Raw genomic sequence first — 60,643 nt, forward strand, 5'->3', positions numbered from 1 at the left:
CTGCTAGCCCTCTGTGACCTCCAAAGGTTAACTTCACAAACATATCCTCATAGATGATTTACCTTTTTCCATTAACACTTATATACCTCCACGGGTAAAACCTGTGTGGCTGAGTTCTGCACGGAAACAGATGAGCTATTTTGTCAAAATGTATATTTGTTCGTGTTGCATTACCGACCTGTATTATACTTTAAACTATAATAAACCCTATTTAAATATACTAAAGTACTATTAAGTGATATAACACAGTTCAGTATACATATGGATATGTTAGTAGGATACTGTAACATCTGTTGATCTGTTTTGACACATTAATATATTGTAATGTTTAGCTGATCTTCTAAAGGGTGGTGGGATGTTTGAAGCTTCTCAGCACACTGATAGAAATGTTCTTGTAAATATTTCCTGCTAGTATTTTTGGGACAAGAGACGATTTCTCTCTTAGTTTTATAAACGTAAAGAAATTGAACAGCGGTGCTCAAAATCCCGTCTTGTGTTGGGTTAAGTAGATGAACGTTGAATGAAGTTGCTCTGCTGTTTCACTCCTTTTGTTCTGTTTTGCTTTTCAATAAAATCCCCAATATTCCAAAGTTCTGTCTTTTTGTGATTCCATATATATGCTCACACATCTGTGACTGTAGCTACAATAACATGAATATTGTATCTGTGGGCGTCAATATTTGATTTCTATCACAGAGACATAATTATTTTAATCAAAGGAAATGTAAAATAGATCAAGAATAGAAGATATGACAATATGTTTTGATTTGTTTTATAAACACAGATATGAAACTCTCCAGATAACACTAATGATCTGGAACAGGCAGAAGCAGTGAGTCCCAATGAACCTACCCACAATGCAACTTGATTAACTCCTTTTTATGTCTCTCTGCTGAACCCTGCTGTTTTTTATTTCTGGTAGGCTATGAGGCCTTTTCAGGACTCAGTAACGGGGTTAGAGCTCCTCCACTGGCCACAAACAGCACAACCCTCTGGAGCATTTCTCGTAAATCCCCTGATGAGTCTGTTAGGTTTCGTTTCTGTGTTGTTTGACAGAGATCCAGCATGATCTGCATATTGTGGCATACACAGTAACATGGTTGTTATTTTGGTCCCTGCCAGGCCATCGCAGCTTCTTGTCTTCTTCGTTTTGCCACATTCCTCTGGTGTTGAAGAAACAACATCAAACATGATCATCAGTAAAACTTCAATGATGTGAGACTGAAAAGTCATACATAAAGTGTGAACAATTGGCTTTAAATCTACAAGAAACTGCACCTAAAGGAAAATAACCCTTGTATCTGGTGAATATATCAAAAGGAAATGAGTTGTATTTATCATTTTCTTTAAAAAGTTGCATGTTAAAAGCACATAAAAACACCCAAGTATTGCTCTCTGGATATGAGGGCCATGACCTTGATGTGTTGTATTAAATAGAGTGATGGTCGGTAAAACACAGTTTGTATGTGTAGACTGTATGTGTGAGTGTTCTGGTCCATTCATTGTTTCTGTTTTACTTGTCCTCATCTGACCTCTGTTCTCACAGACGGGATTCTACTCCTGAAAGGTTGTAGCCTCACATTAAACTGTTTGTCATATCTCACAGGTGCTTCATTCTATCATTCCAATTTTTCACGACTTTATCAATCAATTTCTTCTTAATGCCTTCATATCATTGTTTTCTGTTTTAATTAGTGCTTTTTAAAAAAATATCACTATTCCACCTGCAGTTTTAAGAGATTGAACTAAATTATTTATTGAGTTCTAAAATAATATATATATTGAAGAAAAAAAAACATTATTTTATATATATATATAAAAAAATTATGTTTTTTTTTCTTCAGATGACATTAATTACATAATTTTTAATAAAATGTATGAAGCATTTTATGGGTCCAAACACCTGTCCCACAACTGTCATATTATGAAGTCATATTTATGACTTTATATACATTATGTGCTGCTGTTTGTCTCCTGTTCTGTAGTTTTTCTGTCAATATATAGTGTCACTTTCCACTGAAAACCTGTGTTGTTCAATCTCACCTAGTAACTCATGATGAGTCATGACGCACAGCCAATGTGGAGTTTTCTAATGGTCAGAATGAAGCTGCTGCGCATGTTGGAAGGAACCAGAAGAAGACGGAGAAGGAGAGGAGTAACATCGTGGTGAATTTCTCTTCTCGGTGTTTCTTTATGTGAACAAAATGAGGAAAGTTATTTTGCTGCTGTGCCTCTGCCACGCTGCATCCGCAGGTAAGATTTACTAACAACGTTTAGTAGTTATAATAACTTTACTGTAAGTCACTTTGAAGAGCTTCATTAACAACACTTTAAGGCAGAAATGAAAACACCATCAGGCTTTTTTTATTAACGAGTTTATTTATAATAATTGAGATACATTCATTCATAATTTTTCATCAGGTAATAATAATATATTGTAGTCATATATTTAGCCTAGATCTTATTTTACACGTTGTTTAACCCCATGTTCTAGATACTTACATTTTATTGTCTTTTTACATGTTTATTTATTTTATGATTGTATATTATCTGTAGTGGGTGGTGTATCTGTATTGTCTGTTATATTGTGTTTTATGGTCTGTTATAGTGTTTTTTTTTAAATAGTGTATTTTGAAGTACATTTTTGTAGGAGCCATGTATTTCTTTGTGGTATTGTATTTGTGTAATATGCCTCCAGGCTCTAGGGGGTGTAAGAGAGTCACTTTTTAAGTTGTTAGAGCTCACAGTAATAATGAAACAAGGTGCTTTGGAGCTTTGCATATTGTATGTCTAAACAACATTTACCAATTAGCAGCCAGTAGCAGCTAAAAGTGTTGGACTTTAGTCACCATAGTTTTCTTAAAAATTTGCTTCTTGTCCTCTGGGAATTGGTACTAATGTAAAAAAAAAAAAAAAAAAAAGATTTGAAAAATTCCATTTAAAAAACCTGATATAATTGTATCAACTTATATATATATATATATATATATATATATTTATATATTATTTCTTTTATTTAAGAAAAATAATATTATTCACAGATATTTAACACAGAGCATTTTCACTTTTCTTCACCCCCCACTGCCTAGACAAAATAACGTATAATAATATATCTATACAGGCAATGATGGTTCAAAATTAAGATTTAAAATACATAAATAAATATATAAAATAATGTAAATAACCAAAAGCAAAAATAAATAAATAAATAAAACAAAAATAAAATATAAATAAATAAATAAAGAATAAAAAAGCCAGCAAACACATAATTAATAAAATAAAACATACATACAGATTAATTAATTTAACATTTTGCATAGGAAAAGATATAAATAAATGATATTTAGAGAATAATTAGACAACACAGAAAAACACACATAATCAATAACAACGTACTGAACATTCATATCATCATCTATTTATAGTTTCTTCAGTGATATAATATTTCATATAGTATATTATTCTATCTAATAATGCTTTAACGTAGTACCTCCATACTGAGTTGTGTTGGTTGGGTCAGATGACATCACACTGATAGTTCCATTGACTGTACTATATCATGCTGTTTAGTAGAGCTACACTGATAAATCACACCTCCATATTATTTGCTGATATCAGCTTATTGCAGATATATGGTATCGGTGTATATATCGGCTGATAAGTAACAAGAAACTGAAGTGCAGAAATGCCAAACTGAGTTTGAGCTCATTCATAAACAGTGTCTCCATCACATAGTTTGTCCTCCAGAGAGCACCAGTTCATTTGTAAACTGTGAAATGTCCCACTGAGTTCTACTGGTCACAAAACAACAACAACTAAGGAATCTGTATCTGTTTGTCTGTTTATGTTCTGTGTCTCTATTCAAAATACTGTCGGCCCATATATTGAATATTGATATCAGTGTCGGCCTCAAAAATCCAGCATCGGTCGGGCGATGCTGTTTAAGGATTTGATGTATTAACAGAATCACATTTATTCTTGGACAGATTTGTTAAACATCTTTCAGTGCAGAATATTTAAAGTTCAGCTTAACACAGAAATATGAGCTAGATGCATTCAGACAGGAGAGGACAGTAGAGGACAGCAGAGGACAGCAGAGGACAGCAGAGGACAGTAGAGGACAGTAGAGGACAGCAGAGGACAGTAGAGGACAGCAGAGGACAGTAGAGGACAGTAGAGGACAGTAGAGGACAGCAGAGGACAGCAGAGGACAGGAGAGGACAGCAGAGGACAGCAGAGGACAGCAGAGGACAGTAGAGGACAGCAGAGGACAGCAGAGGACAGGAGAGGACAGCAGAGGACAGCAGAGGACAGCAGAGGACAGGAGAGGACAGCAGAGGACAGCAGAGGACAGCAGAGGACAGCAGAGGACAGCAGAGGACAGTAGAGGACAGTAGAGGACAGTAGAGGACAGCAGAGGACAGTAGAGGACAGGAGAGGACAGCAGAGGACAGCAGAGGACATTAGAGGACAGTAGAGGACATTAGAGGACATTAGAGGACAGTAGTGGACAGCAGAGTACAGTAGAGGACATTAGAGGACAGTAGTGGACAGTAGTGGACAGCAAAGTACAGTAGAGGACAGTAGAGGACAGTAGAGGACAGTAGAGGACAGCAGAGGACAGTAGAGGACAGTAGAGGACAGTAGAGGACAGCAGAGGACAGCAGAGTAGAGGACAGCAGAGGACAGTAGAGGACAGTAGAGGACAGTAGAGGACAGCAGAGGACAGTAGAGGACAGTAGAGGACAGTAGAGGACAGCAGAGGACAGCAGAGTAGAGGACAGCAGAGGACAGTAGAGGACATTAGAGGACATTAGAGGACAGTAGAATACATTAGAATCAAGTTGTAGAATCAGGACAAAGTGTGAATCAACATCAGTTGATGGTGGAGGGAATGTTTTAACAGGATATTAGAGTTCATAATAAATCTGATCTTAATCCAGTATATAACTGATACTAATAGAAACTGTACAGAACGACTACATGAGAAATCAAAACGTCACTTCAGAGAACTTTCTTAAATATAAAGCTGTGTCTGTTAACGTTTTTCATTCAGAGGATTTAGTTTAACACTAAATATTGGTTATCAAACATACTAGGAGTCAAACTAAAATATAATTCTTCTGTTTACATGAATTAAGAAATCCAGATTTTCAAATATAAAAAGTTTGAATGTGTTGAATATAGAAGATGAAATATGAATCACATGCAGCGTTTCTGTTTTGGTCAGAGGTTTGTGATTTCAGACTTCAAACTAATGTGATAATGAGGAGTGTGAACTACTAATGATGCATCCTGAAGAATAAATGACTCCACTAACTGGAAACTAAACTGGACTTTGTCTTCACATTGAGATATCCAGCACTAGATACAAATAAATCAATAAATGATGTCTGTTTTTACAAACTGCTTTCTATCAATGAATGTCAGCTACACAACTGTATGACCTAAATATGAGACTCCTTTATATTTTATTTCAGAATTAAAACAGTTTTCAAGACTAAATCATCAGAAATATTAAAGAGTGTCTGGAACTAAATATATTTATATATTTATTGACTACACAGAGATTATTAGGATGTCTTGTAGTTCTTTTTGATTCTGTGTTCAGAGAAATAACGTTGTTCAGTGATTTATAAAAGTATGATATAAAAACTGAAATCATGACGTTAACTTTCTCTTCCAGTGACTCACTCTATGAAGTATTTCTACACTGGATCTACTGGAGTCCCAAACTTCCCAGAGTTTGTGGGTGTTGGGTTGGTTGATGAAGTTGAGATGGTTCACTATGACAGTAACACCAAGAGAGCAGAACCCAAACAGGACTGGATGAGCAACGCCACAGAAGATTATCCTCAGTACTGGGAGAGGAACACTGGGAACTTTAAGGGTGCCCAGCAGGACTTCAAAGTCAGCATTGACAATGTAAAGAAGCGCTTGAACCAAACTGGAGGTTTGTTCATGTTTCACTTTCTACTGATAAAATGTTGTTTCTATTTTCATCCTGTATTTTAGTGAACAGATGTTACCACACACACAGTGTTTCTGTCCATCCCATAATAACCAGCAGAGATGATGAACCCTTTGTCTCCACTAGATTAGATCAGAATCAGTCTACTGAACTGCCCACAGTGAGTTGGTCCATAAGAACTCTGCTGCAGGAACCTGTTTATCACAACAGTTTTACAACCCACAGCTGATAGAGGAACATTACTGCCTGCTGGTTTCTTAAAGTACGGAGCAGGACTGTAAACGGGCCGCAGGCTGCTTCTGCTGGGTCCTCATATGAGAGGAGTAGCAGGAGGTTTTAATAATACTTTTATCATTTAATAATATTTTTAATTTTATTATAATTCTTGACATTTTACATTAGTAAACAATTTATTAATTTATTCATAGTCATGATATAATCAATAATCACAACAATAATTACTTTTATCCTTAAATATATGTTAAAACTACAGATTAGATTAGATTACCTTTACATGACCACAGTGTGTCTATGATACAGTATTTAATTTTTAATTTATCAAGAAGATCATCAAACATGTTCTAGTTCAGGTTTCTCAATATGAGAATTTGCTGCTTTTCTCTGTTTTTTATCGTTTTATATTAAATCCTGTTCAGTGTTGTTCAGACAAAAGAAGCAATTTGAAGATTTCACCTGAAGATCTCAGAACTTGACGGGCATTTTCACTTTTTTTTTTACAGTGTAAACAATTTATTGATTAATTGAAAACTAGTCAATACATAATCAACAATGACAAGAATAATTACTTTGAACCCTAAATATGGAGTATAATTCAGATTAGATTCGATTAACTTTACTTGACCACAGTGAATAAACATATATAGTGCTGAAACCATTAATCGATTAGTTGATCAACAGAAAATTAATTGACACAAATTTTGATGATCAAATAATCGTTCAAGACTTGAATGGTGTGATGTTCAGTCCAGGATCAGGTTTAATGTGAGTCTGCTAGTCAGGACTCTGTTCCTGCAGCTCACATGAAGCCACAGCACCTTCAGCAGTGGAGAGAAACTGTTGGTCTCAGTGGAGGCACTGTGTCTCTGTGGTAAAAAGAGGATCTGAACTGTGTTAGGATGTCACTCTGTTTCCCAGCAGTCTCTGCCTCTCTGTCTCTCTCCAAGACGTCCACACTGTCCACATGATGATTGGCTGTAAGTGTCTTTCATGGAGCCAATAACAGCAGGAGGTGTAGATCCTCTGTCTTGGTGTCTGTGGATCAGTGTGTCTCTGTGGTAAAGATGTGATATCAACTGATAATAGATGACTGGGCTGTGATCTCACTCTGGTTTAATGCCGTCTCTCTCTCTCTCTCTCAGATGTCCACATTGTCCAGAGGATGTACGGCTGTGAATGGGACGATGTGACTGATGAGGTTAAAGGTTATGATCAGTTTGGTTATGATGGAGAAGACTTCATATCATATGACCTGGAGACAGAGACATGGGTCGCTCCAAAACCACAGGCTGTCATCACCAAACACAAGTGGGATAATAACAAAGCTAGGATAGCACAGAATAAACACTACTTCACCCAGGAGTGTCCTGAGTGGGTGAAGAAGTATGTGAACTATGGGAGGAGCGTTCTGCTGAGAACAGGTAGAATCACATGACCTGAACAATCTTCATATGTCTCCTCTGTTTCTAAGCAACAGTAACATTACAGTACATGTCACCAACATACAGAGACCCACTGCGTCTCTCTTTACACACATTTCTCTTTCTTTCATTTCCTCTCACCTCTCTCACACTTTGGTATCGACACCAAATAACGTCCCATTGCTCACAGACTACTTGACCAGTAATGAGAATAGTTTGATCCCTGAACAGATACAGGTGTCTGCTAACAAGTTATATCAAGTTTTTTTAGAGCTAAACCCGAACGTGAAAGACACAATTTAGATAAATGTACAAGGAGAGCATTTTCACAAGATTCTGCCTCCCCAGGACGGTTGGGACATCTTGTTCTGGACTAAACAAATATCATTTAAATTGAATAAATGCAGTCTAAATATTAACACCTTATATTTAAAAAGTCTCTGTCCCTACTGTCCCCCTGTCCCAACAGACCCCGCTCTCCCCTATGTGTTACGAAGGCATTTAAAACACATCAAACAGGAATGCTAATATTAATATGCAGTAAATAATAATACTGTTGTCTTTACTCTCCAGAGCTTCCCTCAGTGTCTCTCCTCCAGAAGACTCCCTCCTCTCCAGTCAGCTGCCACGCTACAGGTTTCTACCCTGACAGAGCCACACTGTTCTGGAGGAAAGATGGAGAGGACCTTCATGAGGACGTGGACGTCGGAGAGATCCTCCCCAACCACGATGGAACCTTCCAGATGAGTGTTGACCTGAAACTTTCATCACCTGAAGACTGGAAGAGGTACGACTGTGTGTTTCAGCTCTCTGGTGTGAAGCACGACCTCGTCACCAAACTGGACAAAGCAGTGATCAGGACCAACAGAGGTGAGACTGAGATCAGGAGTGATGGAGATGGCAAACACACATTTAGTTCACTGTCACCTTTGTAAATTAGTTTTAGATGTTAGATGCTATAAAGCCTTGTGTAACTGTTTTAATGTGTAGCCACAGTTCAGAGATTCGAGGCGCCTGCTTCATGTGTTCAGGTTGTGACTATATGTTGTTGTTTTGTGCTCAACAGAGAAGCCCACTGACATGACCGGCCCCATCATCGCTGCAGTGGTTGTTCTTGCTCTCGTCCTCATCGCTGTGATTGGAGTCGTCATTTATAAAAAGAAGAACGGTGAGAAACCCAAACAGAAACATCGTCTCATGTCTTTTCCTCTCTGTTTTGATTTTAGACTTTTAAGTTGATGCTTTTATCCAAACTAATTTCACTTCCCAGCACATCTAAATGTGTTTGAACCAGCAGTCAGTGCTGTAAGGCTCAGAGCCACAGTTTGATGATAATATGACTATAGCATGATGATGTAAGGGAGAGGTGATGGAAGATAAATGATGTCAAACAAAAGGTAGACGGGATTTATTTATGAGTTTGAGTGAGTAGAAGAGCGGGTCATCACTGGAAACATTAAAGGAGACAAAGTCTGACATCTTCAACTGTGACAACATCAATAATTAGTCTTGTCTTTTTATTTCAGCCAAACGCCCTCCATCTCGTAAGTACAACTTGTTTTTATTCTATTTCCTCTGAGCTGAATCTCTGTAGATTAAAAAGAGTTAGTGTATTTTGTGCTGAAGGACTTCTTCCTGCAGTGTTTGCTGAGGGCTAACAATGTGTTTCTGACCTTACAGCTGTAAACAACGCTGAGGTCTTGGAGGAACTGAATCCAGGATCCTAAATGATGAACACACCAGCCTGCACACAGTGAGTTGCTTCATATGGGACATGAAGCATTCACACCTGTTGTTAAACAAAGCTGCCTTAAACTCTGTGCAGAAGGAGCTTCTGTGATTGTTTCTTTATCCGCTGTAAAACTTCTGTGACACGTTGTAGCTGGAAAGAACATCTTTGAGTTTCTCCACAACGAAGGTGAAACTGTTTAATATGACGTGAAGTGAGATTATTAAGAGAAAGACGGAGATGCTTTCAGAAAGCTTCACATCAGCAGCTCAGATAAACTGTCTGTAGATTAAAAACTCAAATATTAACCTTTAGAAAAACAGAGACACCAATTTATTAAAATGGTGTCGAACCAAATTAAAATAAACGATTTATACTAACAACATGTTAACCCTTCAATGACTGAATCATGGATATCTGAGGTCTACATGAGGCTGTAAATATGTGCTTTTGTTGAACTGAACTCTCCAAACATATATGGTCAATAGTTTTGTTTTCTATTTTATATATTTTTATTTTCTTTCTGCCTCTTTAGGTTTATGGATACATTCTGCACTGGATCAAGGAGCGGTGCCGCCACATTCTCCTCCGTCAACTGGGAATTCATTGGTTATTCTTCATTCATATCATAAACTGGTGGAATCAGGGTTAGGAATTTATTTGTAGTTGATTGGAATACAAAGAAATTAGAAAAAAAATTGCAAATATTATCAAACATAAATGGTGACATTAAATTATTTGGATCATTTAGTTAAAAAAAAAGTGTAATTTCCTCTGATAAAATATTAGTTTAAATGTTGGTAAATCAAATGAGGATGATTATTTTTGGAGAGAAGTAAAACAATGAAAGCATCACAACTCTTCATACATAATAAAGACTAAACAATAAATCCACCAGAGTTACAGTTTGATGCTTCTGCTGTTGGGGTTTTCTGCTTAGTGGTAACACAAACGTTAATTTACAGATATAGACACCATAGAAATATTTCTATGATAGACACACACACACATCCACGTACACTCAGGTCTGTCAATATGATGATATATACCTTGAGATAACAGATAGTCAATACTGCTAATCAATCAGCAGCATCCAGTGATGATCCCCTATGCACACACACACACACACACACACACACAATAGAAACATCAGTTCAACATTCATTTTCCAGTTGTGTAAATAGTTTGTTTGAATATTTCTTTAAAGGGACTGTTTGTAAGAATCAGAAATGTCTTGTTAACAGCGACACCTGTGGCCGTTAAGTCAACGAAAGTCCGCGCCCTTTTGCTCGAACTCGCGCTTGTGCTCGCTCTACATAGACATGAACGAGCATCGCTCAACACAGTGAGGTGACACACGTCAGCTAACAACTCCGCGGCCGGAGGGAACAGAGGAGACACCGGAGTTTTGGTCGGAGGCGATAACGTTTCTCTCTGCGGAGCCCCGTCACTTCACAAGACACGGAAAACCTCTGTTGGTCTGGAGGAGCTGCAGCAGTTATTTCTGCACAAACGTCCACTGAACATTCACTAGATATTCTCAGAGCTAAACTAACTCTTCTGCAGTGTGGAGTGAGCAGCATGCACGTGAGAGGTGGAGAGAGAGAGGGAGAAGGAGCGCGGTGTGTGAGTGAAGACAAGCAGAGGAGCAGAGGAGCAGAGGAGCAGAGACTCCGGTCCTGGAGACCAAAGCTGCGGTTTCCCCCGCGTCCTCCGACCGCGGCCAACACTGTTTAACAGACGGGCTTCACTAGATACAACTCCGTGTAGTTTGTGTTGTAGTCTGAGTCTGAACGGCGTAGACACACGCGAGCGCGCATGGGACACCGACCCTCAAAGATTTATACGTGTAAGAAGTTACAAACAGTCCCTTTAAAAACTGATACATTTTGAAGATCTTGTTTTTCCAAAGCAAATAATAATCCATGTATTTGAGGTTTTTCTTAATTAATCAGGAGTGTGTTGTTATTTCATAATATCTGTTGATCTGTTTTGACACATTAATATATTGTAATGTTAGCTGAGCTTCTAAAAGGGTTGTGGGATGTTTGAAGCTTCTCAGCACACTGATAGAAATGTTCTTGTAAATATAAACAGCGATGCTCAAAATCACGTCTTGTGTTGAGTTAAGTCAGCGGTCAGCAACCTGCGTCTCTTTAGCCCCTCTCCAGTGGCTTTGACAACGAAAATATATATGGAAATGAATAACAGTTATTTTTTTAACATCATTGTTGTAGACCTAAAGTGTGTTTTACATTCTCTAATTGTAAAAAAAATAAAAAATATGTAGCCTATACACTGAATATAAATTGTCATCACTTCAGTCAACTAAAACGTGCGTCATAGCCTATGTATGTATGTTTTCAGCCCGGCGCCTTATCCTCTAATTTAATAGCTTAATAGCTCAATAGGCTCGCTGTCGATTCCAAATCCTTAAAAAGAAAAGTCTCTGAGTAATTTAATAGTGGCGGACAGATTCAACAATAAAACAGTAATATTGAAAGACATTTTCAGAAGAAGCTCACTGCATCTGCTGAATATATTCCAGCAGGAGCTTCCAGCCAAATGTCCTGCGTCTCTTTTGGACTTGTGTCCTCACTGCATTAGACTTAACAGTCTGTGTTTCCTTTGATAGTAAAGGTTGCTGACCCCTGGGTGAACTAGATGAACGTGAATCAAGTTGCTCTGCTATTTTACTCCTTTTGTACTGTTTTGCTTTTCAATAAATTGGCCAAAATTACAAATGTGTATGTCTTTGTGTGATTCCAGTGGCTGACTACAACCGTCTGAATATTGCCTGAGTATTCACTATATAGTCACAGAGACTAAATGAACGTGTCTCTGACCTGTAGATGTTAAACTAAAGAGCAGGAAGAGACTAATTATTTGGGCAAACCTGGGATTCTTCACAGATAACTGAAGGCAAGGCAGCTTTATCTGTAGAGCACATTTCAGCAACAGAGCAACTCAAAGTGCTTTACACAAACATTCAAGAACATTGTGACAAAGTGCAAAAGAACATTAAGACATAATTAAAACAGTTATAAAAACGTTAAAGATTAGAAAATAAAAACAAGCTAAAAATAAAAGCTAAAATAGAGAATAACACACAAGAGTAAAAGTTATAATGCAGTATAAGATCATTATTGATTTAAAAGAACTCAGAGTTGGAGGTCCTGCAGGTTTCTGGGAGCTTGTTCCAGATATTTGGTGCATAAAAACTGAACGCTGCTTCTGCATGTTGAGTTGTGACTCTGGGGATACTAAGCAGACCTGATCCAGATGACCTGAGAGGTCTGGATGGTTCAGAACACAGCAGAAGATCAGACATGTATTTAGGCCCTGAACCATTTAGTGCTTTGTAAACCAGCAGCAGTATTTTGAGATCAGTTCTCTGAGAGACAGGGAGCCGGTGTAGAGACCTCAGAACTGGACTGATGTGATCCACTGTCTTGGTCTTAGTGAGGACTCTAGCAGCAGCGTTCTGAATCAGCTGCAGCTGTCTGATGGATATTTTAGGAAGACCAGTAAAGACTCCGTTACAGTCGTCAAGTCGACTGCAGATAAATGCATGGACTAGTTTTTCTAAATCCTGCTGAGACATCAGTCCTCTAATTCTTGCTCTATTCTTCAGGTGATAGAAGGCTGTCTTTGTTATTGTCTTAATGTGGCTGTTAAAACTCAGGTCAGAGTCCATGACTACACCAAGAGGTCTGGCTTGGTCCGAGCTTTTTAACATTAACTGAAGGCAGAACTGAAACTTTTTAACTGAAGGGAGAATTTTACTTTTCACATGACAAGAAAACAAATGGGATGATTTAGTTTGACCACCTTTTACATTCTCTCTCTCTCTCTTGTGGTTTTCTGCTTTCTCTAATAAGAAAGGTCTTAACATGTTATTTGTATGTATATATATAAATACAGTATATACTGTATATATACGGTATATATTCTTTTATTGATAGACTTGGCAGATCCACTCCTCTCAGCTATTCTTCCGGCTGCACGCTGCACTGGTTTTCCCCTGTTATAACCTGTTGCACTGAAATCTGCCCGGCAACTGATGACATTTCAACAGTCAGGAAATTCTGTGGCTCCTCAGTATCTTTCTAACTAGATGCAATGTGCTGTAGGTTATACTGTACCTACAGTAATAAATACCCCAAATACATACTTTATGTCATTAATATAGCTGTGATAACAACATTTTGTGCAGCCTTTGGTTTTTAATATATATATATTTTTTAAAGTCATATCATTAACTGCTAGCCCTCTGTGACCTCCACAGGTTAACTTCACAAACAGATCCTCATAGATGATTGACCTTTTTCCATTAACACTTATATACCTCCCCGGATAAAACCTGTGTGGCTGAGTTCTGCACGGAAACAGATGAGCTATTTTGTCAAAATGTATATTTGTTCGTGTTGCATTACCGACCTGTATTATACTTTAAACTATAATAAACCATATTTAAATATACTAAAGTACTATTAAGTGATATAACACAGTTCAGTATACATATGGATATGTTAGTAGGATACTGTAACATCTGTTGATCTGTTTTGACACATTAATATATTCTAATGTTTAGCTGATCTTCTAAAGGGTTGTGGGATGTTTGAAGCTTCTCAGCACACTGATAGAAATGTTCTTGTAAATATTTCCTGCTAGTATTTTTGGGACAAGAGACGATTTCTCTCTTAGTTTTATAAACGTAAAGAAATTGAACAGCGATGCTCAAAATCCCGTCTTGTGTTGGGTTAAGTAGATGAACGTTGAATGAAGTTGCTCTGCTGTTTCACTCCTTTTGTTCTGTTTTGCTTTTCAATAAAATCTCCAATATTCCAAAGTTCTGTTTTTTGTGATTCCATATATATGCTCACACATCTGTGACTGTAGCTACAATAATATGAATATTGTAGCTACATTTTGTTTTTTTACAGCTGTTGGGACTCAAGTCCTGAAGTCCTTAACTCCGCCCATGGACTCAATGTTAACAGTAACCATTGGCAACTGTAACCCATGACCCCGTGACGTCACCAGGGTCCTTCAGGTTTCACATCCTAAGTGTGAAAACTTACTTTCTTTTGTTTTTTGTTCTCCCTCTTTCTCTCCACCTCTGCAGCTGCAGAAGCAGCTCACTTCACCTCAGCTCTCAGCGATGGCCTGCTAACAGCAGACATAGCTTACAGAACTCTTCTAAAGGTAGAGGACGCGTGAACCTGCCTGAAATATTCCTGCTCAGCTCAGTTTGCACTGCTAACGCAGAGTAAACTAGTTTAGTGCCAGAGACTAGGACTACGCCCTGGGATGCTGCTGTGTCTCTGTCTGCTGTCATGTCATGTACAGCACTTGTAAACTCTGTAATGGTGTAGAGATGATCTCCAATCTGGGCAGCTGTTCTTATTGACAACAAGCTGCTTTTATGTGGTGAAAATGACACCAGTCAAACATTGTGTGTGAATAAAATAATAAAGATGAGAATAATTGTTTTATCTGGAGTTGTAAAAAAATGTTTATTTGAATTCATGGCTCCTGTTTATGAGTCAGTTTAACTTTGAGATGTTCTATCATTACAATCAGTGAGTGTGGTGGATTATTGAGGCCATTACTGTATAGAGAGCAACATCAACCATTTTTACTACAACTTGTACAGATTAGAGTTTTATTCATGAATAAAGTGTTTCTGAAAAACAGTTCATATTTATCTGTTTATTTATTGTTTGTTGGAGGTTGATTCAGTTCAGTTTCACAACATAAAAGGATTTTTACCTCAATTCAGTTTTGTTAAAGGTGTTTTTAAGTTTCAGGGAGCAGTGAGGCTGTTCATTAATACTAAAGACATTCTAGATGGATTTGATTTATTTATTTATTTTTGTATCTATTTATTTATCTATTTATTGTTATTTTTGTATTATTATTATTATTATTATTATTATTATTATTAATGTTATTATTATTATTATTATTGTTATTATTATTATTGTTATTAATTTGATGAGTTCATGTGATCAGAGTGATGGATCTTCATGATGTTTTGACACCAACAGAAAGTCAGGTGACATCATCAGGTGGTTTCTCATGAGGAGTTCAAAGGCAGATGCATAAACCGTCCACAGGGGGCGCTGTCACACTGCTGACTTCTCTGTAAAGGTGAACTCAGTGATAAACTCAGGTATTGATCAGCAGTGATAAACTCAGGTATTGATCAGCAGTGATAAACTCAGGTATTGATCAGCAGTGAGCAGGAAGAGTTTTTGTCAACCAGAGTTTATATCACAAACAATATAAATACAGCATTGTCTGGATAAAAGATGTGACACATATTGATTTGTCTGTGTAATAATTATATATATATCAATACTGTAATAATCCTGATTAAAATTGACTCAGCTGAAGAAGTGAGAACAAAAGATCAGAGTTTTCTTATTAAACCTAAATCCTGTAACCTTTTATAAAGTGCTCGGACAGATTCAACAATAAAACAGTAATATTGAAAGACATTTTCAGAAGAAGCTCACTGCATCTGCTGAATATATTCCAGCAGGAGCTTCCAGCCAAATGTCCTGCGTCTCTTTTGGACTTGTGTCCTCACTGCATTAGACTTAACAGTCTGTGTTTCCTTTGATAGTAAAGGTTGCTGACCCCTGGGTGAACTAGATGAACGTGAATGAAGTTGCTCTGCTGTTTTACTCCTTTTGTACTGTTTTGCTTTTCAATAAATTGGCCAATATTCCAAATGCGTATGTCTTTGTGTGATTCCAGTGGCTGATTGTAGCTACACTTATCTGAATAGTATTCATTATATAGTCACAGAGACTAAATGAACGTGTCTCTGACCTGTAGATGTTAAACTAAAGAGCAGGAAGAGGAAGGAGGATTTTACTTTTCACATGACAAGAAAACAAATGGGATGATTTAGTCTGACCACCTTTTACATTCTCTCTCTCTATTGTGTGGTTTTCTGCTTTCTCTAATAAGAAAGGTCTTAACATGTTATTTGTATGTATATATATAAATACAGTATATACTGTATATATACGGTATATATTCTTTTATTGATAGACTTGGCAGATCCACTCCACTCAGCTATTCTTCCGGCTGCACGCTGCACTGGTTTTCCCCTGTTAAAACCTGTTGCACTGAAATCTGCCCGGCAACTGATGACATTACAACAGTCAGGAAATACTGTGGCTCCCCAGTATCTTTCTAACTAGATGCAATGTGCTGTAGGTTATACTGTACCTACAGTAAGAAATACCCCAAATACATACTTTATGTCATTAATATAGCTGTGACAACAACATTTTGTGCAGCCTTTGGTTTTTAATATATATTTTTTTAAGTCATATCATTAACTGCTAGCCCTCTGTTCACAAACAGATGAAGTACTTATACTTATATACCTCCACGGGTAAAACGTGTGTGGCTGAGTTCTGCACGGAAACAGATGAGCTATTTTGTCAAAATATATATTTTTTGTGTTGCATTACCTACCTGTATTATACTGTAAACTATAAATTATATAATAAACCATACTTATATATACTGAAGTGATGTAAAACAGTTCAGTATTAATATGGATATGTTAGTAGGATACTGTAACATCAGTTATCAGAAATACGACAGCTTTAGAAATCTCACCCAACAGGTTTAGTCATGGAAATGAGACGCCCAGCGATGATAAAAACAAAGTCTGTAACGATCAGACGATGCATCGAGAATGTTTCTCCCATAAATATAAAAATAAAGTATATACAAAAAAAACATTGATTTACCTCACGTTGAAAATGTGATGACACGATCATATTGAATAACTATGTGGTTGACAGTAAACAAGGAATATTATTTATATTTAACACACTCAGGTCAACATATTTTTAATACAAATTCTCCTAATTTTTCAGTGACATGCTGCATCATCATCATGAATCCTGTCCACTTTATATCATACAGCAACATGATGCATCAGTTCAGGTTAATCATAACAGGACAGAGCAGTGGGCTGAACAAACGTCTTTATTTGGAGCTGTGTGTTGTGTTGCTGAGATTATTTTAACAAAACCACAAAACAATACACGGAACCATGTAAGAATCAACATACACAGTTACCTGCATTACATCATATTAAAGAACAATAACCAAACAAAGATGTTAACGATCTAATAACAGTTTGATTCTACAAAGTTTAGGTTCGTCTGTCCCGGAAAGAAACGGTTCTTTAGCATTTCATGTTCTGATATTTCATTGATCCAAAATCAGAAATGGACCACACACTCTGCTGGGAGACAAAGTGGGGTCATTCATTTCTAAAACCAACTATTTCAATATATCTTTAAAAAAAACTGTATTGTAAAAACGTTGCATCATCTTGGAAACAAGCGCTTTATTGGGTCGAGTGCTGAAGTTGATCTGGGTTCAGAGGTCAAACTCAGAACATTCCCTTCCTGTAGCGGTGGATCAACTCTGATACGTCATCCTTACACACCTTTATTCAGCCGTCCTCCTGCATGTGGTACACTAGACACACACACACACACACACACACACACACACACATAGATAAGTACACATATTCACACAAATGTACACATAAACACATAAAGACAAAAGTGACGATTTACCCTTTTCAAGTGCTCACAGTACGACGGAGTATTAGGGCCACATTGAGGGAAAAGTGGGCAAAGTGAGCATGGCTCACATACCCCCGCACACTGCTTGACCCCTACTAAAGTAGTGCCAAAGGTTCTGCCCTTTTGGAACTAATGGAATTAATGAGCATTAACTAATTAACTAATGGGCACCCTGGACTTCTAACCCAAAAGATACAACTAGACCAAACTGTCAACCATCAGACCAAAGTTGAAGTTCCAAAGTTAAATAGTTTCCGAGTTCTGCTCCAGACCTAAATTATGACACGCGAACGGGCGGAAGTACGGAAGGAGGGATGGATGGAAGGTAAAGTCAAACTATTTCAAGAAAAAAAAGTCGTAATATTACGAGAATAAAGTCATAACTTTATGAGAAAATAAATATTTCCTCCATCAGGTCCGTGCTGTTCTTTCTTTGCAATAAACGCAGTTTCTTTTCCAGGTCCTGATCCTGATGATAATGTGCTGCTGATGTGCCAAAAGGTGAAGTATTTGGTTATTTGTGAAACCTAAACTAAAGTAGAACTTCACAAGATGCTCCACGATCCTCATTTTCACACACGCTGCTCTATTTCCCCTCTAAAATAACACATAAAATTACTACTTTATAATATTATGACGTTATTCTCATTATTTTACAACTTTTTTTCTCGTAATTGCATGACTTTATTCTCGTAATATTATGACTTTGTCCCTCAGATTTATTTTTTCCCTCAATGTGGCCCTAATACTCCAGCTTTATACATTTCATGACTGTACAACATTCAGTCTATGCTTCATCGTGTCCGGGTGCTACGGCTGATTCCCTGTCGAAGCTTCCCCACAATGCATTCGGCAAAGCGGATGAGCTACAGGCAGTTTAAGTCTTACACATCAGTCATGTCTTTCTTTAATAAATCGTTCAGCTCGTCTTGTTGGTGGTGTGGTCCTTGCTAGTGAAAGAGCAGTTGAGGATGATGAGAATGTCATTAGCTTTTTGAAGGTTTGATGATGGTGACAGATGAAAAGTCAGAGAATCACCGGTACATGAATGTCTGAACCAAATGTCATCGTAGTCCATCCTAAAAGTTGTTGAGATATTTAACTGAAAGCCAAAATGTGAACCTCACAGTGGAGCTCGAGGATTCATCCGATGGGGACCATGAATGTCTGAACAACATTTCATGGCGATCCATCCAATAGTTGTTAAGATTTCAGTCTGGACCAAAGAGGACGGACTGACCCACTGTAACCATACCGATGGTGCGGCCAAACAGAGACAAAAGATATGCTTAAATGCTAAATCAAAAAACAAAGCCGAGGAGTATTCTCAGAGTATACTCACTGTTGACCGACCCTCCAGAGTAGGCGTCCCTGTGCGTAGCGTGAGCGATGCCTCGACGGCCCAGTTCGTACGCCTCCTCCACCGTCATGTCCTCCCGGTAACCGCTGTCCACCACGCCGTAGACGTAACTGTTGCCACAGCCGGTAGAGAACATATGGCCAGACAGACGCATCCCATTGTCATCCACATAGTACAGCCCAGGACCCTGGAGAGCACAGTTTGGGGTCATTAATCAGTATAGTCTGCAGGGAAATGATCATTTTAATTTACATTATTTTACCAGACAACTAGATTAAGAGACCAAAGCGACGGTCTCCGACCGCGGCCAACACTGTTTAACAGACGGGCTTCACTAGATACAACTCCATGTAGTTTGTGTTGGAGTCTGAGTCTGAACAGCGTAGACACACGCGAGCGCGCATGGGACACCGACCCGCAATGATTTATACGTGTAAGAAGTTACAAACAGTCCCTTTAAAAACTGATACATTCTGAAGATCTTGTTTTTCCAAAGCAAATAATAATCCATGTATTTGAGGTTTTTCTTAATTAATCAGGAGTGTGTTGTTGTTTCATAAAATCTGTTGATCTGTTTTGACACATTAATATATTGTAATGTTAGCTGAGCTTCTAAAAGGGTTGTGGGATGTTTGGAGCTTCTCAGCACACTGATAGAAATGTTCTTGTAAATATAAACAGCGATGCTCAAAATCACGTCTTGTGTTGAGTTAAGTCAGCGGTCAGCAACCTGCGTCTCTTTAGCCCCTCTCCAGTGGCTTTGACAACAAAATATATATATGGAAATGAATAACAGTTATTTTTTAACATTATTGTTGTGGACCTAAAGTGTGTTTTACATTCTCTAATAGTAAAAAAAAATTGTCATCACTTCAATCTACTAAAGCGTGCATCATAGCCTATGTATGTATGTCTTCGGCCCGGCGCCTTATCCTCTAATTTTGCTGAACCTTAATAGCTCAATAGGCTCGCTGTCGATTCCAAATCCCAAAGAAGAAAAGTCTCTGAGTAATTTAATAGTGCGCGGACAGATTCAATAATAAAACAGTAATATTGAAAGACATTTTCAGAAGAAGCTCACTGCATCTGCTGAATATATTCCAGCAGGAGCTTCCAGCCAAATGTCCTGCGTCTCTTTTGGACTTGTGTCCTCACTGCATTAGACTTAACAGTCTGTGTTTCCTTTGATAGTAAAGGTTGCTGACCCCTGGGTGAACTAGATGAACATGAATGAAGTTGCTCTGCTGTTTTACTCCTTTTGTACTGTTTGGCTTTTCAATAAATTGGCCAAAATTACAAATGCGTGTGTCTTTGTGTGATTCCAGTGGCTGACTACAACCGTCTGAATGTTGCCTGAGTATTCACTATATAGTCACAGAGACTAAATGAACGTGTCTCTGACCTGTAGATGTTAAACTAAAGAGCAGGAAGAGGAAGGAGGATTTTACTTTTCACATGACAAGAAAACAAATGGGATGATTTAGTTTGACCACCTTTTACATTCTCTCTCTCTCTCTCTCTTGTGTGGTTTTCTGCTTTCTCTAATAAGAAAGGTCTTAACATGTTATTTGTATGTGTATATATATAAATACAGTAAATACTGTATATATACGGTATATATTCTTTTATTGATAGACTTGGCAGATCCACTCCACTCAGCTATTCTTCCGGCTGCACGCTGCACTGGTATTCCCCTGTAAAAACCTGTTGCACTGAAATCTGCCCGGCAACTGATGACATTACAACAGTCAGGAAATTCTGTGGCTCCTCAGTATCTTTCTAACTAGATGCAATGTGCTGTAGGTTATACTGTACCTACAGTAATAAATACCCCAATTACATACTTTATGTCATTAATATAGCTGTGATAACAACATTTTGTGCAGCCTTTGGTTTTTAATATATATATTTTTTAAATCATATTAACTGCTAGCCCTCTGTGACCTCCAAAGGTTAACTTCACAAACAGATCCTCATAGATGATTGACCTTTTTTCATTAACACTTATATACCTCCACGGGTAAAACCTGCGTGTGTGGCTGAGTTTTGCACGGAAACAGATGAGCTATTTTTGTCAAAATTTATATTTTTTCGTGTTGCATTACCTACCTGTATTATACTTTAAACTATAAATTATATAATAAACCATACTTAAATATACTGAAGTGATATAACACAGTTCAGTATTAATATGGATAAGTTAGTAGGATACTGTAACATCAGTTATCAGAAATACGACAGCTTTAGAAATCTCCCCCAACAGGTTTAGTCATGGAAATGAGGTTTGGCACTTCCTGTATGTTTGCGGTCACATTTCACCAGACGCACAGCGATGATAAAAACAAAGTCTGTAACGATCAGACGATGCATCGAGAATGTTTCTCCCATAAATATAAAAATAAAGTATTTAAAAAAACACATAGATTTACCTCACGTTGAAAATGTGATGACACGATCATATAGAATAACTATGTGGTTGACAGTAAACAAGGAATATTATTTATATTTAACACCATCACCCACATCATGTCAACATATTTTTACTACATATATCATACAGCATGCTGCATCATCATCATGAATCCTGTCCACTTTATATCATACAGCAACAGGACGTATCAGTTCAGGTTAATCATTACAGGACAGAGCAGTGGGCTGAACAAACGTCTTTATTTGGAGCTGTGTGTTGTGTTGCTGAGATTATTTTAACAAAACCACAAAACAATACACGGAACCATGTAAGAATCAACATACACAGTACCTGCATTACATCATATTAAAGAACAATAACCAGACAAAGATGTTAACATCTAATAACAGTTTGATTCTGCAAAGTTTAGGTTCGTCTGTCCCGGAAAGAAACGGTTCTTTAGCATTTCATGTTCTGATATTTCATTGATCCAAAATCAGAAATGGATCACACACTCTGCTGGGAGACAAAGTGGGGTCATTCATTTCTAAAATCAACTATTTCAATATATCTTTAAAAAAAACTGTATTGTAAAAACGTTGCATCATCTTGGAAACAAGCGCTTTATTGGGTCGAGTGCTGAGGTTGATCTGGGTTCAGAGGTCAAACTCAGAACATTCCCTTCCTGTAGCGGTGGATCAACTCTGATACGTCATCCTTACACACCTTTATCCAGCCGTCCTCCTGCATGTGGTACACTAGACACACACACACACACACACACACACACAGAAGAGTACACATATTCACACATATTCACACAAATGTACAGATAAACACATAAAGACAAAAGTCCCAATTTACCCTTTTCAAGTGCTCACAGTACGACGGAGTATTAGGGCCACATTGAGGGAAAAGTGGCCAAAGTGAGCATGGCTCACTTACCCCCGCACACTGCTTGACCCCTACTAAAGTAGGGCCAAAGGTTTTGCCCTTTTGGAACTAATGGAATTAATGAGCATTAACTAATTAACTAATGGGCACCCTGGACTTCTAACCCGCAAAAGGCACAACTAGACCAAACTGTCAACCATCAGACCAAAGTTGAAATTCCAAAGTTAAATAATTTCCGAGTTCTGCTCCAGACCTAAATGATGACACGCGAACGGGCGGAAGTACGGAAGGAGGGATGGATGGAAGGTAAAGTCAAACTATTTCAAGAAAAAAAAGTCGTAATATTACGAGAATAAAGTCATAACTTTATGAGAAAAAAAATATTTCCTCCATCAGGTCTGTGTGGTTCTTTCTTTGCAATAAATGCAGTTTCTTTTCCAGGTCCTGATCCTGATGATAATGTGGTGCTGATGAGCCAAAAGATGAAGTATTTGGTTATTTGTGAAACCTAAACTAAAGTAGAACTTCACAAGATGCTCCACGTTCCTCATTTTCACACACGCTGCTCTATTTCCCCTCTAAAACAACACGTAAAACTACGACTTTATAATATTATGACTTTATTCTCATAATACTACGCCTTTATTCTCTTAAACTTCTGACTTTATTCTCAAAATCTCAGATTTATTTTTTCCCCTAAATGTGGCCCTTATACTCCAGCGTTATACATTTCATGACTATACAACATTCAGTCTATGCTCAATTTTGCTCAACTGGGTTCTCAGAGTATACTCACTGTTGACCGACCCTCCGACCCTGGGCCGTCGGAGCGATGCCCCGACGGCCCAGTTCGTACGCCTCCTCCACCGTCATGTCCTCCCGGTAACCGCTGTCCACCACGCCGTAGGCGTAACTGTTACCACAGCCGGTAGAGAACATACGGCCAGACAGACGCGTCCCGTTGTCATCCACATAGTACAGCCCAGGACCCTGGAGAGCACAGTTTGGGTCATTAGTCAGTATAGTCTGCTGGGAAATGATCATTTTAATTTACATTATTTTACCAGACAACTAGATTAAGAGACCAAAGCAACGGTCTCCGACCGCGGCCAACACTGTTTAACAGACGGGCTTCACTATACAACTCCATGTAGTTTGTGTTGGTGTCTGATTCTGAACAGCGTAGACACACGCGAGCGCGCATGGGACACCGACCGGCATTGATTTATACGTGTAAGAAGTTACAAACAGTCCCTTTAAAAACTGATACATTTTGAAGATCTTGTTTTTCCAAAGCAAATAATGATTCATGTATTTGAGTTTTTTCTTAATTAATCAGGAGTGTGTTATTGTTTCATAATAGAGGCATAATAGAGTGCTTTACTGTTAATACAAAAGAAAATCTGTTAAATTACGCTCATAGGCCGTTTTTTAACTGAACTATAATGCATTCTTAAAAAACAGCACTTTACTGCTGATCAACTGTCTAAAGTATCATGAATAACAGTTTCATGCAGTATTTTTTTAATTCTGGGAAGAGCAATTTCACCTGATCTGCACATGTGAGGCTGGATCCGTTCTTTGTTCATCCATCCCCATCTTACTGATTATTTGGTGAGTAGTAATTCTATTTAATTAATAAATCTGTGCAAAGGTTATCAGTGATGTTTCCAGTTAGTTTGCATTACAGAATATGTGCATGTCATGATAGAGGGATTCAACAGCTAGCTAGAATTTCACAGATGATTGCACATTAATCGGACAACACAAGGAGCTCATTTTAATTTCTATGTATTCAAGTTAATATCTAAGTTAATGTGCTGACACATGTATTTTGCCAGTGAATTCATGCATAACGACGGTGTATACATTTTACAGTCTATGGAAGTCCCTTCAACATTTAAAGTAACATTAAGACTTCAGTGCATGTTGGTTATTGGGTGGTAATTCAGCAGAGCAGATACAAAATTGAAGGAAAGGTTATTTACTAGCTAACTAGTGTTTTTGAATGATATCTGAAAACCACATGTTCTATAGATCAGATGGTCAGAATATTCATAATTGATCAAAAAACTGTTTCTCAACCAGTAATGCACACCACTCAACACAATTCATTTCAAACATTGACTAAAAAGTTGACTGAGGAAAATTCTTTCTAAGTTTCAGGTGAAACAGCAGGAAGCTATTGGCGCTGGATGGTCAGCCTTGAGGGCCACTTCATATGTGAAGGGATCCAGCCCACCTTCTTGATGGGGCTTGCTGCATTATTTTCCACCTTCTACATCTGCACACTCAAATTAATCTCAAGGTTAGATACTTTCAGTAAAACCTGTATTTTTATTGTGGCATTAATCTAAGTGATTCACACAACTTGATTTTTACACAGTACCTGAAGAAACACTATCATTTGTCAGGTGCACCGTAGGAATAAACCCTGAGAGAGGCACCAAGGATGGACAGGGCAAAGTCTTCTCAAAGAAAACTGGCAAATTCACGAGCTACAAGACAAGACTACAACCGTATATCCACATGTATCCACTCTGCTGATGGGACTCATGGACTTGAGTGGGACTTCATTTAAAATGGTGAGTTTACATTACATACATGATAAGAGGAAATGAGGGCTACACACGCTGATTTTGTATGTGAGAAGTTACAATGAAAGTTATGTTGGAACTCATATATCTCTCTCTCACACAGTCAGCGGGCTACCAAGGCTGGATTGAGAGAACTGGTGTCTTTGAGTGGGCCATAAGTCATTCACTAACTCACTCCCCCATTATCGCCCAATACTTGGACTTCCACACTTATCCATGTGCCTTGTTAGAGCCTGAATATTCATACTTGGACATGATGTCACATGTCTGGTGGTGTTGGTGCTCATTAGTATATAGACAAATAATAATTTTTTAAAGGGACTATTTGTAACTTTCAGAAATGCTTCTTAACAGCGACACCTGTGGCCGTGAAATCAACGAAAGTCAGCGTCGGGCTCGCGCTTGCTCGCTCTCAATATACCTGAACGAGCATCACTCAAAACAGTGAGGCGACACACGTCAGCTAAAACCACAATATCACTCTATATTTCAGCTGTTTGGCAGTAATGTTAGCTGACCAGACGAAGGTCTCTCCATGAACATGATTTAGATCTGATCTTAGTGTTGGCTTTTCCTGCCTAAGTGCAGGCTGAGGCAGCGGGGCTCTGCAGCATGTCTCCCTCCTCTCTCCTCCCGCAGCCGGAGAGAGCAGAGGAGACACCGGCACCCGGTCGGTAACGAGAAGACAACGTTACTAGCTAAGGAGCTCCGTCACTTCACAAGACACGGGAAACCTCTGTTGGTCTGGAGGAGCTGCAGCATTTTTTTTCTGCACAAACGTCCACTGATCATTCACTAGATATTCTCAGAGCTAAACTAACTCTTCTGCAGTGAGGAGTAAGCGCGCGTTCACGTCTAGAGGTGGAGCGAGCTGAGAACGCACGCGCTCTCTGAGCGAAGGCAAGCAGGCAGAGTTGGAGAGGCAGCGGCTACACGCGAACGCGCATATGTGAGCGCGCATGTGTGACGACCCGCTACATTTATGTGCGTACAAAGTTACAAATAGTCCCTTTAATGTTCATTTTTTTTTTCATTTGTACCACTGATATGCCTTAAGGCTCAGCAATATATTCAGTATATTCACATGTTACATGATATAAGGCAAAATATTATTTGAGAGTTTTGTTTTAACTCTATGATATAGCTCAACTCTCTGTAACTGTTCCACAAAGTAAGGTTAGTAAGATTGACAGATGTCTTCAGAAATGCTATTTCTTCTGAAATTTGGTGTGTTATCTGTGTCAGGTTTTTGTTGGCGCTGTGTTGAACTTCATATGAAAATAAAAAATAAAGTGCAATAAGATAAGCTGTAGATGTTCTTTTCTCACACATTGTACATGATTAGAAAATCAGTGAATTAGCTCTGTTCTTCACTCACATGTTGTTATGGTTTGCATTCTGTGCTTGTAGCCAGCTATAGACAGACATTTTGGGCCTTATAGCCTTAGCCTTTTTCTTAACAAGTGCCTTTAATTGTATTTAGTGTGACTATTCCTATGTCTTTAACCTGCTAAGTCTATTCATCTCGGCAAAAAATAATGTTTATTAAAATGTATGTAAAAAATACAACCTAAATAGTGCATTGAAACAAATCAGTAAGATAATGTAAAAGGATAAAAACAGCTTTATAATGTATCCTTAAACAGTAAATTAACTGTAAAATACTGTATTTTTCGTTAACAGTACAAAGCTGTAAATTTCAGCGACAGTGTAATAATGTAAATTTTACAGTAGAATAATGGCAACCCTGCTTCCAGCTCTTTACTGTTATTTTACTGGGAAATTCTTAACAGTGTATGTCTTCGGCCCGGCGCCTTATCCTCTAATTTTGCTGAACCTTAATAGCTCAATAGGCTCGCTGTCGATTCCAAATCCCAAAGAAGAAAAGTCTCTGAGTAATTTAATACTTCGCGGACAGATTCGACAATAAAACAGTAATATTGAAAGACATTTTCAGAAGAAGCTCACTGCATCTGCTGAATATATTCCAGCAGGAGCTTCCAGCCAAATGTCCTGCGTCTCTTTTGGACTTGTGTCCTCACTGCATTAGACTTAACAGTCTGTGTTTCCTTTGATAGTAAAGGTTGCTGACCCCTGGGTGAACTAGATGAACGTGAATGAAGTTGCTCTGCTGTTTTACTCCTTTTGTACTGTTTTGCTTTTCAATAAATTGGCCAATATTCCAAATGCGTGTGTCTTTGTGTGATTCCAGTGGCTGACTACAACCGTCTGAATATTGCCTGAGTATTCACTATATAGTCACAGAGACTAAATGAACGTGTCTCTGACCTGTAGATGTTAAACTAAAGAGCAGGAAGAGACTAATTATTTGGGCAAACCTGGGATTCTTCACAGATAACTGAAGGCAAGGCAGCTTTATCTGTAGAGCACATTTCAGCAACAGAGCAACTCAAAGTGCTTTACACAAACATTCAAGAGCATTGTGACAAAGTGCAAAAGAACATTAAGACATCAATAAAACAGTCATAAACACGTTAAAGATTAGAAAATAAAACAAACAAGCTAAAAATAAAAGCTAAAATAGAGAATAACACACCAGAGTAAAAGTTATAGTACAGTATAAGATCATTATTGATTTAAAAGAACTCAGAGTTGGAGGTCCTGCAGGTTTCTGGGAGCTTGTTCCAGATGTTTGATGCATAAAACCTGAACGCTGCTTCTGCATGTTTAGTTGTGACTCTGGGGACACTAAGCAGACCTGATCCAGATGACCTGAGAGGTCTGGATGGTTCAGAACACAGCAGAAGATCAGATATGTATTTTGGCCCTAAACCATTTAGTGCTTTGTAAACCAGCAGCAGTATTTTGAGATCAGTTCTCTGAGAGACAGGGAGCCGGTGTAGAGACCTCAGAACTGGACTGATGTGATCCACTGTCTTGGTCTTAATGAGGACTCTAGCAGCAGCGTTCTGAATCAGCTGCAGCTGTCTGATGGATATTTTAGGAAGACCAGTAAAGACGCCGTTACAGTCGTCAAGTCGACTGAAGATAAATGCATGGACTAGTTTTTCTAAATCCTGCTGAGACATCAGTCCTCTAATTCTTGCTCTATTCTTCAGGTGATAGAAGGCTGTCTTTGTAATTGTCTTAATGTGGCTGTTAAAACTCAGGTCAGAGTCCATGACTACACCAAGAGGTCTGGCTTAGGGGGTCACGTGATGCGGTCATCGTGAGGAGTCGTTTTTCGCCGACCTCCCGTCACCACCAGATACAATTTACAATTTAAAGTTACTTTTTGACCCAGGCTGGACTTTCTAAAGGTGGCTATCTATGTATGAACATGTCCGCTTCTGATCCAAACCAAGTCCAACGTGATGCCGGGGCTAGAACTCGCTCAGAGCTGAAGAAACTCCAGACCACTAGCATGGACGCTACAGCTAACGTTAGCCAGCATGGCGCCGCCACCTGCGAGGAGGAGGGCGTGGCTACTCTCCTCGCGCAGGACGTCACACAGAGAACCAGCGCCTTAATGGATCAGAAGTTTACCGAACTGCATCTGACTCTGGAAGGATTTAACAACCGTATCGAAGGCAACACCAAGCGCTTAACGGAGGCTGAGTCACGTATCTCAGATGCTGAAGACTTCTGACTTCATTGTCTAACAAGATCACGGCTCTAGAAAAGGAAGTGGATACTCTCTCACAACGAGCCGAGGACAGCGAAACCCGCAGCCGCAGGGAGAACATCAGGATTATCGGTCTGAAGGAAGGCACGGAGGGACAACAACCAACTTCATGGCTCCCCAAACTACTGGGTTTGCAAACCAAACGAGGGACGATTCAAATCGACAGAGCGCACAGATCCCTCGGCCCTCAGAAGGAAAAGCATACAAGACCGGTGATCATCAAGCTGCACAATGTCTGCGACAAACAGAGGGTCATGGCTGCAGTCAAGGAAAAAGAGAAGCTTCTGTACAACGGGAACCAAATCTACATTCACCAGGACCTCTCGGTCCAGGTGAGGCAGACCCGACGGGAGTTCAATGATGTTTGCCAGCGTCTCATCATGCGAGGGATACGCTTCCAGATGCGCTTTCCAGCCAGCCTGTGCTTTTCGTACAACAACCAGGACTACACGTTCAAGTGTCCACGCAAGGCTTGGGAGTTTGTGAAGGACTGGGACAAATGAAAAACTTGGTCAGGTACCACTCCGTCTCTTTCCCTGCTCTCTGTGGGATGGGCACATGAAGGCATATGTTGAACTAGTTTAGGGCGACTCAGCGGTCTCTGGTACATATTCTAAACTTCATACACCCGAACATTATACACGTTTCCTATACATCCATGAGCGCACACACACATTCACATTAGCTGGTTGTAGAACCCTGCATTACGCACATGCACACAATTACGCACGTAAATAGTCCCGTAGGCTACAGCCGAGCGCGCGCTCTGGCAGATACAGACACTCTTTATAATACACCCAGCTCTCACGTGTTATTTATATTCTGTTTTGAGAAAATAACGGGGTCAATACTTTGTTTTAAAACGGTCACTGCATTTCTTTTGTGTGTGAATAATCTAATGGACTGGATGAAGTCAAGGCTGACCTCAGTTTATTATGATCTTGGCCCTTGATAACGTCTTCTTCAGTTCATGTGGTGTTTCTGCCATACATAATCTCTCCTTTTGACAACTGCCTGTTCTTTTTGAGTTGCATAATTAAGAGCTTTAAAATGCTGAGTCGCCCACCACCTTTTATCTTTATCTTTTCTTTTTATCGCCACATTAATAAGTTGTTGCCTCTAATGATTGTTTTTTTTTTGTGTAACACTGGAATGAGTAATAATTAGTATAGCCCTATACTGTTGGACAGCTGTACTTTTCAAGGTGGTAGGTGGCGGGAGGGTGACAGAAGCTGATCTGGATCTTTAGGGGTAAGTTATGGGATCTAGATTTCTCTCCTGGTTTGGTGGAATGTTACTTCTCAGCTTCACGCACACACATGTGTTCACCATTTGTGATTTGTGTTGTGTTTTCTTTGGGAAAGTGTTCGATAGGCTCCAGCTCTCAGGCTTTGTTTTTGAGGGTAATGTTTTGTGTTTTATTTTTTGTTATCCTGTTCCATTGTTTTCAGTTTTCTCATGTAATAAGATGTCCTCTCTCTCATGTAAGACTAGATCTTATCAGACCTCTCATCTTAGTTTGGGTTTTGTAAACCCATTTGCAAATATGCTTCCACCCATTTACCTTGTTAGTGGTTGTACTTATGAGTGATCTCAAAATTACCTCGCTAAATGTTAAAGGTTTAAACCATGTCGTCAAGCGCCAAAAGATTCTTACTTTACTAAAAAAGGAGAAGTGCCACATCGCCTTCTTACAGGAAACCCACCTGTCCGATCTGGAACATATTAAATTACGTAGAAATTGGGTTGGGCAAGTTTTTTATTCCTCCTTTAAATCCAACAGTCGAGGTGTGGCTATTCTCTTACATCGCAGCCTTCCTTTTACATTGGATAGAACAGTAACCGATAAAGAAGGGCGTTACGTGCTTATTTCCGGATACATCTATGGAGAGCACATTTTACTGGGTTGCATTTACGCCCCCAATATATATGAATCTACCTTTTTTCCCAAACTTCTGGCAGACATGTCTGACTTTTCTACCTCCTTTACTTTGATAGGTGGTGACTTTAATTGTACCCCTGACTCTACTGTCGATCAATCTCCTCCTAGGCCTATTCCTTCTCGCAAAAGTCTTAAACTGGCTGAATTTTGTACTGACTTGGACTTGAATGATGCATGGAGAGTTCTTAACCCAACAGGCCGGGACTATACCTTCTTCTCTAAGCCTCACCAGTCCTTCTCTAGAATTGATTTTTTCCTTTCTTCCAGGACACTCTTAGATAGAATTAAAGACTGTATTATAGGAAGTCAGACTATATCTGACCACGCCCCTATCAGCGTAACCATTGGTCCCCCGTATAAAGACCCCTCTTGTAGACACTGGCGCCTGAGCCCTTCCTTATTAAGCAGCCCACCCTTTGTTGATTTTCTTAGTAAAGAACTTAAACAATTCCTTGCTGAGAATAAATCACCTGAAGTGAGTTCTACTACTTTGTGGGAGGCGGCTAAGGCTTACCTTCGTGGGGCTATCATATCCTACACATCAGCACAAAAGAAAAAGGCTCTCAAAACCCAGTTAGAGTTGGAGAAGAAAATTAAGGAGTTGGAGGGAGAATTTAAAAGTTCTCCATTCAGGTCCATTGGGGAACAGTTGGATGCTACGCGTTCTGCTTTAAATCAACTGTTAACAAAGAATGCAGAGTCTTCAATATTTTTTGCAAAACATAGGCTCTATGAATCAGGTAATAAACCAGGTCGCCTGCTGGCCCGTCTGGCCAAGGGGGGGAGCGGTTCAACCTCAATATCGGCGCTCCAAGACACCAATGGAGTTAGATGTCACAAATCTACTGAAATAAATAAAATTATGAAGGTCTTTTATCAGAAACTATATTCGTCAGATGGTCTCACCTCTGAGGAGACAAGGGGAAGATTCCTTGACAAAATAAAATTACCAACTCTCTCAGATGACCAAAAGGAAGGCTTATGCAAACCAATCACAGAGGAGGAGGTTCTGGAAACTATTCGGGTACTTAAAGGAGGGAAGGCGGCAGGGCCTGATGGGTACTGCCCAGAATTTTATAAAAAACTAGGGAATATCATAGTAAGCCCTCTTACAGACATGTATAGAGATTCTTTTGAAAATGGCTGCCTCCCCTCAACTCTTAATCTAGCTAATATCTCCCTTATTCTGAAGAAGGGCAAACCCCCCGACCTATGTGGCTCCTATAGGCCTATTAGCCTTATCCCGGTAGAAAATAAGTTGCTTACCAAACTACTTGCTAGGAGGTTAGAATTGCTTCTGCCCTGTATTATTAATCCTGACCAGACGGGTTTTGTTCATGGGCGCTACTCGCATACAAACATTAGACGGCTGTTGAATATTATCCAATTTACTAACCATTTTAAAAAGAAGGCCCTCGCCATTTCTTTAGATGCCGAAAAGGCGTTCGATAGAGTTGAGTGGCACTATCTATATGACGTCCTTGAGAGGTTTGGTTTGGGGGGGGATTTCCTTAAGTGGATCCAAACTATTTACCACTCCCCCACGGCCTGTATTATAACTAATGGTCTGCGCTCGGGCTCCTTCCCTTTGGAAAGGTCCACACGCCAGGGCTGCCCTCTAAGCCCTCTGCTCTTCGCCATCGCTCTCGAGCCGTTGGCAGAAGCCATTAGATGCCATGGAGATGTGACGGGTATAGCTGTCGAGGGTACCACTCACAAAATTGCGTTATATGCTGACGACATCCTTTTATTCCTTACCTCTCCTGAAACTTCTGTTCCCACCATCCTAGCAATAATAAACGAATTTAGCTATATCTCAGGCTACAAGATAAACTTTAGCAAATCCGAGGCTATGCCCCTGGGCAGCTTCAGTGATACCAGCATGTTAGTAAATTTCCCTTTCAAGTGGTCCACTGCTGGTTTCACGTACCTAGGTCTAAAAATATCGCCAGATAACCACGACTTATGGAAATTTAACTTTGCCCCTGTACTTAATACAGTGAAACAAGATCTGATTCGGTGGCATGATCTTCCGCTTTCACTTATTGGTCGTGTTAGCCTGATAAAGATGAACGTACTCCCTCGACTTCTATACCCTCTACAAATGTTGCCACTGCGCATCTCCAAAAAAGTTAACAAAGACTTGGAGAGATCCTTTTCAAAATGTATTTGGCACGGTAAAAGGCCGAGACAAAAGTTTAGTTCTCTGCAGTTGCCCAAAGAAAAAGGTGGTTTAGCGGTACCCAACATGCTCTTTTACAACTGGGCCTGTCACATTCGTACTCTTTGGACTTGGTTACACTCATATCTTAGGCTCGAAACTTGTGTAGACTCTTGGGCGTGCTCCCCTGAGTCCCTGTGGAGTTTGGTGACATGTGGACCGGAAAAAATTAAAATGAACATTAAGAATAACCCTTTAATTATCAACTCTATTAAAGTGTGGCGGGAGATCTCCGATTACATGGATAGACGAGGTGTCAAATCCATGCTGTCTCCCATCTGTAATAATCAGGAATTTTTACCAGGCTTGAGGCTTTCTTTATTCCACTCATGGCGTGACAAAGGGATTCATGTGATAGGGGACATGTTTGAGGTTAATACCTTAATGTCCTTTCAGCAGCTTCAAGACAAATTTAATCTCCCTAAAGATCACTTTTTTGCATATTTACAATTAAGGCATTTTGTTAATACACTTGTAAAGCCTACAGAGGACATTTCCATCTATAGTGAGGCAGAAAAGTTTATCCGTGAGCAGAAGGGTTTTAAGCACGGAATATCCCGTTTCTATTCTGTACTTTACTCTCAGGATAAATATGACACGACCAAATTATCACGCAAATGGGAGGGTGACCTGGGTAATGACTACAATGAGGAAGACTGGCGGGAAGCAGTGCACCTGGTGCAATCAACCTTCACTTGCAACAGGCTTGCGGAGATTCAATATAAAATATTACATAGGCTCCATATAGCCCCTTTTACCCTCCACAAAATATCTCGAACCATCTCTCCCATTTGCGGTAAGTGTAACACAGACCTTGGGTCCCATTACCATTAATTTTTGGTGTGCAATCGGATTGCTAGATACTGGAATCACGTAGCCCGAGAACTGAGCGGGATCTTTAAGACTACAATAAGAAAGGATCCAGGGTTATTTTTACTGGGTTTGCCCTCTAAAGTAGTTTCTCTCTCGAGAAATCAGTACAAATTGCTGGACAAACTTCTGCTCCTTGCTCGTAAATGCATCCTGCTAAAATGGGTGAAAGACACTCCACCCACAGTAACTTTCTGGTACAGGGAGATCTTCAACGTACTGCCACATGAAAGGATGAGTGCAGTCCTTAGGGGTGTTGAGGGCTCATTTATTAAGATCTGGAACCCTGTCCTGGACTATATACCATCAGAGCTCAAACACACTCTGTTGAAGGGCCAATACCCTTCAGGGTGGAAGCAAATTATGCCTAGTGCCACGTAAAACATAAAATATATTCTAGGATCACCGTTTACCATTCATGAGAGTCTGAGGACAATATACTTTACTCTATGAGATACTATCTGCCATTCTTATTGTCTTCTTTTTTTCTTTTTCTTTTTTTCTTTCTTTTTTTATGTATTTATTTTTATGTATGGGTATGTAGGTATATGTGTATGTGTATGTATATGTATATGTAGGTATGTATGTGTATATATATATATATATATATATATATATATATATATTTATTTTACGGTCAGTTTAACCACTGTTATTTATGTAAAATGTCCCTTTTCACCCATTTTTATAATTCATTTATTTTTATTTATTGGTTTTGGGGGAGGGTGGGGGGGTCTGACTGTATAGAATAACTGTTGAACATAACATTGCTGTGAGCCTTCTGTTCTGAAAATAATAAAAATATGTTGAAAAAAAAAAAAAAGCAGCGAGTGTTTCCCAAATTGAAAGGACTTAATAAAGGCAACACAAGAAGTGGAAAAAAAAAAAAAAAGAGTTCTGGCTTGGTCCGAGCTTTTTAACATTAACTGAAGGCAGAACTGAAACTTTTTAACTGAAGGGAGGATTTTACTTTTCACATGACAAGAAAACAAATGAGATGGTTTAGTTTGACCACCTTTTACATTCTCTCTCTCTTGTGTGGTTTTCTGCTTTCTCTAATAAGAAAGGTCTTAACATGTTATTTGTATGTATATATATAAATACAGTATAGACTGTATATATACAGTATATATTCTTTTATTGATAGACTTGGCAGATCCACTCCACTCAGCTATTCTTCCGGCTGCACGCTGCACTGGTTTTCCCCTGTTAAAACCTGTTGCACTGAAATCTGCCCGGCAACTGATGACATTACAACAGTCAGGAAATTCTGTGGCTCCTCAGTATCTTTCTAACTAGATGCAATGTGCTGTAGGTTATACTGTACCTACAGTAATAAATACCCAAAAGTACATACTTTATGTCATTAATATAGCTGTGATAACAACATTTTGTGCAGCCTTTGGTTTTTAATATATATATATTTTTTAAAGTCATATCATTAACTGCTAGCCCTCTGTGACCTCCACAGGTTAACTTCACAAACAGATCCTCATAGATGATTGACCTTTTTCCATTAACACTTATATACCTCCCCGGGTAAAACCTGTGTGTCTGAGTTCTGCACGGAAACAGATGAGCTATTTTGTCAAAATGTATATTTGTTCGTGTTGCATTACCTACCTGTATTATACTTTAAACTATAATAAACCATATTTAAATATACTAAAGTACTATTAAGTGATATAACACAGGTCAGTATACATATGGATATGTTAGTAGGATACTGTAATATCTGTTGATCTGTTTTGACACATTAATATATTGTAATGTTTAGCTGATCTTCTAAAGGGTTGTGGGATGTTTGAAGCTTCTCAGCACACTGATAGAAATGTTCTTGTAAATATTTCCTGCTAGTATTTTTGGGACAAGAGACGATTTCTCTCTTAGTTTTATAAACGTAAAGAAATTGAACAGCGATGCTCAAAATCCCGTCTTGTGTTGGGTTAAGTAGATGAACGTTGAATGAAGTTGCTCTGCTGTTTCACTCCTTTTGTTCTGTTTTGCTTTTCAATAAAATCCCCAATATTCCAAAGTTCTGTTTTTTGTGATTCCATATATATGCTCACACATCTGTGACTGTAGCTACAATAATATGAATATTGTAGCTACATTTTGTTTTTTTACAGCTGTTGGGACTCAAGTCCTGAAGTCCTTAACTCCGCCCACGGACTCAATGTTAACAGTAACCATTGGCAACTGTAACCCATGACCCCGTGACGTCACCAGGGTCTTTCAGGTTTCACATCCTAAGTGTGAAAACTTACTTTCTTTTGTTTTTTGTTCTCCCTCTTTCTCTCCACCTCTGCAGCTGCAGAAGCAGCTCACTTCACCTCAGCTCTCAGCGATGGCCTGCTAACAGCAGACATAGCTTACAGAACTCTTCTAAAGGTAGAGGACGCGTGAACCTGCCTGAAATATTCCTGCTCAGCTCAGTTTGCACTGCTAACCCAGAGTAAACTAGTTTAGTGCCAGAGACTAGGACTACGCCCTGGGATGCTGCTGTGTCTCTGTCTGCTGTCATGTCATGTACAGCACTTGTAAACTCTGTAATGGTGTAGAGATGATCTCCAATCTGTGCAGCTGTTCTTATTGACAACAAGCTGCTTTTATGTGGTGAAAATGACACCAGTCAGACATTGTGTGTGAATAAAATAATAAAGATGAGAATAATTGTTTTATCTGGAGTTGTAAAAAAATGTTTATTTTAATTCATGGCTCCTGTTTATTAGTCAGTTTAACTTTGAGATGTTCTATCATTACAATCAGTGAGTGTGGTGGATTATTGAGGCCATTACTGTATAGAGAGCAACATCAACCATTTTTACTACAACTTGTACAGATTAGAGTTTTATTCATGAATAAAGTGTTTCTGAAAAACAGTTCAGATTTATCTGTTTATTTGTTGTTTGTTGGAGGTTGATTCAGAACAATTTCACAACATAAAAGGATTTTTACCTCATTTCAGTTTTGTTAAAGGTGTTTTTAAGTTTCAGGGAGCAGTGAGGCTGTTCATTAATACTAAAGACATTCTAGATGGATTTGATTTATTTATTTATTTTTTTATCTATTTATTTATCTATTTATTGTTATTTTTGTATTATTATTATTATTATTATTATTATTATGTATTATTATTAATTTGATGAATACATACATGAATATTTATTTATTATCATTATTATTATTATAATTATAATTATAATTATTATTAATGTTATTATTATTATTATTATTATTATTATTATTATTATTGTTATTAATTTGATGAGTTCATGTGATCAGAGTGATGGATCTTCATGATGTTTTGACACCAACAGAAAGTCAGGTGACATCATCAGGTGGTTTCTCATGAGGAGTTCAAAGGCAGATACATAAACCATCCACAGGGGGCGCTGTCACACTGCTGACTTCTCTGTAAAGGTAAACTCAGTGATAAACTCAGGTATTGATCAGCAGTGATAAACTCAGGTATTGATCAGCAGTGAGCAGGAAGAGTTTTTGTCAACCAGAGTTTATATCACAAACAATATAAATACAACATTGTCTGGATAAAAGATGTGACACATATTGATTTGTCTGTGTAATAATTATATATATATCAATACTGTAATAATCCTGATTAAAATTGACTCAGTTGAAGAAGTGAGAACAAAAGATCAGAGTTTTCTTATTAAACCTAAATCCTGTAACCTTTTATAAAGTGCTCGGACAGATTCAACAATAAAACAGTAATATTGAAAGACATCTTCAGAAGAAGCTCACTGCATCTGCTGAATATATTCCAGCAGGAGCTTCCAGCCAAATGGCCTGCGTCTCTTTTGGACTTGTGTCCTCTCTGCATTAGACTTAACAGTCTGTGTTACCTTTGATAGTAAAGGTTGCTGACCCCTGGGTGAACTAGATGAACGTGAATGAAGTTGCTCTGCTGTTTTACTCCTTTTTGTACTGTTTTGCTTTTCAATAAATTGGCCAATATTACAAATGTGTGTGTCTTTGTGTGATTCCAGTGGCTGATTGTAGCTACACTTATCTGAATAGTATTCATTATATAGTCACAGAGACTAAATGAACGTGTCTCTGACCTGTAGATGTTAAACTAAAGAGCAGGAAGAGGAAGGAGGATTTTACTTTTCACATGACAAGAAAACAAATGAGATGATTTAGTTTGACCACCTTTTACATTCTCTCTCTCTCTCTTGTGTGGTTTTCTGCTTTCTCTAATAAGAAAGGTCTTAACATGTTATTTGTATGTATATATATAAATACAGTATAGACTGTATATATACGGTATATATTCTTTTATTGATAGACTTGGCAGATCCACTCCTCTCAGCTATTCTTCCGGCTGCACACTGCACTGGTATTCTCCTGTAAAAACCTGTTGCACTGAAATCTGCCCGGCAACTGATGACATTACAACAGTCAGGAAATACTGTGGCTCCTCAGTATCTTTCTAACTAGATGCAATGTGCTGTAGGTTATACTGTACCTACAGTAATAAATACCCCAATTACATACTTTATGTCATTAAAATAGCTGTGATAACAACATTTTGTGCAGCCTTTGGTTTTTAATATATATATTTTTTAAATCATATTAACTGCTAGCCCTCTGTGACCTCCAAAGGTTAACTTCACAAACAGATCCTCATAGATGATTGACCTTTTTTCATTAACACTTATATACCTCCACGGGTAAAACCTGCGTGTGTGGCTGAGTTCTGCACGGAAACAGATGAGCTATTTTTGTCAAAATGTATATTTTTTCGTGTTGCATTACCTACCTGTATTATACTTTAAACTATAAATGATATAATAAACCATATTTAAATATACTAAAGTACTGTTAAGTGATATAACACAGTTCAGTATTAATATGGATTTGTTCGTAGGATACTGTAACACCAGTTATCAGAAATACGACAGCTTTAGAAATCTCCTCCAACAGGTTTAGTCATGGAAATGAGGTTTGGCACTTCCTGTATGTTTGCGGTCACATTTCACCAGACGCCCAGCGATGATAAAAACAAAGTCTGTAACGATCAGACGATGCATCGAGAATGTTTCTCCCATAAATATAAAAATAAAGTATTTAAAAAAACACATAGATTTACCTCACGTTGAAAATGTGATGACACGATCATATTGAATAACTATGTGGTTGACAGTAAACAAGGAATATTATTTATATTTAACACCATCACCCACATCATGTCAACATATTTTTACTACATATATCATACAGCATGCTGCATCATCATCATGAATCCTGTCCACTTTATATCAAACAGCAGCAGGACGTATCAGTTCAGGTTAATCATTACAGGACAGAGCAGTGGGCTGAACAAACCTCTTTATTTGGAGCTGTGTGTTGTGTTGCTGAGATTATTTTAACAAAACCACAAAACAATACACGGAACCATGTAAGAATCAACATACACAGTTACCTGCATTACATCATATTAAAGAACAATAACCAGACAAAGATGTTAACGATCTAATAACAGTTTGATTCTGCAAAGTTTAGGTTCGTCTGTCCCGGAAAGAAACGGTTCTTTAGCATTTCATGTTCTGATATTTCATTGATCCAAAATCAGAAATGGACCACACACTCTGCTGGGAGACAAAGTGGGGTCATTCATTTCTAAAACCAACTATTTCAATATATCTTTAATAAAACTGTATTGAAAAAAAGTTGCATCATCTTGGAAACAAGCGCTTTATTGGGTCGAGTGCTGAGGTTGATCTGGGTTCAGGGGTCAAACTCAGAACATTCCCTTCCTGTAGCGGTGGATCAACTCTGATACGTCATCCTTACACACCTTTATCCAGCCGTCCTCCTGCATGTGGTACACTAGACACACACACACACACACACACACACACACACACACACACACAGATGAGTACACATATTCACACATATTCACACAAATATACACATAAACACATAAAGACAAAAGTCCCAATTTACCCTTTTCAAGTGCTCACAGTACGACAGAGTATTAGGGCCACATTGAGGGAAAAGTGGCCAAAGTGAGCATGACTCACATACCCCCGCAAACTGCTTGACCCCTACTAAAGTAGGGCCAAAGGTTTTGCCCTTTTGGAACTAATGGAATTAATGAGCATTAACTAATTAACTAATGGGCACCCTGGACTTCTAACCCGCAAAAGGCACAACTAGACCAAACTGTCAACCATCAGACCAAAGTTGAAGTTCCAAAGTTAAATAATTTCCGAGTTCTGCTCCAGACCTAAATTGTGACACGCGAACGGGCGGAAGTACGGAAGGAGGGACGGATGGAAGGTAAAGTCAAACTATTTCAAGAAAAAAAAGTCGTAATATTACGAGAATAAAGTCATAACTTTATGAGAAAAAAAACATTTCCTCCATCAGGTCCGTGCTGTTCTTTCTTTGCAATAAATGCAGTTTCTTTTCCAGGTCCTGATCCTGATGATAATGTGCTGCTGATGAGCCAAAAGATGAAGTATTTGGTTATTTGTGAAACCTAAACTAAAGTAGAACTTCACAAGATGCTCCACGATCCTCATTTTCACACACGCTGCTCTATTTGCCCTCTAAAATAACACGTAAAACTATTACTTTATAATATTATGACTTTATTCTCATAATACTACGCCTTTATTCTCTTAAACTTCTGACTTTATTCTCAAAATCTCAGATTTATTTTTTTCCCTCAATGTGGCCCTTATACTCCAGCGTTATACATTTCATGACTATACAACATTCAGTCTATGCTCAATTTTGCTCAACTGGGTTCTCAGAGTATACTCACTGTTGACCGACCCTCCGACCCTGGGCCGTCGGAGCGATGCCCCGACGGCCCAGTTCGTACGCCTTCTCCACCGTCATGTCCTCCCGGTAACCGCTGTCCACCACGCCGTAGGCGTAACTGTTACCACAGCCGGTAGAGAACATACGGCCAGACAGACGCGTCCCATTGTCATCCACATAGTACAGCCCAGGGCCCTGGAGAGCACAGTTTGGGTCATTAATCTGTATAGTCTGCAGGGAAATGATCATTTTAATTTACATTATTTTACCAGACAACTAGATTAAGAGACCAAAGCGACGGTCTCCCCCGCGGCCAACACTGTTTAACAGACGGGCTTCACTAGATACAACTCCATGTAGTTTGTGTTGGTGTCTGATTCTGAACAGCGTAGACACACGCGAGCGCACATGGGACACCGACCCGCAATGATTTATACGTGTAAGAAGTTACAAACAGTCCCTTTAAAAACTGATACATTTTGAAGATCTTGTTTTTCCAAAGCAAATAATGATTCATGTATTTGAGTTTTTTCTTAATTAATCAGGAGTGTGTTGTTGTTTCATAATAGAGGCATAATAGAGTGCTTTACTGTTAATACAAAAGAAAATCTGTTAAATTACGCTCATAGGCCGTTTTTTAACTGAACTATAATGTATTCTTAAAAAACAGCACTTTACTGCTGATCAACTGTCTAAAGTATCATGAATAACAGTTTCATGCAGTATTTTTTTAATTCTGGGAAGAGCAATTTCACCTGATCTGCACATGTGAGGCTGGATCCGTTCTTTATTCATCCATTCCCATCTTACTGATTATTTGGTGAGTAGTAATTCTATTTAATTAATAAATCTGTGCAAAGGTTATCAGTGATGTTTCCAGTTAGTTTGCATTACAGAATATGTGCATGTCATGATAGAGGGATTCAACAGCTAGCTAGAATTTCACAGATGATTGCACATTAATCGGACAACACAAGGAGCTCATTTTAATTTCTATGTATTCAAGTTAATATCTAAGTTAATGTGCTGACACATGTATTTTGCCAGTGAATTCATGCATAACGACGGTGTATACATTTTACAGTCTATGGAAGTCCCTTCAACATTTAAAGTAACATTAAGACTTCAGTGCATGTTGGTTATTGGGTGGTAATTCAGCAGAGCAGATACAAAATTGAAGGCAAGTTTATTTACTAGCTAACTAGTGTTTTTGAATGATATCTGAAAACCACATGTTCTATAGATCAGATGGTCAGAATATTCATAATTGATCAAAAAACTGTTTCTCAACCAGTAATGCACACCACTCAACACAATTCATTTCAAACATTGACTAAAAAGTTGACTGAGGAAAATTCTTTCTAAGTTTCAGGTGAAACAGCAGGAAGCTATTGGCGCTGGATGGTCAGCCTTGAGGGCCACTTCATATGTGAGGGGATCCAGCCCACCTTCTTGATGGGGCTTGCTGCATTATTTTCCACCTTCTACATCTGCACACTCAAATTAATCTCAAGGTTAGATACTTTCAGTAAAACCTGTATTTTTATTGTGGCATTAATCTAAGTGATTCACACAACTTGATTTTTACACAGTGCCTGAAGAAACACTATCATTTTTCAGGTGCACCGTAGGAATAAACCCTGAGAGAGGCACCAAGGATGGACAGGGCAAAGTCTTCTCAAAGAAAACTGGCAAATTCACGAGCTACAAGACAAGACTACAACCGTATATCCACATGTATCCACTCTGCTGATGGGACTCATGGACTTGAGTGGGACTTCATTTAAAATGGTGAGTTTACATTACATACATGATAAGAGGAAATGAGGGCTACACACGCTGATTTTGTATGTGAGAAGTTACAATGAAAGTTATGTTGGAACTCATATATCTCTCTCTCACACAGTCAGCGGGCTACCAAGGCTGGATTGAGAGAACTGGTGTCTTTGAGTGGGCCATAAGTCATTCACTAACTCACTCCCCCATTATCGCCCAATACTTGGACTTCCACACTTATCCATGTGCCTTGTTAGAGCCTGAATATTCATACTTGGACATGATGTCACATGTCTGGTGGTGTTGGTGCTCATTAGTATATAGACAAATAATACTTTTTTTAAAGGGACTATTTGTAACTTTCAGAAATGCTTCTTAACAGCGACACCTGTGGCCGTGAAATCAACGAAAGTCAGCGTCGGGCTCGCACTTGCTCGCTCTCAATATACCTGAACGAGCATCACTCAAAACAGTGAGGCGACACACGTCAGCTAAAACCACAATATCACTCTATATTTCAGCTGCTTGGCAGTAATGTTAGCTGACCAGACCAAGGTCTCTCCATGAACATGATTTAGATCTGATCTTAGTGTTGGCTTTTCCTGCCTAAGTGCAGGCTGAGGCAGCGGGGCTCTGCAGCGTGTCTCCCTGCTCTCTCCGCCCGCAGCCGGAGAGCAGGGAGACACCGGCACCCGGTCGGTAACGAGAGGGTAACGTTACTAGCTAATGAGCTCCGTCACTTCACAAGACACGGGAAACCTCTGTTGGTCTGGAGGAGCTGCAGCATTTTTTTTCTGCACAAACGTCCACTGAACATTCACTAGATATTCTCAGAGCTAAACTAACTCTTCTGCAGTGAGGAGTAAGCGCGCGTTCACGTCTAGAGGTGGAGCGAGCTGAGAACGCACGCGCTCTCTGAGCGAAGGCAAGCAGGCAGAGTTGGAGAGGCAGCGGCTACACGCGAACGCGCATATGTGAGCGCGCATGTGTGACGACCCGCTACATTTATGTGCGTACAAAGTTACAAATAGTCCCTTTAATGTTAATTTTTTTTTTTATTTGTACCACTGATATGCCTTAAGGCTCAGCAATATATTCAGTATATTCACATGTTACATGATATAAGGCAAAATATTATTTGAGAGTTTTGTTTTAACTCTATGATATAGCTCAACTCTCTGTAACTGTTCCACAAAGTAAGGTTAGTAAGATTGACAGATGTCTTCAGAAATGCTATTTCTTCTGAAATTTGGTGTGTTATCTGTGTCAGGTTTTTGTTGGCGCTGTGTTGAACTTCATATGAAAATAAAAAATAAAGTGCAATAAGATAAGCTGTAGATGTTCTTTTCTCACACATTGTACATGATTAGAAAATCAGTGAATTAGCTCTGTTCTTCACTCACATGTTGTTATGGTTTGCATTCTGTGCTTGTAGCCAGCTATAGACAGACATTTTGGGCCTTATAGCCTTAGCCTTTTTCTTAACAAGTGCCTTTAATTGTATTTAGTGTGACTATTCCTATGTCTTTAACCTGCTAAGTCTATTCATCTCGGCAAAAAATAATGTTTATTAAAATGTATGTAAAAAATACAACCTAAATAGTGCATTGAAACAAATCAGTAAGATAATGTAAAAGGATAAAAACAGCTTTATAATGTATCCTTAAACAGTAAATTAACTGTAAAATACTGTATTTTTCGTTAACAGTACAAAGCTGTAAATTTCAGCGACAGTGTAATAATGTAAATTTTACAGTAGAATAATGGCAACCCTGCTTCCAGCTCTTTACTGTTATTTTACTGGGAAATTCTTAACAGTGTATGTCTTCGGCCCGGCGCCTTATTCTCTAATTTTACTGAACCTTAATAGCTCAATAGGCTCGCTGTCGATTCCAAATCCCAAAAAAGAAAAGTCTCTGAGTAATTTAATAGTGCGCGAACAGATTCAACAATAAAACAGTAATATTGAAAGACATTTTCAGAAGAAGCTCACTGCATCTGCTGAATATATTCCAGCAGGAGCTTCCAGCCAAATGTCCTGCGTCTCTTCTGGACTTGTGTCCTCACTGCATTAGACTTAACAGTCTGTGTTTCCTTTGATAGTAAAGGTTGCTGACCCCTGGGTGAACTAGATGAACGTGAATGAAGTTGCTCTGCTGTTTTACTCCTTTTGTACTGTTTTGCTTTTCAATAAATTGGCCAATATTCCAAATGTGTGTGTCTTTGTGTGATTCCAGTGGCTGATTGTAGCTACACTTATCTGAATAGTATTCACTATATAGTCACAGAGACTAAATGAACGTGTCTCTGACCTGTAGATGTTAAACTAAAGAGCAGGAAGAGGAAGGAGGATTTTACTTTTCACATGACAAGAAAACAAATGGGATGATTTAGTTTGACCACCTTTTACATTCTCTCTCTCTCTCTTGTGTGGTTTTCTGCTTTCTCTAATAAGAAAGGTCTTAACATGTTATTTGTATGTATATATATAAATACAGTATATACTGTATATATACGGTATATATTCTTTTATTGATAGACTTGGCAGATCAACTCCACTCAGCTATTCTTCCGGCTGCACGCTGCACTGGTTTTCCCGTTAAAACCTGTTGCACTGAAATCTGCCTGGCAACTGATGACATTACAACAGTCAGGAAATTCTGTGGCTCCTCAGTATCTTTCTAACTAGATGTAATGTGCTGTAGGTTATACTGTACCTACAGTAATAAATACCCCAATTACATACTTTATGTCATTAAAAATAGCTGTGACAACAACATTTTGTGCAGCCTTTGGTTTTTAATATATATTTTTTTTAAAGTCATATCATTAACTGCTAGCCCTCTGTGACCTCCAAAGGTTAACTTCACAAACAGATCCTCATAGATGATTGACCTTTTTTCATTAACACCTACAGTATATACCTCCACGGGTAAAACCTGTGTGTGTGTCTGAGTTCTGCACGGAAACAGATGAGCTATTTTTGTCAAAATTTATATTTTTTGTGTTGCATTACCTACCTGTATTATACTGTAAACTATAAATTATATAATAAACCATACTTAAATATACTGAAGTGATGTAAAACAGTCCAGTATTAATATGGATTTGTTAGTAGGATACTGTAACATCAGTTATCAGAAATACGACAGCTTTAGAAATCTCACCCAACAGGTTTAGTCATGGAAATGAGGTTTGGCACTTCCTGTATGTTTGCGGTCACATTTCACCAGACGCCCAGCGATGATAAAAACAAAGTCTGTAACGATCAGACGATGCATCGAGAATGTTTCTCCCATAAATATAAAAATAAGACATATAAAAAAAACACATAGATTTACCTCACGTTGAAAATGTGATGACACGATCATATAGAATAACTATGTGGTTGACAGTAAACAAGGAATATTATTTATATTTAACACCATCACCCACATCATGTCAACATATTTTACTACATATATCATACAGCATGCTGCATCATCATCATGAATCCTGTCCACTTTATATCAAACAGCAGCAGGACGTATCAGTTCAGGTTAATCATTACAGGACAGAGCAGTGGGCTGAACAAACGTCTTTATTTGGAGCTGTGTGTTGTGTTGCTGAGATTATTTTAACAAAACCACAAAACAATACACGGAACCATGTAAGAATCAACATACACAGTACCTGCATTACATCATATTAAAGAACAATAACCAAACAAAGATGTTAACGATCTAATAACAGTTTGATTCTGCAAAGTTTAGGTTCGTCTGTCCCGGAAAGAAACGGTTCTTTAGCATTTCATGTTCTGATGTTTCATTGATCCAAAATCAGAAATGGACCACACACTCTGCTGGGAGACAAAGTGAGGTCATTCATTTCTAAAATCAACTATTTCAATATATCTTTAAAAAAAAAATGTATTGTAAAAAAGTTGCATCATCTTGGAAACAAGCGCTTTATTGGGTCGAGTGCTGAGGTTGATCTGGGTTCAGGGGTCAAACTCAGAACATTCCCTTCCTGTAGCGGTGGATCAACTCTGATACGTCATCCTTACACACCTTTATCCAGCCGTCCTCCTGCATGTGGTACACTAGACACACACACACACACACACACACACACACACACACACACACACACACACACACACGCACACACACACACACACACACACACACACACACACGCACACACACACACACACACACACAGAGAGATGAGTACACATATTCACACAAATGTACATATAAATACATAAAGACAAAAGTGACAATTTACCCTTTTCAAGTGCTCACAGTACGACGGAGTATTAGGGCCACATTGAGTGAAAAGTGGCCAAAGTGAGTATGGCTCACTTACCCCCCCGCACACTGCTTGACCCCTACTAAAGTAGTGCCAAAGGTTCTGCCCTTTTGGAACTAATGGAATTAATGAGCATTAACTAATTAACTAATGGGCACCCTGGACTTCTAACCCGCAAAAGGCACAACTAGACCAAACTGTCAACCATCAGACCAAAGTTGAAGTTCCAAAGTTAAATAGTTTCCGAGTTCTGCTCCGGAAACTAAAGTGTGACACGCGAACGGGCAGAAGTACGGAAGGAGGGATGGATGGAAGGTAAAGTCAAAAAATTTCAAGAAAAAAAAGTCGTAATATTACGAGAATAAAGTCATAACTTTATGAGAAAAAAAATATTTCCTCCATCAGGTCCGTGCTGTTCTTTCTTTGCAATAAATGCAGTTTCTTTTCCAGGTCCTGATCCTGATGATAATGTGCTGCTGATGAGCCAAAAGATGAAGTATTTGGTTATTTGTGAAACCTAAACTAAAGTAGAACTTCACAAGATGCTCCACGTTCCTCATTTTCACACAGGCTGCTCTATTTCCCCTCTAAAATAACATGTAAAACTACTACTTTATAATATTCTGACTTTATTCTCATTATTTTACAACTTTTTTTCTTGTAAACTTCTGACTTTATTCTCTCAGATTTATTTTTTTCCCTCAATGTGGCCCTAATACACCCTAAAAAATGTGATCAATGGTTTACTTAAAAAAATTAAGGCAACAAAGTGACACGTAATATAATTGAGTAGATTTTACTACTACACATTTGATTAAAAGGTATTGAATAAATTAAGTAAATCCAAATTAATTTCACAAGGAAAACTGATTTATATTTACAGAATATTTGGGTAAAATTGATTTATATTAATTACTTATCTTGGTGAAATTGATTTACATTTACTGAATATCTGGGTGAAATTGATTTATATTAATTAATTATCTTAGTGAAATTGATTTATATTTATTAATTATTTGGTTGAAATTGATTTATATCAATTAATTATCTTGGTGAAATTGATTTATATTTATTAATTATCTGGGCAAAATTTATTTATATTTACTGAATATCAGGGTCAAATTGATTTATATTTACTGAATATCAGGGTAAAATTGATTTATATTTACTAATTATTTGGGGGAAATTCATTTATATTTACTAATTATTTGGGTAAAAATGATTTGGATTCACTATATAAAATACATAATATCAACTAACATTTTAACACATTGTTGCTTGAATCCATTCAATAATATTGTCACTTTGTTGCCACAAATTTTCTATGTCTAATCTACTAAATATCATGCCTTTTTGGTGCCACAGTTTACTTCGGTTGGGCCAACAGATCACAATGCATAAGTACAGCAGGTAAACATTTATTTGAGCCATTTATAAATTATTAAGTTTCTCCAATGTTTTTCAAGTGCAAAGTGCAAACATACAACAATAAAGTAGAGAGGGGCTATAATAAAACAAAGAAAGAAACCATGCATGTGTACAACAGGGATACAATTAATATTTACCTGACAAATGTATACTTGAGACTACTTGACAGACTTGGAGTGATGAAAAGGCTAAATTTACCAAAACTGCACAATGACCTATAACCTCTGCCCATCACTTTATTACAGGCACAGATTCCTTTTTTTGGATGTGATTAAAGGTTTAGTCCTGATAGTTTATTGCATTTAAATTACGTTGTATGTTTTCAGACTGCAATTATTTTTTTTAATTTGAATATGAAATATTTTTTTATGACATGCACTAATTGAAATCCTCAGGGCCATTATGTTTTTCAAACAGCTAAAAGTAAGCGATAAAATATCACATGTTAATTGACTTACAGTTTGGGATAAGGTCAAGTGCTTACATTTGCCTTACATCTTCACTACTGGCTAAAATAGGACTCTGGACAATCACATTATTCATTTGTTAAAATTCCCCAATTAAAACCTATTAAATTTGCATCCCTGGTGTACACAGTAGAATCACAAGGTACAAGAACAGCTACCTGTGGCATTATTAAGTCAAAAACATAATACCACTCCCCTCAAATGAGTATGATTGTTTCTTTCTAAATAACCACCTGCAACACTGAAACTTGTGCATTTTACAAAAATAACTAACCCTTGGAAGTAACAATGTGACAGTTTTCACAATTACTTAACAATTCCCTTCATTCTGCAAGGGTCCATTTTCTTAAGCTAGTAGCTTATTCTTGACGCTGTTCACTTTTGGGGACAAATTCAAACAATCCAGCTCGAGGAAGAGTTTCTGGAAGACTTCAAGCGTGTACCTGAGCTCCTTTGGATAGGCGAGGTTCACTGCATATGCCAACCCAACGAGCAAGGAGCAAGCCCTTGGAAAGTTACCCATAGCAGTCAGAACTTTCATGCCCTCGATCACAACACCGATGTCGCCGGGAACCTCTGAAGTATTAGTCTTGATGTTGTAGATTTTCATCCTCTGTACAGCAAGGTCCTGTGACACACTGTCTTCATCAGCATCCTGAAATAGCACAAACATTGTATTTCAGAGTATGCAGCCGATAGAGAAGGTCCTAATTGAACATCTCCCAAATTGCTTCTAACCCTTTGGAGAAGAAAATCTGGGGCTGTCAAAGCTGTTGCACATCAGTGTTTTAGAAAAATCTGAAATAATGTATTTGCAAAAGCATATTTTTATGCCAGGTAAGTTAAAAAAGATCCAATCAGATCACCAACAAATCAAAACAATTCAGTGACACCAGAGATGATGGTCTGAACTGACTCACAGTTGTAAATATTTATAAATGAAATTTTTGAAATTAAATCAATCCAGTGCTCCATAAATTAATTTCTTCCTTGCACTTGTGTATTGATGAATATTATTATATTATTATTCTACATTCACTAACACAGGCTGGTCACCTGTCAACCAGTCCTCTATGGCAGTGTACGCTCACTCCTGAAACTTGAAGTAATCCACAGCAACTGGATCAACTCTGCTCCTTAATTTATTTTAGAAGTTGCCTCAGTCTCTCCGTAAAACTGTCTCTCAGCTGCTTTGTGAATAGCTCTTGGGAAAAAACTCTTAGCTAGGAACTTTTAGGGCCAAATTTTAAAGAGAAGAAGTCAACTACTGATAAATTGAATTATGTCAGTTGGTAAAATCAGAATGAAATGGTGAGCATTTAGTAACACCTATTTCTACAGTAGTACGTACGAATTCCGTAATGGAAAACAAAGACTTTACACACAGAGAGGACAATGATTACTTACACGACTCAACAAACCTATAAAAACCTTGTCAAAAATTACTGAAGAAATAGAGTTAAGATCGTATTGTGTTATTTGACCTTCCCAAGACATACTGTACAAGGTGCGAAATGAGAGAGAGAGAGAGATCAGTTTCTTTATATTTTAACATTCAACTTACATCATACTCTTTTAAGAGTTGATCCGTCGATTCCCCAAGGTACACCATCAAACACTAAATGACAACATCTCTGGTCATGTTGATGCTTGGAAGGCTTGGGGCCTGGAATGACAAAAATAAACATAGTTCAAGTTCTATTCAAGTAAAAATCATCCACTGACCTCAAACTGGCCAGAAGATGCAATTTTTAACACTAAGTGGCTTATATTACTGTTTAACAAACTCCTATCAAGCATCCTTAATGTGCTGTCCAAGTGACCAGTCTACTGAAACACTTCCCGTTATTACTGAGGTTTCCAGGGAACCAGCTGGGACTCCAGGAGGTCATTGGTCCCATCAAAGAAAGAGTGCATAGCACATAAACTCCCATAAAACTACAACATTTACACCTTTCTTTTTGTATGGATTAAACAAACACATTACATTTTAATCAGTGAGCTCTCAATGTGCTGGTAGGCAAATTTTGTTAACTTTGGACCGTCTCCCCTTGTTTCCAGTTTTTTATGATAAGCTATGCTGCTGGTTGTAGCTTCATATTTATAGTACAGACATGTGAGTGATATCAATCTGATATCATCTACCAAATTATCTTCCAGCGGTTTGATCACAAAATTCCTAAAAAATAATATTAACAAACATAATACTCATTGAAGGATACCTTTAGTAGGATAGCCTGCAGCCTCAACCCCATGGTTCCGCCCTTGGAGTGGAAGAGGTTCAGAAGCCTGGGAGTGTATTCATCCAGCTTGGACATGCACTTTGATTCAAGGTGCACAGTTGTGATTCTGTGAAACTCATCCTGGATCTGAAAGACCAGTAATAAAACCAGCTTTAAAGCCTCAAATATTACTATTATACAATTTTATGACATTCGTGTTTGCTGATTGTTTACCTTCTGGGTTAAATCATCTGACTGTACACTGCGGGATTCCTGATGGAAGTACCAACTTCTCAATTCGGTCATCAATCATCACTCGGAGCTTTGCCTACATCTCTGCCAGCCTGACAAGAATGTGAATAGACAAAAGTTCAATAGCATCACAAGCAGAAGTTTAAAGATGAGACAAGACATACAGTGAGTAACGTAATTAAGAGGCTGGAGTGTGCCACCAGAATAGAAAAAAAAATAGAACTAATTAATTTATTAATTAGATTGTTAATGTAATTAAAGTATATTTAAATTTGCCAATTACAAATATTTCCTTATTCTGTATTTAATCAATAACATAATTGTAAAATTAGTATTTGTTGTTTAGTATGTGTTGATACTGTATATATTACATTAAAATTTAGTTTATAGGGTTTTTGTCTGAAATCTAAAAAAAATTCAGAATAAATTATTATTACTATTATTTACAATATTACAAGAAGAACATGTGATTAATTTGAGTAATATAAATTGTAACTAGGGTGTGGAAAAGTATGCACAAACCATGTGTTATCATAGCTTAATTATATGTCTATGAGAAATGAGTGATCAGTATTTTACATTTTCTGCTGCTTTAATTCAAATTCAGGTTGGAACTACAGGGATTTTTGAACATCACTGATAATCAAAACTGAAGCAAATCTGCTTTCTAACCTGCAAAAGTTGATACAAAAAAAGCTAGTATTAACCAAATTTTGTATTGCAAAACAAACGGTGTACAAAACATTACACAACATGTACTGTATGTGAAACATTGTATCACATCAGATTGTGTATTGAATATAAGTGTGATACATACCTGTTGATAGATTTCAGTCAAAGACTCTTGATGCACCTGGAAAGACATTCATATTAGCTTTAATTCATGTAGCTGGTATGTCAATATACAGTAAAAAGATCACTTTCACCGTCTGTGGCATATTCTACAGATGTCTAGACATTGAAACTGTAGTAATGTTGCTGGTATGATGTCAATAAAATGTCAAACGGTCATTTTGACTGTCTATCTTTGCTGTGAACGGCAGCACAAGGAAAACAATAGACGAGACCAGTAATCTGTAGAAGAGACGCAGCTCTGCAGCCACGCTGCGCTGCTCAAGCGGTAACTAGTTTACTGACCTCAAACCCGGCCGGCTCACTTTATTTCTTTAAACTCGGTCGGATACGTTGTTTATCACGGGGGAGGCGGTTGGCAACACTGGGCTGTGACTGGACAGGAGATGGCAGAGGGAAGTGACGGATCAGGAAACGAGTTAGGCGAGATGGAATTAGGTGGCGGGAGCTACGGAGAGTGGGATATTGCTCGGAAAAAGAAACGTAAAAAGAATCCAAATAATAAATCGGATGATAGTGATTCAGTTGGCAGAGAAGCTGTAACAGAGAGGAGGAGAGATGATTATAAGGTAATCATTAAACTGGCGCAAGAAGGGGCTTCTTTTGGAGAGTGGAATCCAATACAACTTACCAGATCAATATGTAAGGAAATCGGAGAAATAAAAAGTGCTAAAGTGTTAAGAAACGGATCACTGTTAATTATGTGCAAGGATGGAGGACAACAAGGGCGAGCAATCAGGATGAACAAAATAAGTACAATGTTCCCTAGCTGGTGACAAAAAACTAGTCAAGGGAGTCATCTCAGGGATCCCAGTAAGTGTAACAGATGACGATGTTAAAGCAAACATAACTAATGCAACAGTAAGTGAAGTCAAACAGAAATGGGATTAAAAGTGACAGTCTCTCAGTGCTGATCACTTTTGAGGAGGAAAATCTTCATTGGATATATGTGCTATGATGTCAGGCTGTATATTCCCCCACCACTCAGATGCTTTAAGTGTCAACGATTTGGACATGTGGCGGCTGTGTGTAAAGGAAACCAAAGGTGTGGAAGATGTGGAGGAGAACATGAGTATGGCAAATGTGCCCAGGGAGCAAAGCTGAAATGCTGCAATTGCGGCGGAGAACATAGCTCAGCGTACGGTGGATGTGAGGTCAGAGAGTCAAGGTGTATCAGGGAATCAGCTATGCAGAGGCAGCAAAGAAGGTTTCAGGAGGAATAAAGGTGACAAAGCAAAATAACACTGTGAATGAAGATGTTGTAAAATGTGCAGGATGCGATAAGTTGAAGGAGGAAACTCTGCTAGTCAGAAAAAGTGACTTTGTGCTCTTTATGGCAGAAATAATCAACTGTTCAGCACAGTCAAAAAGTCGCAATGAAAGGATTAAAATAATTGTAAGATCAGCTGAGAAGTACCTTGAAGTAAAGGGTTACAATGGGAAACAGTTAGAGACACTCTGAATGAAGATACACAATCCGCACAAACATGGGCTGGATCCTCTTAATGGTGCTAATTCTGCTACAATGGAATGCGAGAAGCTTAATAGCAAATGGACAGGAGTTTAAGAAGTACATTGATAAATTACAAAATAAACCGAATGTAATATGTGTACAAGAGACATGGTTGAAACCACAGTGGGATTTTGTTGTAAAGGGATATTCTGTAGTTAGAAGGGATAGGGAATCTGGTAATGGTGGAGGAGTTGCAACATTCATACAGAATGAAATGAGTTACAAGATAATGCATGTAAACACTGAGCATGAATCAATTGTTGTTAAGGTGTGGACTGACAGAGGTGATATAGATATAATTAACTTTTATAATCCATGCGGGAAATTAAGTCAAGGTATATTAGAGGATGTAGGGGGATCATTGCAAAACAATGTAATATGGTGTGGGGATTTTAATTCACATAATTCATTGTGGGGGAGCAATAGCACAGATGCTAATGGTGTAGTTGTAGAAGAATTTATAGATGATCACTGTTTGGTGTGTATTAATAATGGGGAGGGAACACGGTATAATTGCACTCAAAACACAGAAGCAGCACTTGACCTAACATTTGTAAATAGTACTTTAGCAGGTGTAAGCACATGGAAAGTAATAAAGCATACTACAGTGGGCAGCGATCACTACCCCGTACTGACTAAAGTTGGTGTAAAAATTTATTTTGATAAGGGAAAGAAAATTCCTAGATGGAAGTTGGAAAATGCTAATTGGGCTGCTTACCAAGAGATAAGTGCAGCGAGATGTGAGGGAATTAAAGAAGATTATCAAATGGATGTAAACATATTTAATGGTGAACTAGTTAATGAAATAATTCAGTCTGCTGAGGAAACAATCCCAAAGAGTACAGGAACTAAACGTATTAAGAATGTACCTTGGTGGAATAGCGACTGTAGCAAAGCCATAAAAAACAGAAATAAAGCATTTAGGGAACTCAAAAAACTTCATTCACAGGATGCTTTGATCCAGTATAAAAGGGCACAGGCAATAGTAAGGAAAACAATAAGAACCCAAAAACACACATTTTGGAGGCAATATTGTAGCAGTATAGGAAGAGAAGTAAAGCTTTCAGATGTCTGGGGCATGATCAGGAGAATGGGAGGGATCAGAAGGAGTTATAAATTACCAGTGATGAATAATGGGGATCAAATGGCTGTCAGCAACCTAGAAAAGGCTGAACTTCTGGCGCAAACATTCAGGAAAGTTCACAGCTCCGACAACCTAACAGATGAGGCCAGGCGCTGTAGAAATAGAGTTTTATTGGAGAAATCTAAAATATTAGAGAAAAAAGAGACATCAGAAGATCCAATAGACCTGCCTTTTAGTATGTTTGAATTGAGAAGAGCAATAACTTGTGCACGTCAGACCACACCTGGTAAAGATGGCGTATGCTATAAAATGTTAGAGAACATGGCAGATAACACTCTGGTCACTGTTTTAAGACTGGATAACAGAGTTTGGGAAACTGGACAACTTCCTTCAGTGTGGAAACAAGCCGTAATAGTGCCTATTCTAAAACCAGGGAAAGACCCATCAGATCCATATAGTTACAGACCTATTGCCCTAACCTCTCATTTATGTAAAATTATGGAGCGAATGGTTACAGAGAGATTAACATATTTCCTGGAAAGTAAAGCTCTTTTATCTCCACATCAAAGTGGGTTCTGTAGGGGTCGCAATACTATGGACTCTGTCTTATGCTTAGAGTCAGACATCAGGAAAGCACAGACCAACAAATAAGTAGTAATAGCTATCTTCTTTGATGTGGAAAAAGCATATGATATGCTCTGGAAAGAAGGGTTACTCATTAAATTGAATTCATTGGGAATTGGTGGTAGAGCATATAATTGGGTGAAGGACTTTTTATCTGACAGGAAAATACAGGTAAGAGTAGATGCAGAATATTCAAATGTATATACAGTGGATTATGGAACTCCACAGGGTAATGTATGTAGTCCGTTATTATTCAATATAATGATCAATGATATATTTTCTCAGGTTGAGCAAAATATAGGAAAGTCTATGTACGCGGATGACGGAGCTCTTTGGATAAGAGGCCGCAATGTATCATTTGTTAATAAGAAAATGCAAGCTGCAATAGCTGAGGTGGAGAAATGGGCAAACAAATGGGGATTCAAGTTATCAGTAGCAAAAACACAAGTTATTTGTTTCTTAAAACGGCGTAAAATCGCACCCATTTCCCTAAAACTGTATGATCAACCTCTGGAGCAAGTCAAAGCTGTTCGATTTCTGGGGATTTGGTTTGATGAAAAGCTCACATGGAACATTCATTTAGATAAAATCAGGAGCAAATGTAAAAAAGTCATCAATATACTGCGTTGTTTGACAGGACAGGAGTGGGGAGCAAGTAGAGCATCTTTACAACATATATACTGGGCTCTCATGAGATCTGTCCTTGACTATGGGTGTGTAGCTTACATGTCAGCAGCAGAATCAAACCTCAAGAAATTAGATGTACTGCAAGCTCAGGCTTTGAGAATCATTAGTGGATCATTCAGAACATCTCCGGTATCAGCAATGCAAGTGGAAGTGGGAGAAATGCCCCTACGGATTAGGAGAATAAAATTAATGCTGGCATACTGGGTTAATCTTCAGGGGCATTATGAAACTCACCCTACCAAAAGTGTTTTGATAGACTGCTGGGAACATAATGAAACAAACTTCATAAGCTTTGGGTGGGTAGGTGATGCAAAGGCAGAAAACATAGGGTTATGTCAATTCCAATATTGCTCTACAGTTTCAGTTTCCTCCATTCCTCCCTGGTTATTCCCATTACCAAATGTTGACCTCAATATACAGCAGGAATTGAAGGAGAAGTCAAAGAAAATTCCAGCATGGCGCATAGTCCAGAATTATTTAGATCAGCACTTCTCAGACTCCGTGTTCTTATTTACAGACGGTTCCAAAGATCCTGAGACAGGGTGTGCAGGTGCAGCAGTTTATATCCCAGTGAATGAGACATACATCAAGAAACGAGTATCAAATTATGTGTCAGTATATACTACAGAAATATTGGCAATATTATTGGCCCTGCAGTGGATAGAGGAGAGGGAAATAAAAAACACTGTTATTGCATCTGACAGTTTTTCAGCACTCACAAGCATAGGATCTGGTAGATCATCAGTCAGAACGGATTTAATTAATGAAATATGTCTCATTATGTATAGGATGGAAATAAAAGGCACAGGTGCACGATTCATATGGGTTCCTGCTCATGTTGGTGTGGAGGGAAATGAGCAGGTAGACATTCTGGCCAAACAAACACTAAGAATTAAGAATATAGAATTACAAATTCCATTAAGTAAAGCTGAGGCTAAACCATTCATCAGGAACTATGCACAAAAAGTATGGCAGGAGTACTGGGATGATCAGGAAACTGGAAGGCATATGTACAATATACAGAAACATGTTGGAGCAGGGAGAAAGGTGGGCTGGAAAAGAAGGGAAGAAAATATCATCACTCGACTGAGAATCGGACATACAGGTCTTAATCAAACATTATATCGAATAGGCAAACACCCAACTGGGAAATGTACACACTGTAACCAGCCAGAAACTGTTGAACACGTACTGATACACTGCAGTAATTACACTATCCAGAGGAATCACCTTTTTCAGACACTAAGGAAGGCAAAACATCACGACTTTTCAGTGTCAGGTCTATTGGGGAATAAAGCAGATAATATATACAGTGAAATTATTCAGTTTTTGAGAAAAACTGATTTAGTTAAAAGAATCTAGAGTTTTCATTATCATTTTTTTATTTATTTAATTTTTTTTTGTTTTTTTTTGTTTTGTTTTTAGTTCTATTTTGTTTCTGCACAATCTTCTGTTCCACACTCCAGTCCAGATGGTGGCGGTAATGCACCTCTAAGATGGTTTGCCAACCGCCAATAAACACCAAAGAAGAAGAAGAAGAAGAAGGTCAGAGTCCATGGCTGCATCCCAAAACTCTTAATTGCATCCCTGTTTCCCTCACTTGCGTCTCATCCTTGCGTCTTAGTCCCTCCCACCAGGGAAGCATGGAGAGACGCAAGGAAACCATGCGAGGAGAGAGGAAACGAGGAAATACGATTTAAGCGACATGGGACGGTCGTTTCCTCTGAAGCGTCACGTGAAGCGACGTCCGTTTCTGATGACAGCAGCAGCTGATCACAGCTGGATCAGCTGTCAGTTGGCTTTAACAGCTGTTTGTGTCTGAACTGTACTAATACTAATAAAGACAAGTGCAAGCTGCAGCCTGTATTTCTACTGTGGACTGCTTAGAGGCTCAGGAACCATCTCTACTGGATCAATAACTTTATATTATTTATTCATTATTAGCGTCTGTAGTTATTGATATTCTGATTGTGAGCTCATTATTTAATAACCCAGAATATGACTACGGTGTTTTTTTGAACACTGTACATTATTTATTAGGCTAAAGGGAAAATGTAAATGATGTAACTCATATCAAACCCGACGTTCAGGAATCATCAGCCTCATGTGACTGAATGGAAATGAGGATAAATGATGTAAAAGGTGTTTGTTGCTGACAGACAGACTCTCCTTCTCTCTCTGACTTTAATAGTTTCATTAATAAAAGTTAACGGGGGAAATAACAGATCATGAAAAGAAAAATCATTCTAATAAATAAAGAAAGTTATTTTTAATCAGTTCATCAGGTATTATAAACCCCTCTGACTGTCAGGCTGCTTCACTGACGCTGTGTGAAGCAGAGATACTGCAGGTCCTTCTGCTGCTGCTCAGAGCTTCAGTTAACACACATTATAACTAGATGGTGAATCAGAAGACAACTAAACTATAAAACGTTTAATCTGTGATCTGTTTTCACTCCGGTATGAAACTCAGTGATGTTGAGAGGTAAAGTTATCAGATCAGTCTGATCGGCAGCAGCGTCCAATCAGTAACTGATATCCAGTAAGGGGGCGTGTCGGTCGGTAAAAGACTTCCGTGGAGGATACACTGGTGTATCCTCGCTCATAGCTCCTCCGGCAAGCCTCCTCGATCCTCGATCCTCGCTCCTCGATGCACAAATAAGGGCTTTGGGACGGTCTTCAAAATGGCGCACCAGAACTACTTCCGGTTCAAGCGAGGATCGAGGAGCGAGGAAACGAAAATTAAGAGTTTTGGGATGCAGCCTTGGTGTAGTCATGGGCTGCATCCCAAAACTCTTAATTTTCATTTCCTCGCTCCTCGATCCTCGCTTGAACCGGAAGTAGTTCTGGTGCGCCATTTTGAAGACCGTCCCATGTCGCTTAAATCGTATTTCCTCGGCTGCATCCCAAAGCTCTAAATTGCATCCCTGTTTCCCTCACTTGCGTCTCATCCTTGCGTCTTAGTCCCTCCCACCAGGGAAGCATGGAGAGACGCAAGGAAACCATGCGAGGAGAGAGGAAACGAGGAAATACGATTTAAGCTATATGGGACAGTCGTTTCCTCTGAAGCGTCACGTGAAGCGACGTCCATTTCTGATGACAGCAGCAGCTGATCACAACTGGATCAGCTGTCAGTCAGCTTTAACAGCTGTTTGTGTCTGAACTGATCTAATACTAATAAAGACAAGTGCTCTTTATACTATTTATTCATTATTAGAGTCTGTAGTTATTGATATTCTGGTTGTGAGTTAATTATTTAATAACCCAGAATATGACTATGGTGTTTTTTGAACACTGTACATTATTTATTAGGCTAAAGGGAAAATGTAAATGATGTATATCAAACCCGACGTTCAGGAATCATCAGCCTCATGTGACTGAATGGAAATGATGATAAATGATGTAAAAGGTGTTTGTTGCTGACAGACAGACTCTCCTTTTCTCTCTGACTTTAATAGTTTCATTAATAAAAGTTAACGGGGGAAATAACAGATCATGAAAAGAAAAATCATTCTAATAAATGCAGAAAGTTATTTTAAGTCAGTTTGTCAGGTGTTATAAACCCCTCTGACTGTCAGGCTGCTTCACTGACGCTGTGTGAAGCAGAGCTACTGCAGGTCCTTCTGCTGCTCAGAGCTACAGTTAACACACATTATAACTAGATGGTGAATCAGAAGACAACTAAACTATAAAACGTTTAATCTGTGATCTGTTTTCACTCCGGTATGAAACTCCAGTGATGTTGAGAGGTAAAGTTATCAGATCAGTCTGATCGGCAGCAGCGTCCAATCAGTAACTGATATCCAGTAAGGGGGCGTGTCGGTCGGCAAAAGACTTCCGTGCAGGATACACTGGTGTATCCTCGCTCATAGCTCCTCCGGCAAGCCTCCTCGATCCTCGATCCTCGCTCCTCGATGCACAAATAAGGGCTTTGGGACGGTCTTCAAAATGGCGCACCAGAACTACTTCCGGTTCAAGCGAGGATCGAGGAGCGAGGAAACGAAAATTAAGAGTTTTGGGATGCAGCCCTCGTTTCCTCTCTCCTCGCATGGTTTCCTTGCGTCTCTCCATGCTTCCCTGGTGGGAGGGACTAAGACGCAAGGATGAGACGCAAGTGAGGGAAACAGGGATGCAATTTAGAGTTTTGGGATGCAGCCCAAGAGGTCTGGCTTAGGGGGTCACGTGATGCGGTCATCGTGAGGAGTCGTTTTTCGCCGACCTCCCGTCACCACCAGATACAATTTACAATTTAAAGTTACTTTTTGACCCAGGCTGGACTTTCTAAAGGTGGCTATCTATGTATGAACATGTCCGCTTCTGATCCAAACCAAGTCCAACGTGATGCCGGGGCTAGAACTCGCTCAGAGCTGAAGAAACTCCAGACCACTAGCATGGACGCTACAGCTAACGTTAGCCAGCATGGCGCCGCCACCTGCGAGGAGGAGGGCGTGGCTACTCTCCTCGCGCAGGACGTCACACAGAGAACCAGCGCCTTAATGGATCAGAAGTTTACCGAACTGCATCTGACTCTGGAAGGATTTAACAACCGTATCGAAGGCAACACCAAGCGCTTAACGGAGGCTGAGTCACGTATCTCAGATGCTGAAGACTTCGTGACTTCATTGTCTAACAAGATCACGGCTCTAGAAAAGGAAGTGGATACTCTCTCACAACGAGCCGAGGACAGCGAAACCCGCAGCCGCAGGGAGAA

At 38.6% G+C, this 60,643-nt stretch overlaps 1 protein-coding gene and 4 long non-coding RNA genes across 10 annotated transcripts; 4 read left to right on the forward strand and 1 right to left on the reverse strand.

The window, feature by feature from the left end:
- Positions 1–294: 294 nt before the first annotated feature.
- On the forward strand, positions 295–590 carry LOC141754425 (uncharacterized). Its single transcript, XR_012590639.1, has 2 exons — positions 295–388; positions 462–590. It is a non-coding gene; the product is annotated as an uncharacterized LOC141754425 (long non-coding RNA).
- Positions 591–2,083: 1,493 nt separating this feature from the next.
- On the forward strand, positions 2,084–11,614 carry LOC141754408 (major histocompatibility complex class I-related gene protein-like). Of its 6 annotated transcripts, none has more exons than XR_012590626.1 (9): positions 2,084–2,253; positions 5,687–5,953; positions 7,351–7,629; positions 8,203–8,499; positions 8,696–8,797; positions 9,156–9,173; positions 9,310–9,382; positions 9,894–10,832; positions 11,027–11,614. XR_012590626.1 is itself a non-coding variant. In XM_074613464.1 (8 exons), exons 1-7 carry the CDS (start codon positions 2,205–2,207, stop codon positions 9,354–9,356), a joined length of 1,059 nt encoding a protein of 352 aa, XP_074469565.1. In that variant the 5' UTR covers positions 2,084–2,204; the 3' UTR covers positions 9,357–9,382; positions 9,894–11,614. The 6 variants fall into 6 exon arrangements, 1 of the variants encoding a protein (XP_074469565.1); XR_012590627.1 differs by having other exon boundaries at positions 9,894–10,733; XR_012590628.1 differs by having other exon boundaries at positions 9,894–10,733; positions 11,044–11,614.
- A 5,748-nt stretch (positions 11,615–17,362) lies between these two features.
- On the reverse strand, positions 17,363–19,478 carry LOC141754430 (uncharacterized). Its single transcript, XR_012590644.1, has 2 exons — positions 19,337–19,478; positions 17,363–17,881 (listed from the first exon to the last, which is right to left on the reverse strand). It is a non-coding gene; the product is annotated as an uncharacterized LOC141754430 (long non-coding RNA).
- Positions 19,479–24,949: 5,471 nt separating this feature from the next.
- LOC141754433 (uncharacterized) lies at positions 24,950–25,548 on the forward strand. The gene is made up of 3 exons (XR_012590646.1): positions 24,950–24,966; positions 25,073–25,243; positions 25,359–25,548. It is a non-coding gene; the product is annotated as an uncharacterized LOC141754433 (long non-coding RNA).
- Positions 25,549–42,232: 16,684 nt separating this feature from the next.
- On the forward strand, positions 42,233–42,831 carry LOC141754431 (uncharacterized). The gene is made up of 3 exons (XR_012590645.1): positions 42,233–42,249; positions 42,356–42,526; positions 42,642–42,831. It is a non-coding gene; the product is annotated as an uncharacterized LOC141754431 (long non-coding RNA).
- Positions 42,832–60,643: the final 17,812 nt, after the last annotated feature.

Source organism: Sebastes fasciatus, chromosome 17 (genome assembly GCF_043250625.1).
Source record: "Sebastes fasciatus isolate fSebFas1 chromosome 17, fSebFas1.pri, whole genome shotgun sequence".
Lineage (NCBI taxonomy): Eukaryota > Metazoa > Chordata > Actinopteri > Perciformes > Sebastidae > Sebastes > Sebastes fasciatus.

Bases quoted from the DNA above. Each gene is read 5' to 3' on its own strand.
- LOC141754408 (XM_074613464.1), top strand. From the start codon at position 2,205: ATGAGGAAAGTTATTTTGCTGCTGTGCCTCTGCCACGCTGCATCCGCA. The intron at 5,954-7,350 runs GTTTGTTCATGT...TCTCTCTCTCAG, and splicing joins GCGCTTGAACCAAACTGGAG to ATGTCCACATTGTCCAGAGG. The intron at 7,630-8,202 runs GTAGAATCACAT...TTTACTCTCCAG, and splicing joins GAGCGTTCTGCTGAGAACAG to AGCTTCCCTCAGTGTCTCTC.